Source organism: Ranitomeya imitator, chromosome 3 (genome assembly GCF_032444005.1).
Source record: "Ranitomeya imitator isolate aRanImi1 chromosome 3, aRanImi1.pri, whole genome shotgun sequence".
Taxonomy (NCBI): Eukaryota; Metazoa; Chordata; class Amphibia; order Anura; family Dendrobatidae; genus Ranitomeya; species Ranitomeya imitator.
The window spans coordinates 841,648,432-841,720,520 of NC_091284.1; the positions used below are offsets into that span (position 1 = coordinate 841,648,432).

The 72,089-nt window shown below is 45.2% G+C and overlaps 1 protein-coding gene across 1 annotated transcript; it reads left to right on the forward strand.

Moving 5' to 3' along the window:
• Nucleotides 1-18,894: 18,894 nt before the first annotated feature.
• LOC138671866 (polyunsaturated fatty acid lipoxygenase ALOX15B-like) lies at nt 18,895-46,778 on the forward strand. Its single transcript, XM_069759996.1, has 14 exons — nt 18,895-19,032; nt 24,565-24,769; nt 26,274-26,352; nt 26,465-26,587; nt 27,120-27,376; nt 27,553-27,725; nt 29,150-29,296; nt 32,365-32,568; nt 32,873-32,959; nt 42,140-42,309; nt 42,972-43,093; nt 45,854-45,954; nt 46,319-46,489; nt 46,561-46,778. The coding sequence occupies exons 1-14, from the start codon at nt 18,895-18,897 to the stop codon at nt 46,738-46,740; spliced, it is 2,157 nt and encodes a 718-aa protein (XP_069616097.1). The 3' UTR covers nt 46,741-46,778.
• Nucleotides 46,779-72,089: the final 25,311 nt, after the last annotated feature.

The window sequence follows — 72,089 nt, forward strand, 5'->3', positions numbered from 1 at the left end:
CACAGACATGGCACAAAACTAAAGTCATTTCAAATGGCAACTTTCTGGCTTTAAGAAACACTAAAAGAGACCAAGAACAAAAAATGTGGTAGTCAGTAATGGTTACTTTTTTAACCAAGCATAAGGAAAAAATTATGGAATCACTCAATTCTGAGGAAAAAATTATGGAATCACCCTGTAAATTTTCATACCCAAAAATAACACCTGCATCAAATTAGATCTGATCGTTAGTCTGCATCTAAAAAGGAGTGATCACACCTTGGAGAGCTGCTGCACCAAGTGGACTGACATGAATCATGGCTCCAACACGAGAGATGTCAATTGAAACAAAGGAGAGGATCAAACTCTTAAAAGAGGGTAAATCATCACACAATGTTGCAAAAGATGTTGGTTGTTCACAGTCAGCTGTGTCTAAAATCTGGACCAAATACAAACAACATGGGAAATGAAACAAGGTGACACGGCATGGTGCAAAGTAGAACGAGGCATCAGACAAGGCATCATCCTGTCATCATTTCTCTTCAAGTTGTATGCAGAAGCTATTTTCACGAAGGCTGGACTTGCCGAAAAACAAGAAGTAATCAGAATTGCTGGATGCATCAACAATGATCTTAAATATGCAGACGATACAACATTGATAGGAACAGGCGTTAATGGAATGAAGGACTTACTACAGAGTGTCAAGATGGAAAGCTCGAGCATGGAACTCCTACTCAACACAAGGAAGACAAAGATTGACTACTGCCCGCTAGGCCTGGGACACATTCGAGATGGACGGCAGGAAACTGGGAGTTAAAAAGAACTTCAACCTATTCGGATTGATGATCACTCAAGATGCAGACACCAGAGGTCAATAGGAGACTAGCTATCATCAAATCAACCAAGAAAACACTGGACAAGGTCTACAAATCAAGGAAGATTTCATTGGTGATGAAGTTCGTACATAGTCTAGTCTTTTTCTGTAGTGGGGTTTGTATAATAAAAGGCGGAAAATACCCTTTCAGAAATTGAAGCCACATCCCACTATCACACCCATATGAGGTCATCAAGGTGAGGTATGAGGATGTAACTAATGTGCTGACAAAAAGACAAGCCAAATTATGATCTGTGTTCAATGCCGGAAGACACATCGTCATGTTGGCTTGACCAACGTTGTCGGATGTTTTCACAAGCAGCACCTCCCTCTGTAAATCTGCGCCATTTCCATGACCAGATTTAGTACGTTTCTTTTGTTATCCCTTTTTATTATATGTAATGGCATATGCTCTATTGTTTTGTCTCCTTTGTAAGTAATTTTGTATATTTTTTATAAACACTGCCTATCTTTCAGGATTAAATGTAAAATTTAATTTTTCTGTTCCTTTTGTTCTGTAAACCGCACCCCAATGCCATATACTACCTGTCAGGTGTCAAATCGGCCTGTATTAATGATTGGTGGCTGCAGCTAATAATCTTTCTCTGGTTATCGTGGCACTAGCAGTGACCGTAAGGAGGTATATATATATATATATATATATATATTGCATGTGTTAGAATCAGATGTGTATATACCATAAGCTCACAGATTCCCAATAACCGGCCTATTAGTGGAAACAGCCTCAGTTAATCGTCGGTCAATTGTGTAATTGTCCTGACGATAGAGAGCAGCAGAGGGCTAGTCATGACAAAAGGTAATAGGGTGGTTCAGCGTGACCCCTCTGGCTGTGATCTTTGACATGTAGTACCATAAAGATGTGAAACCTGGACCATAAAGAAACAAGACAGAAGAACAATCATCACCTTCGAAATGTGGTGCTGGAGAAGGATGTTATCAATATCATGGATGGCAAGAAGAACAAACAAATAAATCTTGGAACAAGTGAAGCCAGACATGTAACAGTAAGCAAGGATCACCAAGCCAAGGCTTGTGGACACATCATATGAAGAGAACAATCACTAAAGAAGGACATCATGGCTGGAAGAATAGAATTAACAAGGTGAAGAGGAAGACCAGCAACCAGATGGCTTGATACCATTAAGATACTGGTGGAGAAGACCCTGGTGGACCTATCTAGGCTTGTACAAGATCGATCTTCCTACAGAGCGTTCGTTCTTCAAGTCGCCATGGATCAAGATTGATCTGAGGGATGCTAAAAAATAAATAAATAATCCTGATACTTAATCACAAATGTTCACCTCTCACCGTGTGCGGTGCATTGTTTAAATAAATGTTTGAGCCTTTCGTAGCCCCAATAGTCTATTAGGCCACGTGCACACGTAAATCCGCAGGTAATAATAATAATAATTTTATTTGTATAGCGCCAACATATTCCGCAGCGCTTTACATATTATAGAGGGGACTTGTACAGACAAAAGACATTGCAGCATAATAAAAATCAGTTCAAAACAGATACCAGGAGGAGTGAGGGCCCTGCTGCTCGCAAGCTACAAACTATAGGAAAAGGGGAGACACGAGAGGTGGATGGTAACAATTGCTTTAGTTATTCGGACCGGCCATAGTGTAAGGCTCGGGTGTTCATGTAAAGCTGCATGAACCAGTTATCAGCCTAAGTATGTAGCAGTACAGACACAGAGAACATGATACGAGGAACCTGATTATGGTTTAAGGTTTTTTTTTTTTTGCTTTTTTAATAGGCCACACAGGGATAGTTAGGTTAAAGCATTGAGGTGGTAGGCCAGTCTGAACAAATGCGTTTTTAGGGCACGCTTAAAACTGTGGGGATTGGGGATTATTATTATTATAGTGGTGCCAATATTCAAAAAGGGCTCTAAAAGTGAACCTGGAAATTATAGGCCAGTAAGTCTAACCTCTATTGTTGGTAAAATATTTGAAGGGTTTCTGAGGGATGTTATTCTGGATTATCTCAATGAGAATAACTGTGTAACTCCATATCAGCATGGGTTTATGAGAAATCGCTCCTGTCAAACCAATCTAATCAGTTTTTATGAAGAGGTAAGCTATAGGCTGGACCACGGTGAGTCATTGGACGTGGTATATCTCGATTTTTCCAAAGCGTTTGATACCGTGCCGCACAAGAGCTTGGTACACAAAATGAGAATGCTTGGTCTGGGGGAAAATGTGTGTAAATGGTGTAGGGGTTGTACTCGCTCAGATGCATAGGAGGAAACAGGAGGCACATTCTCTTCAGCGTTCATGTAGGTTTATTCACTCCATAAACCATTTAAGTCAGCAGCACAAGGGTAAACAGTCTTACATCAGATGGAAAAGTCCTCAGTGTCCATAGTAGAGCTCCGCTCTCTCTCAGACCTGTAAGCATACAGGCTGTGCCATGTCCAGCACGTAGGCTCTCCAGCCTAAATATGGTCTCTGTGTGTTGTTCAGGACGCCTGTCCCCACGTGGAACCATCCAACACACAGGCCACTCTGCAGTGTCCAGCCAGGACACATGGAAGTGTGTCCACTCTGACAGACTTCCAAAAAACTCTCACCATGTGCTACACACACCCCTTTACATAGGTGTAACCACACCCAGGAACCCATCACATGACTAGACATGTGGTTCTGACATCACCACAGGTCCTGAAACAAACATAGATAGGCACGGTTATGGCCCTTACCCAGGGGTGAGGTATATGGGTAGCCAGACCCTCCCATCTCTCATAGCTACCCGTAACCCGCACGCAAATATACCAAACAATTCCTTATTGCTTTATGTGCATTACAGAAAACACTCCGGGTTACCTCACAGCGACAAGCCTTCTCTGTGATACATACCTCCCGTCGACTATACAACCTTTAGCCATGCTACAATGGGTTAGTAACTGGCTTAGTGATAGAAAGCAGAGGGTGGTTATAAATGGTATAGTCTCTAACTGGGTCGCTGTGACCAGTGGGGTACCGCAGGGGTCAGTATTGGGGCCTGTTCTCTTCAACATATTCATTAATGATCTGGTAGAAGGTTTACACAGTAAAATATCGATATTTGCAGATGATACAAAACTATGTAAAGCAGTTAATACAAGAGAAGATAGTATTCTGCTACAGATGGATCTGGATAAGTTGGAAACTTGGGCTGAAAGGTGGCAGATGAGGTTTAACAATGATAAATGTAAGGTTATACACATGGGAAGAGGGAATCAATATCACCATTACACACTGAACGAGAAACCACTGGGTAAATCTGACAGGGAGAAGGACTTGGGGATCCTAGTTAATGATAAACTTACCTGGAGCAGCCAGTGCCAGGCAGCAGCTGCCAAGGCAAACAGGATCATGGGGTGCATTAAAAGAGGTCTGGATACACATGATGAGAGCATTATACTGCCTCTGTACAAATCCCTAGTTAGACCGCACATGGAGTACTGTGTCCAGTTCTGGGCACCGGTGCTCAGGAAGGATATAATGGAACTAGAGAGAGTACAAAGGAGGGCAACAAAATTAATAAAGGGGATGGGAGAACTACAATACCCAGATAGATTAGCGAAATTAGGATTATTTAGTCTAGAAAAAAGACGACTGAGGGGCGATCTAATAACCATGTATAAGTATATAAGGGGACAATACAAATATCTCGCTGAGGATCTGTTTATACCAAGGAAGGTGACGGGCACAAGGGGGCATTCTTTGCGTCTGGAGGAGAGAAGGTTTTTCCACCAACATAGAAGAGGATTCTTTACTGTTAGGGCAGTGAGAATCTGGAATTGCTTGCCTGAGGAGGTGGTGATGGCGAACTCAGTCGAGGGGTTCAAGAGAGGCCTGGATGTCTTCCTGGAGCAGAACAATATTGTATCATACAATTATTAGGTTCTGTAGAAGGACGTAGATCTGGGGATTTATTATGATGGAATATAGGCTGAACTGGATGGACAAATGTCTTTTTTCGGCCTTACTAACTATGTTACTATGTTACTATGTTACTACTTAACATTATTACTACTACTTAACACTTATTCCATGGCGCTTTACATGTGAATACGGCAAATATAGACAAATACATTAAACATGAGCAAATAACAAGGCACACGGGCACATAAGGAGGGAGGATTCTGCCCACGAGGGCTCACAGTCTGCAGGGGATGGGTGATGAAACACTAGGAGAGGGTAGATTAATCGTATTAACCTGGGTAGTGCATTCCAAAGAATCGGCGCAGCACGTGTAAAGTCTTGGAGACGGGAGTGGGAGGTTCTGATTATTGAGGATGCTAACCTGAGGTCATCAGCGGAGCGGAGGGCACGGGTAGGGTGGTAGGCTGAGACCAGGGAGGAGATGTAGGATGGGGCTGAGCCATGGAGTGCTTTGTGGATGAGGGTAGTAGTTTTGTACTGGATTCTTGAGTGGATGGGTAACCAGTGTAATGACTGGCACAGGGTAGAGGCATCGGTGTAACGGTTGGTGAGGAATATGATCCTGGCAGCAGCATTCAGGACAGATTGGAGCCGGAAGAGTTTGGTAAGAGGGAGGCCGATTAGTAGAGAGTTGCAATAGTCCAGACGGGAATGAATAAGAGAAACAGTAAGAGTTTTTGCAGAGTCAAAAGTAAGAAAACGGCGAATTCTAGAAAATTTTTTGAGATGCAGATAAGAAGAGCAAGCCAGTGATCGGATGTGGGGGGTGAATGAAAGCTCGGAATCAAGTATGACCCCAAGGCAGCGGGCATGTTGCTTGGGAGTAATGGTGGAACCGCACACGGAGATGGCAATGTCAGGCAAAGGTAGGTTAGTAGAGGGAGAGAACACGAGGAGTTCAGTTTTTGACAGGTTTAGTTTCAGATAGAGGGAGGACATGATGTTAGAGACAGCGGTAAGACAATCACTGGTGTTTACTAAGAAGGTCGGCGTGACAACAGGAGAAGAGGTGTATAATTGGGTGTCATCAGCATAGAGATGGTACTGGAAACCAAATCTACTGATTGTTTGTCCATTAGGGGCAGTATACAAAGAGAAGAGAAGGGGGCCTAGGACTGATCCTTGAGGAACCCCAACAGTAAGAGGAAGGTGAGAGGAGGAGGAACCAGCAAAAGTTACAGTGAAGGATCGGTCAGAGAGATAGGAGGAGAACCAGGAGAGAACGGTGTCCTTGAGGCCGATGGAGCGGAGCATAGTGAGGAGGAACTGATGGTCCACAGTGTCGAATGCTGCGGAGAGATCCAAGAGAATTAGCATGGAGTAGTGACCATTAGATTTAGCTGTTAGTAGGTCATTAGAGACTTTAGTGAGGGCAGTTTCAGTGGAGTGTAAAGAGCGGAAACCAGATTGAAGAGGGTCGAGAAGAGAGTTATCTGAGAGATAGCGGGTAAGACGAGAGTGGACCAGGCGCTCGAGGAGTTTAGAGATGAAGGGAAGATTAGAGACAGGTCTATAATTAGCAGCACAGTTTTGATCGAGGGATGGTTTTTTAAGTAATGGATGTTTGATGGCATGCTTAAATGAGGAGGGAAAAATACCGGAAGTGAGAGAGAGGTTGAATATTTTTGTTAGGTGAGAGGTGACAGCCGGGGAAAGGGACTGGAGGAGATGTGACGGAATGGGGTCACTGGTGCAAGTGGTTGGGCGAGAAGATGCAAGGAGCCTGATTACTTCTTCTGTAACTGGTTCAAAGTCAGAGAGTGAACTAGATGCAGTGGGGGAGGGAGGACAGTGCATGGTATGAAGAGATTGGGAGATGATTTCCTGTCGAATGTGGTCAATTTTTTCTTTGAAGTAATTGGCCAGATCGTCAGCGCGGAGATCCGTGGTTGGGGCCTGCACTCTTGGGTTGAGTAGGGACTGGAAAGTGTCAGAGACGTTTAGGGTTATTGGACAGTGAGGTGATGAGGGTGTTGAAATAGCTTTGTTTGGAGAGGTGAAGGGCAGAGTTGTATGTTTTAAGCATGAACTTATAATGGATGAAATCTTCGGGTGGATTAGATTTTCTCCACAGACGTTCGGCAAACCAGGAGCACCGCTGCAGGAAACGTGTTTGCAGCTTGTGCCACGGTTGTCGCCGTCTATGCCGAGTTGTTCAATGTATAGGAGGTGCAGCTTCATCCAGGGCACTTTGCAGGGTTTAATTGTAATGCTTCAGTGCAGAATCAGGACATGAGATGGAGGAGATAGGGGCCAGTGAGGACTGCAAGTTCTTCATAAGTTTCTGGGTATTAATGGCCTGTATGTTTCTATAAATGTGGAAAATGGGGGTGACCTAAGCGAGATGGCAGTTCTTGATAGAGAATGAAAGAAGGCTGTGGTCAGAGAGTGGGAGAGGGAAGTTTGTGAAATCATCCACTGAGCAAAGCAGGGAGAAGACCAAGTCAAGGGAGTTTCCATCTTCATGAGTTGGAGAGTTAGTATGCTGCGAGAGGCCGAAAGAGGAGGTTAGAGATAAAAGGTGAGAAGCAGATGGGGAGAGGGGAGAGGCAATGGGGATGTTGAAATCACCCATGATAAGGGTGGGGGTGTCACAGGAGAGAAAGTGTGGAAGCCAGGTGGCAAAGTGATCCAGGAACTGATGAGAGGGGCCGGGAGGACGATACACCACCGCCACTCGCATGGAGAAGGGGACGTAGAGTCTGACAGCATGGACCTCAAAGTAAGGGAAGACAAGTGAGGGAACTTGGGGATAACTTGGAAGGTACATTTGGGTGATAGGAGCAGACCAACGCCTCCACCTGCTCTATTGTCCAATCTTGATGTATGAGAGAAGTGTTGTCCACCATATGAAAGAGCAGCAGCAGCGGTGGTGTCTGACTGCTGGATCCAGGTTTTAGTAAGAGCCAGGAGGTTAAGAGAATCAGAAAGGAAAACGTCATGGATGAAGGAGAGTTTATTACACAACGAGCGAGAATTCCAAAGGGCACAATTGAAAGATGCAAAAGACAGGCAGGGAATATTAATAAGGTTAGAGGTGTTTCTGATTGTAGCAGTTGGGAGGTTTGACTTACTATAACATGACACAAAAAAATGCTTGCGCAGCTGGAAGTGGAGTCTCCACACCTTGGCTCAAGTCTGATGGTGGAGAATCCTTGGAAATGTGTATTAGGCCGGGATCACACATGCGAGAAATACGTCCGAGTCTCGCATGGTAAGCATTGCCGCTGTCACTCAGAAGTAGAGCGTTGGCTGCATGTATTGCTATGCGGCCGACGCTCCGCTCCTGAGTGACGGCGGGAATGCCAGGTATTACCATGCGAGACTCGGACGTATTTCTCGCATGTGTGATCCCGGCCTTAGGGAGCTGCTACTAACCACATTAACTCTCATACAAGGAATTTTCTAGAAATGGACAACTCCCACTTAAAAATTAGATGAAGCAATTCTGTGAAGGAAGGGCATTAAATGTTCATTGGGGATTGATAACTTTTATAGAAGGCTAGTTCTTAGAATTACCGCAATTTTTTTGCGGATTTTGTGTGGATTCCACCTGCGGTTTTACACCTGTGGATTCCTATTATGGAGCAGGTGTAAACCGCTGCGGAATCCGCACAAAGAATTGACATGCTGCGGAATAAACAATGCAGCGTTTCCGTGCGTTTTTTCCACAGCATGTGCACTGCGGATTTTGTTTTCCATAGGTTTACATGGTGCTGTAAACTCAGGGAAAACTGCTGCGAATCCGCAGCGGCCAATCCGCAAAGTGTGGACATAGCCTTAGACATATGCACATGCCACCTGAGGACAGCGGCCACATTGCTGCAGGGTATTATGGGAACCCATGCCAGATGCCTTCAGCCCACAAACTAATGTATGAAATGACACTGGACTTTTTTTTCCTATCTACGCAAATCAAATTGCAGATTGTTCAAACTCATGTAGAACCGGAAACAACTCAAGTTTGATCTTCCGCAGATCGATCCGCTCATCTCTAGAAGCTTCTGCTGGGAGTATTCAGCCAAAACCACCGGTGAAACCACTTTACTAATATGAGTAAGTGAGTACTTCTTGCAGTATTTTAGGCTGGAAAAATCTGGTGGACATTTTTAATGGAGCGTTTAGGCCGTGTTCCCATGTAGCGTAAAAGATGCTTTTTTTAAGATGCGATTTTTCTAAAATTCTCAACGTCAGTCTGAACTGATTATTTTGTTTTTTTCTCGCACTGTTTGTGAAAATTCTACACAACCTTCTAGTCATAATTATTAATAAAATGAATAAAAATTGAAGAAAGGCCGTACTCCAGCACTTACACGTGCAATTGTGTTATGTAGGTGTTCAATGAGTTAAAACATGTCGGAAAGAATGCCCCTTTTATGCTGTGTGGGAACATGGCCCTAGTGTGCGCATACCTGCCAAATGACAACACGCACCACAAGACCATGTCCTCACGCTGCAGAAAAGCTGCGGGTTCTTGCAGAATTTTTAGTGCAGGAATTTTGCTGCATTTAACAGTTTCAGGAAAGTGGATTTCATGGACCTTCGCCCCACGGTGAGAGCGAAGACGTGACGGAAATGGGAATATTTTGGTGCATTTTTCCCATATAGTTTTCTATGGGAGCCAGAAAAAATGCATGTAAAAAAACACAACGGCATTTTCATGTCCAGAATCCAAGAAATTCAGTGCTAAAAAAAACTAAAAAATTCCAACAAAAAATGGATCAAAAAGTAAAAACACAGAAGAAAACATAATAAATGAAGCAGATTGCTATTGAGGATTGTGGTGCGGATTGTGGTGCCCATTCCTGCAGAAAATCCCAGCTGATTCCCAGGAGGGAAGGTGGCCTACAAGACGAGCGCGTTACCATTAGGGCCCAGTCAGACGGTCGTACAAATCGGGGCAATGTGCACGGACTGGCTGGAGACTCGCCCGACTCAAGCGTCAGCTGTGACATTCGGGCGCGGAGAGTCATCGGCAATGAATTCTCGATTTATATGTCCTTCTGCTGAAAAAAAAAACAACATTTCAATTAAAATTCAGCATTTATTTATTTACAGAGTTTTTTTTTCTGAAAGTTGAAAATTCTGGGCTGAAATAATGTTCTTCATGCTTGGGGGAGTAGATAAGGAGGTATACTTTTATGGGGGAGGGGGTTCTGGCTTTAATTGCTGCAAATTTGTAACTTCCAAATTCAGCAAATCATTGGTCCTGTTTCCGCGTCATTCTGCTGTGGGACAGAATGTTCTGGGGCCATGGTGGTGTGCAAAGCTGGACCTACGCGGTGGCACGTAAGGCTGGAGCTATGCGGTGGCGTGTAAGGCTGGATCTACGCGGTGGCATGTAAGGCTGGAGCTATGCGGTGGCGTGTAAAGCTGGATCTACGCGGTGGCGTGTAAGGCTGGATCTACACGGTGGCATGTAAGGCTGGATCTACGCGGTGGCGTGTAAGGCTGGATCTACGCGGTGGCGTGTAAGGCTGGAGCTATGCGGTGGCGTGTAAGGCTGGATCTATGCGGTGGCGTGTAAGGCTGGATCTACGCGGTGGCGTGTAAGGCTGGAGCTATGCGGTGGCGTGTAAGGCTGGAGCTACGCGGTGGCGTGTAAGGCTGGAGCTATGTGGTGGCGTGTAAGGCTGGAGCTACGCGGTGGCGTGTAAGGCTGGAGCTATGCGGTGGCGTGTAAAGCTGGATCTACGCGGTGGCGTGTAAGGCTGGATCTACACGGTGGCATGTAAGGCTGGAGCTACGCGGTAGCATGTAAGGCTGGAGCTACGCGGTGGCGTGTAAGGCTGGAGCTACGCGGTGGCGTGTAAGGCTGGATCTACGCGGTGGCGTGTAAGGCTGGAGCTATGCGGTGGCATGTAAAGCTGGATCTACGCGGTGGCGTGTAAGGCTGGAGCTACGCGGTAGCGTGTAAGGCTGGAGCTACGCGGTAGCATGTAAGGCTGGAGCTACGCGGTGGCGTGTAAGGCTGGAGCTACGCGGTGGCGTGTAAGGCTGGATCTACGCGGTAGCATGTAAGGCTGGAGCTATGCGGTGGCATGTAAAGCTGGATCTACGCGGTGGCGTGTAAGGCTGGAGCTACGCGGTAGCGTGTAAGGCTGGAGCTACGCGGTAGCATGTAAGGCTGGAGCTACGCGGTGGCGTGTAAGGCTGGAGCTACGCGGTGGCGTGTAAGGCTGGATCTACGCGGTAGCATGTAAGGCTGGAGCTACGAGGTGGCGTGTAAGGCTGGAGCTACGCGGTGGCGTGTAAGGCTGGATCTACGCGGTGGCGTGTAAGGCTGGAGCTACGCGGTGGCATGTAAGGCTGGATCTACGCGGCGGCATGTAAGGCTGGAGCTATGCGGTGGCGTGTAAGGCTGGATCTACGCGGTGGCATGTAAGGCTGGAGCTATGCGGTGGCGTGTAAAGCTGGATCTACGCGGTGGCGTGTAAGGCTGGAGCTACACGGTGGCATGTAAGGCTGGAGCTATGCGGTAGCATGTAAGGCTGGAGCTACGCGGTGGCGTGTAAGGCTGGAGCTACGCGGTGGCGTGTAAGGCTGGATCTACGCGGTGGCGTGTAAGGCTGGAGCTACGCGGTGGCATGTAAGGCTGGATGTACGCGGTGGCATGTAAAGCTGGAGCTATGCGGTGGCGTGTAAAGCTGGATCTACGCGGTGGCGTGTAAGGCTGGAGCTACACGGTGGCATGTAAGGCTGGAGCTACGCGGTAGCATGTAAGGCTGGAGCTACGCGGTGGCGTGTAAGGCTGGATCTACGCGGTGGCGTGTAAGGCTGGACCTACGTGGTGGCGTGTAAGGCTGGAGCTACGCGGTGGCGTGTAAGGCTGGACCTACGTGGTGGCATGTAAGGCTGGAGCTACGCGATGGTGTGTAAGGCTGGATCTACGTGGTGACATGTAAGGCTGGAGCTACACGGTGGCGTGTAAGGCTGGATCTACGTGGTGGCATGTAAGCTTGGGGCTACGCGGTGGCATGTAAGGCTGGAGCTATGCGGTGGCATGTAAGGCTGGATCTACGTGGTGGCATGTAAGCTTGGGGCTACGCGGTGGCATGTAAGGCTGGATCTACATGGTGGCATGTAAGGCTGGAGCTACGCGGTGGCGTGTAAGGCTGGAGCTACGCGGTGGCGTGTAAGGCTGGAGCTACGCGGAGGCATGTAAGGCTGGAGCTACGCGGTGGCGTGTAAGGCTGGAGCTAGGGGCGGTGTATAAGGCTGGAGCTACGTGGTGGCGTTTAAGACTGGAGCTACGCGGTGGCGTGTAAGGCTGGAGCTACGCGGTGGCATGTAAGGCTGGAGCTATGCGGTGGCGTGTAAGGCTGGATCTACATGGTGGCATGTAAGGCTGGAGCTACGCGGTGGCGTGTAAGGCTGGAGCTACGCGGTGGCGTGTAAGGCTGGAGCTACGTGGTGACATGTAAGGCTGGAGCTACGCGGTGGTGTATAAGGCTGGAGCTACGCGGTGGCGTGTAAGGCTGGAGCTAGGGGCGGTGGTGTATGAGGCTGGAGCTATGTGGTGGCGTGTAAGACTGGAGCTATGTGGTGGCGTGTAAGACTCGACCTACACGGTGGAGCTACACAGCGACATGTGTCATGTGACTTGAGAGCGCCATGATGGACAATCCTAGTGGATAGGCGACATAGCGCAGGTACAAGAGGTCGCACGTTGTTTGCACGCTTCCTAATGTGTGTTCTTCTGTCACTGGTCGTAAGTCGCTGCGGACTCCATTACAATAACCGTGACTTGCAGGCTCCTTGTCTGCAGTTCGGCCGCTGTTTCTCAGTGCAGTACCGCAGCTCTCCAGTAGTCACACGAGGGGCGCCATCCACTCATCTGAGAATTGCAGACACAATGTCTTGCGCCCCCTGGTGGCTTTGGCACATTGTTCAGCTGCTCCGACACCAGAAGAAATGTCATCCAGTCAGAAACTGACATAATTTATAATCGATTTGTTTTCAGGTCGAGGAATCGGCTAAAAAACATCAAAAGGCCCAAAAAATGTTCACAATATTTCAAATAGTTCAAAGCCAAAAAGTGTAAAAACAAAAATAAAGCAAATTATGACATTTAGGGCTCATTTCCACTTGCGAGAAAAACGGACGAGTGCAATCCGATAAAAAAATCGGATTGCACTAGGACCAATGTTATTTATTAGGTGTCGTCTCATCTGCGATTTCTTTCTCAGCTGAAATCGGACTGCATGCTGCACATTGCTTCGATTCTCGGACGAGACTCGCCAATGTACGTCAATGGGTGCGAGAAAAAAATCGCACAGCACTCAGACCATGCAAGTGCTGTCTGATTTTTACGCACCGGTGTCCTTTGAAAAGCCGGCAATTCAGCGCGGTGTACAGTAAAATCACACTGACAGGTTACATTAGAGTAGATAAAATAAATGTCTACACATAGAATAGGGGCATCTTCCAGATGTGCCTTTTCTGGGGTGGCTGGGGGCAGGTGTTTTTAGCCAGGGGGGGGGCAATAACCATGGACCCTCTCCAGGCTATTAATATCTGCCCTCAGTCACTGGCTTTACCACTCTGGCGGAGAAAATTGTGCGGGAGCCCACGCCAGTTTTTTCCGCGATTTAACCCTTTATTTTAACATCCAGAGCTCCCAAATTTTGCACATACACACTACTAACATTACTAATGAGGAATATGTAATAAAATAAGGGATATGAAATGGTTTACTGTATGTAACCATGTCTCATATCCTGTTGGGTTTGGTAAGGAGATAGGAAAAGCCGGCAATTGAATTACCAACTATTCTGCTGTATGAAATATATATATATATATATACATATATATATATATATATATATATATGTGTTTTTAAGAATATTTCATTGTAAAACGATGTGTAAATGACAGAGGACTGCTGTATGTAAAAGTTCATGTTAAAATTGCATTGCACACGGATGTCATACGGATGTTGCGATAAAAACTCGCATGACAATCGCATGATTTACCTCTATTTTTTCGGTCCTTAAATTGGACGTTTTTTTTTCTCTAAAGTGGAAATGAGCCCTTGTGGTAATAAAATATTCACCCCACATTTTGCGATTTCAATGTGTGGAAACATCCAACTCTTCCACAAAAAAGTCTCCCATCTGCAGGTGCGAGAACACGAGGAGAGAAAAGGTGGAAACTAAGAGGTTAATATGGGACAATCTACCCCAAATGTGTGTCCCCCTATCTGGAGCCAGCGCTCCCCGCCCTCCATCCACGGCTGGAGGCCAATTTACTCTTCAAGGAGCTGCTGCTCCCTGCTGGAGGCCGGACTGCTGCCCCAGGAAGAGAGGTAAGTGCCCAGTGCAGGGTCCCCACAAAGCAGAGCACCGGGGCTGGTGCAGGTCATTCCCGCAGGGGTCTTCATCCCGGTGTCCGGATGTGGACAAAGATCTAATAATCTTCATCATTTATTGCAGTTTCCAATGTGTCTGATTTCTGGGTGAATAGTGATCTGTTGTTGCTGCCCCTCACGTATGCTGAGGTGTGACACGGCGTCCCTGTCCCCGGCTATATGCCTTCTATATGATGACCTCCAGGACACGGCGTCCCTGTCCCTGGCTATATGCCCCTTATATGACGGCGTCCCTGGCTATATGCCCCGTATATGACGGCGTCCCTGGATCTAGACTTCCACATGTCGCGCTCGACCTCGCTCCCTGTAACCAGACCAGGGTTTCCTGACCTTCTTGCCGATCAGCGACTCCGTTCATCGCTCTTCACGCAGTTATTCTACGGCGTGTGGATTTTTTTTCTTCTGATAACTAATAATGCAGACTAGTCACTACAGATTGATGGATCTCAGGGAGACGCCTCATGGACCGAGCACTAAGGGCCTGTGCACACACCGCAGATTTGATGTGTTTTCTGCCATGACAGTTTGCTGGTAGAACCTGACTCAGTCCTGATGCCAACAAGGTGAATGAGAAGCCTGAAGACTCGTGCACTCAGCATGTTTTTGACTTGTAGATTTGGTGCAGAAAACAATCTGCTGCATTTTTTTTTTTTTTACCATAGACCTCACTTAACCCCTTCATGACCCAGCCTATTTTGACCTTAATGACCTTGCCGTTTTTTGCAATTCGGACCAGTGTCCCTTTATGAGGTAATAACTCAGGAACGCTTCAACGAATCCTAGTGGTTCTGAGATTGTTTTTTCATGACATATTGGGCTTCATGTTAGTGGTAAATTTAGATCGATAATTTTTGTGTTTATTTGTGAAAAAAAATGGAAATTTTGGCAAAAATTTTGAAAATTTCGCAATTTTCAAATTTTGAATTTTTATTCTGTTTAAACCAGAGAGTTATGTGACACAAAATAGTTAATAAATAACATTTCCCACATGTCTACTTTACATCAGCACAGTTTTGGAAACAAATTTTTTTTTTTTTGCTAGGAAGTTATAAGGGTTAAAAGTTTCTCATTTTTACAGCAACATTTACAAAACCATTTTTTTCAGGGACCACCTCACATTTGAAGTCAGTTTGAGGGGTCTATATGGCTGAAAATACCCAAAAGTGACACCATTCTAAAAACTGCACCCCTCAAGGTACTCAAAACCACATTCAAGAAGTTTATTAACCCTTCAGGTGCTTCACAGCAGCAGAAGCAACATGGAAGGAAAAAATGAACATTTAACTTTTTAGTCACAAAAATGATCTTTTAGCAACAATTTTTTTATTATCCCAAGGGTAAAAAGAGAAACTGGACACAAAAAGTTATTGTACAATTTGTCCTGAGGACGCCGATACCCCATATGTGGGGGGGAACTACTGTTTGGGCGCACGACAGGGCTCAGAAGGGAAGGAGCGCCATTTGACTTTTTCAATGAAAAAATTGGCTCCAATCGTTAGCGGACACCATGTCGCGTTTGGAGAGCCCCTGTGTGACTAAACATTGGAGCTCCCCCACAAGTGACCCATTTTGGAAACTAGACCCCCCAAGGAACTTATCTAGATGCATAGTGAGCACTTTGAACCCCCAGGTGCTTCACAAATTGATCTGTAAAAATGAAAAAGTACTTTTTTTTTTTTTTTTTTTTTTTCACAAAAAATTTCTTTTAGCCTCAATTTGTTAATTTCCACATGGGCAACAGGACAACATGGATCCTAAAATTTATTGGGCAATTTCTCCCGAGTACACTGATACCTCACATGTGGGGGTAAACCACTGTTTGGGCACACGGAAGGGCTCGGAAGGGAAGGAGCGCCATTTGACTTTTTGAATGAAAAATTAGCTCCAATCGTTAGCGGACACCATGTCGTGTTTGGAGAGCCCCTGTGTGCCTAAACATTGGAGCTCCCCCACATCTGACCCCATTTTGGAAACTAGACCTCCCATGGAACTTATCTAGATGTGCGGTGACCACTTTAATCCCCCAAGTGCTTCACAGAAGTTTATAACGCAGAGCCGTGAAAATAAAAAATAATTTTTCTTTCCTCAAATTATTTTTTAGCCCGCAATTTTTTATTTTCACAAGAGTAACAGGAGAAATTGGACCCCAATAGTTGTTGTCCAGTTTGTCCTGAGTACGCTGATACCCCATATGTGGGGGGGAAACACTGTTTGGGCACACGTCGGGGCTCAGAAGGGAAGTAGTGACGTTTTGGAATGCAGACTTTGATGGAATGGTCTGCGGGCGTCATGTTACGTTTGCAGAGCCCCTGATGTGCCTAAACAGTAGAAACCCCCCCACAAGTGACCCAATTTTGAAAACTAGACCCCCCCAAGGAACTTATCTACATATGTGGTGAGCTCTTTGAACCCCCAAGTGCTTCACAGAAGTTTATAACGCAGAGCCGTGAAAATAAAAAAAATATTTTTCTTTCCTCAAAAATGATGTTTTAGCAAGCAGTTTTTTATTTTCACAAGGGTAGCAGGAGAAATTTGACCCCAATAGTTGTTGCCCAGTTTGTCCTGAGTACGCTGGTACCCCACATGTGGGGGTAAACCACTGTTTTGGCGCATGTCGGGGCTCGGAAGTGAGGGAGCACCATTTGACTTTTTGAACGCAAGATTGGCTGGAATCAATGGTGGCGCCATGTTGCGTTTGTAGACCCCTGATGTGCCTAAACAGTGGAAACCCCTCAATTATAACTCCAACACTAACCCCAACACTCCCCTAACCCTAATCTCAACTCTACCCCTAACCCCAGCACACCCCTAACCCCAGCACACCCGTAACCCTAATCCCAATCCTAACCATAACCCTAACCCTAATCTTAACCCTATTTCCATCCCTAGCTCTAATTCCAACCCTAACCCTAAGGCTATGTGCCCACATTGTGGATTTGTGTGAGATTTTTCCGCACCATTTTTGAAAAATCCGCGGGTAAAAGGCACTGCGTTTTTACCTGCGGATTTCCAGTGTTTTTTGTGCAGATTTCACCTGCGGATTCCTAAGAATTGACATGCTGCGGAAAATACAACACAGCGTTCCCGCGCTGTATTTTCCGCACCATGGGCACAGCGGATTTGGTTTTCCATAGGTTTACATGGAACTTTAAACCTGATGGAAATCTGCTATGAATCCGCAGCGGCCAATCCGCTGTGGATCCGCAGCCAAATCCGCACCGTGTGCACATAGCCTAATTCTAAAGGTATGTGCACACGATGCGGAAAACGCTGCGGATCCGCAGCAGTTTCCCATGAGTTTACAAAAAACGCTGCGCACATGCTGCGGAAAAAAACTGTGCGGAAACGCAGCGGTTTACATTCTGCACATTTCACTTCTTTCTGCGGATTCCGCAGCGGTTTTACAACTGCTCCAATAGAAAACCGCAGTGAAATCCGCGATAAATCCACAGCGGTTTTGCACTGCGGATTTATAAAAACCGCTGTGGAAAAATCTGCAGAGGACCAGAATACGTGTGCACATACCCTAACCGTAGTGGAAAAAAAAAATTTCTTTATTTTATTATTGTTATCACCTATGGGGGTGATAAAGGGGGGGGGTGTTCATTTACTTTTTTTTTTTTTTATTTTGATCACTGTGATAGATTTTATCACAGTGATCAAAATGTACATGGAACGAATCTGCCGGCCGGCAGATTCGTTGGGCGCACTGCGCATGCGCCCGCCATTTTGGAAGATGGCGGCGCCCATGGAGAAGACGGACGGCATAGGAGCACGGGGGGAGCGGACAGGACGGAGGGGAGCGGACCACAGATCGGTGGCTTGGGGGGGCAATCGGTGGGGTGGGGTGGGGGCACATTAGTGTTTCCAGCCATGGCCGATGATATTGCAGCATCGGCCATGGCTGGATTGTAATATTTCACCAGTTTTTTGGTAAAGCCACCTCCCCGGGCTAAAGTACCACTCCCCCCTGTCCCTGCAGATCGGGTGAAATGGGAGTTAACCCTTTCATCCGGCCTGCAGGGACGCGATGTTTCCATGACGCCACATAGGCGTCACGGGTCGGATTGGCACCGACTTTCACGACCGACTTCCCCTCCCCCCTCCCCCCCCCCCCCCTTATGTTGCTGGTATGTACAAAATGAGTTCACAAAGAACCCATCGGTGATCTGTTCTGGATGAGTGTGATCTCTGCTGTGGTCCCCGGACAGGTCAGGGTTGCGAACTGCCTGAATGAGGTCCCTGGGGGTGGTTGCAGCTAACTGCTTCTGAAGACTAAAATGTCTCAGAATAGAGCATCTAAGGCCACGATCACAAGCCGAGACCAGGAGGGTAATAAATGCAGAAGTGGTGACCAGTTTCTATTCTACTTTTTCCTCTGATTGTTCCACTCCTGGTGTAAAATACTGAATGTGGTCTAAAATTTGGTGTAAAAGTTGTAGTGAAACCCAGCTGCTAAAAAAAAAAATTTAAAAATAATTTCCAATTTGGGCTACAACCAATCCCGACGATGTTCGGACCGTTGAGCAGCGCTGACCGTGGTTTGTGACTTGCGATCAAGCAGATGGTCCGCGACTCGGTCTTCTCTCATCCTAGTGACTTGTGATCTCTTCCCCAGGAGGACATGGATTATATATCCAATTTATTAGGGGCTCTCAACCCCTTCGGATCCAGCGACCCAACAGACTCAAATAAGTGTGGCACGTCTCCTAAGGACATGGGGTGCTACAAGGTGACGGTGGCCACAGGCGAGGACCTCTTCTGTGGGACCATTGACTCCATCTCCATCAGTCTTATCGGGAAGAAAGGTGTGAGTGCAAAGATGAAGCTGTCCCACTTGTGGCTGTACGGATCGGTGAGTGGTCTCGTAGTAGACAGCTGTAGTGTGTGACCTTTGGTGGTAAAATCCGTCTTCTCGCAGTTGTGGCTCCCTTCACTAGATACATTACATAATGGTAATTGGTGACCCAGTCACACGTGACCATAGGATTATTATTATTTATACAGGGGATTTTAACAGACAATAGACATTACAGCGTAACAGAAATCACAGTTCAAAATGGATACCAAGAGGAATGAGGACGCTGCTGCTCGCAAGCTACAAACTATGAGGAAAAGGGGAGCTGCTGTTCGGTCAATAATGACCGTTTTTGAACTTTGATATTTTTTAAAAGATTCATTATGCAGTTCTGAAACTTGTGGTTAATTCTTTTTTCCTAATTTGAGGGGTTCTTTGTAAGGGTACTTTTTTTTTGTTTGTTTTTTTGTTTAGTTTTTAACACTAGTACTGTTCCCGGTCAAAAATGACCGAATAGCATTTTATGCTAATTTCAGCCATTTTTTTAGTAAAACAAATGAGTTCTAATTTCTTTTGAGACTACTTATTACATCTACTATTGTTTATGAAGTAAACAGTTGGTTTAGGTGCAGATTTGCACTTGCTTTCAGTGCAAACCATACCCATTGGCTTTCAGTACAGTTCTGTGCAAATAAGAAAAAAAACAAGCCTGAGCTTCCACAAGGTATTCTCGGCAAAAGAGGTGTACATAGTTCCATGTTTTATTTCACTCAAGACACAACAGTGGTTTCTTTTATGTTCCCAAAAAAATAAAGTGATACCCATGAGCACAATGATGATGCAATAAGCTATCGGGAAAATAGAAAGCCGGACATGATGATGAACTACAATGCAACAAAAGGGGCCGTAGATACACTTGACCAACTAATAACTACTTATACTTGCAAACAAAAAGCCAATCGGTGGCCAATGATTATTTTTTATAATATTCTTGATATTTCCACCTACAACGCATTTGTCTTATGGTGTGAAACAGATGTTCAAGAGACATGTGTATTATTGTTGTCCTGAAAGTAAACAATAGAATTATGTGAAGATTTTCAGAAACTTTTTTTAATTTTTACTATTTTTTTTTTTTCAAAATGTTTGCACGCAGTTAAATTTTATACTATAGTTAATTTTAGTTATAGTTATAGTTGTTGTAGTAGTAGTAGTTGTTTTAGTTAGTTAGCTAAGCTCAAATTTGTAATTTCTATGCAGAATTCAATAAGCCCTTGTAACCTTTATAAAAATAAAAAAAATAAAAAATTAGTTTTTTACTTTTTTTTTTTTTTTATAATGACCAACCATGTTCATATACAGTATTATAAAGCCACAGGTACTCCCAAAAAATTTTTCAAGTAGCTAAAACAGCATTTTAATAGGTCCGGTCAAAAATGACTGGAGCAGTACAAGTGTATAGTGGAAACAAACAGAACAGCAGGGTTAAACCTGTGGGGATTAATCGTATTAACCTAGGTAGTGCATTCCAAAGAATCGGCGCAGCACGTGTAAAGTCTTGGAGACGGGAGTGGGAGGTTCTGATTATTGAGGATGCTAACCTGAGGTCATCAGCGGAGCGGAGGGCACGGGTAGGGTGGTAGACTGAGACCAGAGAGGAGATGTAGGGTGGTGCTGAGCCATGGAGAGCTTTGTGGATGAGGGTAGTAGTTTTGTACTGGATTCTGGAGTGGATGGGTAGCCAGTGTAATGACTGGCACAAGGTAGAGGCATCGGTGTAACGGTTGGTGAGGAATATGATCCTGGCAGCAGCATTCAGGACAGATTGGAGTGGGGAGAGTTTGGTAAGAGGGAGGCCGGTTAGTAGAGAGTTACAATAGTCCAGACGAGAATGAATAAGTGAAACCGTAAGAGTTTTTGCAGAGTCGAAAGTAAGAAAAGGGCGAATTCTAGAAATGTTTTTGAGATGCAGGTAAGAGCGATCCAGTGATCGGATGTAGGGGGTGAATGAAAGCTCGGAATCAAGTATGACCCCAAGGCAGCGGGCATGTTGCTTTGGAGTAATGGTGGAACCGCACACGGAGATGGCAATGTCAGGCAAAGGTAGGTTAGTAGAGGGAGAGAACACGAGGAGTTCAGTTTTTGACAGGTTTAGTTTCAGATAGAGGTAGGACATGATGTTAGAGACAGCGGTAAGACAATCACTGGTGTTTTCAAAAATGGTCGGCGTGATATCAGGAGAAGGGTATAATTGGGTGTCATCAGCATAGAGATGGTACTGGAAACCAAATCTACTGATTGTTTGTCCAATAGGGGCAGAATACAAAGAGAAGAGAAGGGGGCCTAGGACTGATCCTTGAGGAACCCCAACAGTAAGGGGAAGGTGAGAGGAGGAGGAACCAGCAAAACATACAGTGAAGGATCGGTCAGAGAGATAGGAGGAGAACCAGGAGAGAACGGTGTCCTTGAGGCCGATGGAGCGGAGCATAGTGAGGAGGAGCTGATGATCCACAGTGTCGAATGCTGCGGAGAGATCCAAGAGAATTAGCATGGAGTAGTGACCATTAGATTTAGCTGTTAGTAGGTCATTAGAGACTTTAGTGAGGGCAGTTTCAGTAGAGTGTAAAGAGCGGAAGCCAGATTGAAGAGGGTCGAGAAGAGAGTTATCTGAGAGATAGCGGGTAAGACGGGAGTGGACCAGGCACTCGAGGAGTTTAGAGATGAAGGGAAGATTAGAGACAGGTCTATAATTAGCGGCACAGTTTTGATCGAGGGATGGTTTTTTAAAGTAATGGATGTATGATGCCATGCTTAAATGAGGATGGAAAATTACCGGAAGTGAGAAAGGTTGAATATTTTTGTTAGGTGAGAGGTGACAGCAGTGGAAAGGGACTGGAGGAGATGTGACGGAATGGGTTACTGGTGCAAGTGGTTGGGCGAGAAGATGCAAGGAGCCTGCTTACTTCTTCTGTAACTGGTTCAAAGTCAGAGAGTGAACTAGATGCAGTGGGGGAGGGAGGACAGTGCATGGTATGAAGAGATTGGGAGATGTTTTCCTGTCTAATGTGGTCAATTTTTTTTCTTTTGAAGTAATTGGCCAGATCGTCAGCGCGGAGATCCATGGTTGGGGCCTGCACTCTTGGGTTGAGAAGGGACTGGAAAGTGTCAGACGTTTAGGGTTATTGGACAGCGAGGTGATGAGGGTGTTGAAGTAGGTTTGTTTGGAGAGGTGAAGAGCAGAGTTGTATGTTTTTAGCATGAACTTATAATGGATGAAATCTTCTGGTAGATTAGATATTCTCCAGACGTTCGGAGCACCACTGCAGGAAACGTGTTTGCAGCGTGTGCCACAGTTGTCGCTGTATGTGCCGAGTTGTTCTATGTCTAGGAGGTGCAGCTTCATCCAGGACACTTTGCAGGGTTTCATTGTAATGCTTCAGAGCAGAATCAGGACATAAGATGGAGGAGATTTGCCCCAATGAGGACTGCAAGTTCTTCAAAAGTTTCTGGGTGTTAATGGCCTGTATGTTTCTATAAGTGTGGAAAGTGGGGGTGACCTGAGCGGGATGGCAGTTCTTGTAGAGAATGAAAGAAGGTTGTGGTCAGAGAGCGGGAGAGGGGAGTTTGTGAAATCATCCACTGAGCAAAGCCGGGAGAAGACCAAGTCGAGGGAGTTTCCATCTTCATGAGTTGGAGAGTTAGTTTCCTGCGAGAGGCCAAAAGAGGAGGTTAGAGATAAAAGGTGAGAAGCAGATGGGGAGAAGCAATGGGGATGTTGAAATCATCCATGATAAGGGTGGGGATGTCACAGTAGAGAAAGTGTGGAAGCCAGGTGGCAAAGTGATCCAGGAACTGATGAGAGGGGCCGGGAGGACGATACACCACCGCCACTCGCATGGAAAAGGGGATGTAGAGTCTGAGAGCATGGACCTCAAAGGAAGGGAAGACAAGTAAGGGTACTTGGGGGATAACTTGGAAGGTACATTTGGGTGAAAGGAGCAGACCAACACCTCCACCTTCCACCTGCTCTGTTGTCCGATCTTGGGGTATGAGAAGTGTTGGCCACCATATGAAAGAGCAGCAGCAGTGGTGGTGTCTGACTGCTGGATCCAGGTTTCAGTAAGAGACAGGAGATTAAGAGCATTAGAAAGGAAGAAGTCATGGATGAAGAAGAGTTTATTACAGAGCGAGAATTCCAAAGGGCACAATTGAAAGACAGAAGGCATGCAGGGAATATTAATAAGGTTAGAGGGGTTTGAGTGTAGCCATTGGGAGGTTTGACTTACTATAACATGGGGGGCCGGTGTTGAGAGAGATGTCTCCTGCGACTAGGAGAAGGAGGATCGAAAGAGTGAGCAGATGGTTAAATGATTTGTGAGAGCATCTCTTGTGTTGGATGGTGGGACTGAATGGATCTGCGCTGTTAAGCAATGTGAACAGAGAATGAGTGCTATACATAGGAGAGGCAAGGACAGAGGGGCCGATATGGATGGAGTGTAAACAGTTTATGCAAGGGCGGTGAATGCGAGAGCGTGCAGTAGCCAGGATATAGATTATACAAATACATATGGTGAGTATTTGTTCTGTTCCAAATGAACAGGGTTTAGATTCTTACCTGTCTCCTGCCCTGTCTAACTGCTGTTATAACTGCCAGTGTTTAGAAAATGAACTTTGAATAATTGTACACGAATAATAGTGCATGAATGCACGAATGCGTCCCCAAACTATGTTTACATTTATAGAAGGTTAGCTTAGAACTCACTTTTTTTTTTCTCCTCAATGTTTAGACTTGTCCCATCCTTCATAAAGCAGTCGTGTAAGAGTCGCTACTTGTGGCTGAGCTCAAGGTGGCACTTGCATCTTGTCGTTTTTAGATATTTGGGCTTCAAGGGAATCTGTCAGCACAGAATGACTCTTCAAACCCAACGCTCGTGCCCCACGGCAGCCAATTGTCCAACTACACATTCTCACCTGCTTGTTTTCAATCTATCACTGCCTTTCTCTGGCTTGATGAAGCCAATCTCAAATATGTGGGCAGGTGTAGATGGGGGGACAACAATGGGGGTAAAGAGTTTAACCATGAAGTCCACCAGCTTCTCTTACAGCCATGAGGGCATCTGACATAAAAAGAAAATGCTTGCGCAGCTGGAAGTGGTCTCCAAACCTTGGCTCAAGTCTGGTGGAGAATCCTAGGAAACGTGTATTAGTGAGCTGCTACTAACCACATTAACTCTCATACAAGGAATTTTCTAGAAATGGACAACTCCCTTAAAAATTAGATGGAATGAAGCAATTCTGTGAAGGAAGGGCATTAGATGTTCATTGGGGATTTATAACTTTGAGGGCAATGGATCACGCTGAGTTATTGGCTGCCATGATGGTATTGAATCAAGAGCAGTCAGGGTTCTCTGCTGCCCTTGTGGTACCATTCTGTGATTTGGGTCCTCAATATCTGTGATAAGGTAATGCTATAAGCTCAAAACGAGTAGACTGCTTTTTATACAGGTGGATCAGTTGTCTACAGCCAGTGGCCTCTGGGGTGTTTATAATGTGGGGTCCGTATTTTTATTTATCTTTTTACCTGTCCAGGTGTGTGACTTTGAGGTCAACATAGAGGAGGATGTTGGTGAGCTGCTGTCCATACGACTCTACAAAGAGACTCATGTGTTTCAAGTTGATGATGCCTGGTATTGTGAATATGTCCATGTCACCTCACCCAATGGGAAGCTCTACCAGTTCCCGGTGTACCACTGGCTCCATGGTCAGACCAGTGTGGCGATCCCTCATGGCATAGGTGAGAAACCCTGGTTGGGTAGGACAAAAGGCCCCATTCGGAGCACACTTCATGGTCCATATTCCAAACTCTTGTCATCTCAAGGTCAACAGCCCAACTCTACCATTGTGGTAACCTACTGCACTTGTGCACTTAGCCAGAAATTATACAATACAGACCAAAAGTTTGGACACACCATATCATTTAAAGATTTTTCTGTATTTTCATGACTATGAAAATTGTGCATTCACACTGAAGGCATCAAAACTATGAATTAACACATGTGGAATTATATACTTAACAAAAAAGTGTGAAACAACTGAAATTATGTCTTATATTCTAGGTTCTTCAAAGTAGCCAGCTTTTGCTTTGATGACTGCTTTGCACACTCTTGGCATTCTCTTGATGAGCTTCAAGAGGTAGGCACCGGGATATGTTTTCACTTCACAGGTGTGCCCTGTCAGGTTTAACAAGTGGGATTTCTTGCCTTATAAATGGGGTTGGGACCATCAGTTGTGTTGAGCAGAAGTCTGGTGGATACACAGCTGATAGTCCTACTGAATAGACTGTTAGAATTTGTATTATGGCAAGAAAAAAGCAGCTAAGTAAAGAAAAACGAGTGGCCATCATTACTTTAAGAAATGAAAGTCAGTCTGAAAAATTAGGAAAACTTTGAAAGTGTCCCCAAGTGCAGTGGCGAAAACATCAAGCGCTACAAAGAAACTGGCTCACATGAGGACCACTTCAGGAAAGGAAGACCAAGAGTCACCTCTGCTTCTGAGGATACGTTTATCCGAGTCAGCAGCCTCAGAAATCGCAGGTTAACAGCAGCTCAGATTAGAGACCAGGTCAATGCCACACAGAGTTCTAGCAGCAGACTGGTCTCTACAACAACTGTTAAGAGGAGACTTTGTGCAGCAGGCCTTCATGGTAAAATAGCTGCTAGGAAACCACTGCTAAGGACAGGCAACAAGCAGAAGAGACTTGTTTGGGCTAAAGAACACAAGGAATGGACATTAGACCAGTGGAAATCTGTGCTTTGGTCTGATGAGTCCAAATTTGAGATCTTTGGTTCCAACCACCGTGTCTTTGGGCGACACAGAAAAGGTGAACGGATGGACTCTACATGCCTGGTTCCCACCGTGAAGCATGGTGGAGGAGGTGTGATTGTGGGGGGGGGGGGGGGGCTTTGCTGGTGACACTGTTGGGGATTTATTCAAAATTGAAATGGCTACTTTGAAGAACGTAGAATATAAGACATAATTTCAGTTGTTTCACACTTTTGTTAAGTATATAATTCCACATGTGTTAATTCATAGATTTCATGCCTTCAGTGTGAATGCACAATTTTCATAGTCATGAAAATACAGAATAATCTTTAAATGAGAAGGTGTGTCCAAACTTTTGTTCTGTACTGTACATCAGGAGCTTTTCTTGACGTTTGCACCTGTTGATCTTGAAGTACAGACTAATTTGTTGACGTATGGCTGGGACTCTCCCATTACAGGGTGACCTGTTCTTTCAGGTAGGATATTATCCTCCAGCTATGTTTGCATAGATGATGATGATACAGAAGAGCTGGAGAAGAACAGAGAAGTTTACAAGTGAGTGACTCCATATACTCCTAACAGCAGGGTAGCCGTATCCAATGGCCAACAGGGGTAAACCAGTGACATGTCCCACCCTAATTGTTTAATTGTGATATTTGATTTACAGGTGGAAGATGTTTGCTCCAGGGGCCCCGTACTGCATTGATGCTAATTCTGTAAGAGATCTGCCCATCAATGAACAATACTCCATACTGAAGGAAAGCAGCTTCCAGATAGCCAAGATCCTGGCGTAGGTTTTCGGTGAACCCCCGACTATACCAGATGAATCACGAATACCGTTAAATTCTCACCTTGTCCAATGTTTTGTATCGTACTGTAAGATGGAGAATTGGTCTGGAAGCCTCATAATTGGTCACATACATGTATAACATGATATGTTTGTAGACCACTTATTCCCCACCAAACTTTATAGGTGAAGGTTCCAGGCTTAAACCTACTGCTGTAGCACATGGTAGTACTGGTAGCTGCTCCTTGTATATGATCCATGGTATGTCTCCACCAAAGCTTGTGAGGATAAAATAAAGGGTTAATGTCCTCACTACTTGGTTTAGTGCTGAGTCTAGTAGAGCCTGGACTCGTGCCCCCGGCCACTGTTCACCAGTGACGAGCTGCTTGTAGTAGTAGATGGCTGCTTCCGAGAACATAATGTGTAGTTTCTCTTATGAAAGATGCCTAATGCTTAGATATTTGTTTTAAGCATTTATCATTCTCTTGGTCCTCCACACCGGAAGCCTCAACTTCTCTATTGTGTCTTCTTATAGAGCTCTTGAAATAAAATTAAAAGGTTTGACGAAATGCACAGATTCCTGGAAAAATCTAGAAGACATGAAAACTGTGTTTTACTTCAACAGAACCAAAATCTCAGGTGCTTTCTTCCCCTCTATCCCTTCTTTGTGGCTGACTCTCATGTTTGTCTTCCCTGGCTTTTTTAAACTCCAGAAATCAGACTTATTACTAATGCTGGTGAATTTTGATCTAATGGCCCTTTCATCAAGAGTGACATGGGAAAATGAGTCAAGTGGGATCGGGGACAGAGTACTGAAAGTGTTTTGGGAGGGGGAGCTATTTGGATTTTGATTGTGTTCTCCCCACTCTCTTCTTTAATCCTTTATACCAAGGTGAGGATCCAGTCCTCCTGCTTCTATCTTTCATGATCCTCTCCCATAAACAAGTTCTCGTCTCTCCATTCTCCAGATGAGGTCTCCAGGATCTGGAATGAAGACTCCTTCTTTGGTTACCAGTATCTGAATGGGATTAACCCAATGCTGATAAAGAAATGCACTAAACTACCGGAGAACTTCCCGGTCACTAGTAGCATGGTGGCCTCATCTCTAGGGTCTGCCCATGACCTTCACAAAGAACTTCAGGTGAGGAACTTATAACAATGTTCAACATGGTGCCATCAAGGCAGACGTTCTTCATGCTGGTCTTGATATTCGGGTGGAGTGCAAGAAGTGGCACACGCCTCGCCACAAATCTTTTTGCAGTCATAAAGTAGTAACGTGTGTGGAGTGTTATGAATTTGAGTGGGGGTTGCAACACACCATCTTCACCCACTTTGTCAGAGCTGGGCAAAATGCCAAGAGATGCACAAGTTGTGCAAAAAATGTACATTTCAAAGCTTTTTATGTCAGAATTGTACAATTAAAGCTCTGATTAATCAAGGCCTGAATGTCCACCAAGCTTCCTCCAGTGCATAATAATCATTTTATTTCTATAACGCCAACTTATTCCGCAGCACTTTACATTTTAGAGGAGACTTGTACATACAATAAAAGACATTACAGAATGCCAATAATCACATAGAACAGATACCAAGAGGAGTGAGGGCCCTGCTGCTCACAAGTTTACAATCTGAGGAAATGGGGGGGGAACACGAGAGGTGGATGGTAACAATTGCTTTCATTGTTCGGACCAGCCATAATGTAAGAATCGGGAGTTCATGTAAAGCTGCATGAACCAGTTATCAGCCAGAATATCTAAGGGTACAGACACAGAGGACTATTAACTGCATGAAGCATGTGAAAACATATGAGGAACCTGGTGAAAATTTTGAATGGGCAACACGGGGATAGTTAAATTAATGTAGTGAGGCTGTAGGCCAGTCTGAAGTAATGTTATTAGGGCATGCTTAAAACACGGGAGTGGGAGGTTCCGATTGAGTATGTCAACCTCATGTCATTAGTAGAACCGAGGGTACGGGTAGGGTGGTAGGCTGAGACCAGGGAGGAGATGTAGGGTGGTGCTGAGCCATGGAGTGCTTTGTGGATGAGGGTAGTAGTTTTGTACTGGATTTTGGAGTGGATGGGTAACCAGTGTAATGACTGGCACAGGGTAGAGGCATCGGTGTAACAGTTGGTGAGGAATATGATCCTGGCTGCAGCATTCAAGACAGATTGGAGAGGGGAGAGTTTGGTAAGAGGGAGACCGATTAGTAGAGTTACAATAGTCCAGACGAGAATGAATAAGAGCAACAGAATTTTTAGAGTCGAAAGTAAGAAAAGGGCGAATTCTAGAAATGGTTTTTGAGGCACAGATAACAAGAGCGAGCCAGTGATCGGATGTGGGGGGTGAATGAAAGCTTGGAATCAAGTATGACCCCCAAGGCAGCGGGCATGTTGCCTTGGAGTAATGGTGGAACCGCACACGGAGATGGCAATGTCAGGCAAAGGTAGGTTAGTAGAGGGAGAAAATACGAGGAGTTCAGTTTTTGACAGGTTCAGTTTCAGATAGAGGGAGGACATGATGTTAGAGTTTATGAACTTTTTCATACTGTCCACTGATCTTACAGAATGGAAATGTTTTCCTGGCCGACTACAAGATTCTCCAGGGAGTTCCTACCAATGATCGTATTAATGGAAAGCCACAATACCTGACTGCCCCCATGTGTCTGCTGTGGAAGGACCCTCAGGACCAGCTGCTTCCCATCGCCATCCAGGTATTGTACATACAGATCTTGTGTTTAATCCTCCTGCTCTTGGCGATACTCCGCATGCTCATGAGCTGGATTCTGTGGTTCTTTAAACGACAAGCCTTAGCCTGGTAAAATGCCAGGTTTCTGTAGTGCTGAAAACTACCAAAAAATCTGTTCAGAACATTCTTATGTTAATTTCGCCCACAATTGCTACAATTCCATTGAAAAACTGAAATGTTTTGGTGTATAAAAAATAAAGTAAAATATGGTTGCATAAATCGATACACTTACACTAATACCTTGTTGCGGCACCTGTGAATTTTGGACATTCTGTTTTTTTAGCGGGGGTTGGAGTCTCAGTGCGGTACATCCAAAATTGTCTCGCTCATTTTTGCAGTAGCTCCAAATCTGTCAGTTTGGGGGGCATCTCGTATGTACATCGCCTTCTTCCGGTCACCAGATTTTCCCTTGGGTTCAGGTCTGTGCTCCAGAACTTCTATTTTCTGGTGAAACTGTTCTTTTGGTGATTTGGGGGTTATTGTCATGCAGAGAGGTAAAAATTCCTCCCTCTTCAGCTTTTTAGCAGAAGCTGGAAAAGGAATGTCCATAATTCACTCCCCCCTTGAATAAAGTCCCAGCTCCTGAAAACCAACTCCAAAGCACAATGCTGCTTCCACCATGCCTCACTGTGGGGATAGTGACTTTTCTGGTGATGTGCAATGCTGGCTTTGCGTCTTTTAGAATAATGTACCAACTTGGTCTTCTGCTCAGACAGAACACGCTTCCCATAGGTTTCTGGCAGGCATGATGGAGGTTTTGGTAAAACCTAGCCAGACTTGGATGTTTTTCTTGGTAGAAAAGGCTTCTGTCTTGCCACTTAATCTCACAGGCAGAATATATGAAAAATACGGAAGATTGCTACATGCGGGACACAACCAGAAATTCCTGTAACTCCTTAATGTTGCTGTTGGCCACGCTGCAGCCTCTCAGACCAATTTTCTTCTTGTCTACAAGTTTTGAGGGACGTCCAGTTTTTAATGTCAATGTTGTATCAAATTTAAAGTGTGTGCATGCCGGAAGCTCATCCCTAACCCTGTCACATGATTGTGGGGCGCTGATGGGTTGGCATGACAACTTGAGGTCTGCAGAAGACCCCTGTGGTGGTCAGTGCACCGCCCTGTGCCTGCCACTCATAGCAGATGATCAATTTGCTACATGGCAGCTGAAGCTCTGAGGTATATAGCACAGACGATTGGTATATCGCAGCTTCAAGTCTCTATTCGAGCAAATAAAAAGGAAAAGTTAAAATCACCCCCCCCCCTTTTTGCCCCATTCTAAATAAAAACCTAAAAAAGTCCATTTAGTTTTGCCACGTTCAGAAACTCCCGATCTTAATGGTTTTTATGCTTTGATAAGATCAGGAAATGGTGTAACGAGAAATCAAAACGCCATAATTTAGGGTTTTTGGCCAACACAACATTGCAATAAGAGGCGATCAAAACATTGTATTAATAAAATTTTGCTCAGGGTGCAAAAAGCCACCAGAAAATGGCTTTTTTAACTTGTAATTGCCTGGAGAATCCTAATGACCGGTTAGTTTACTTATTTACCGTGATGTCGTTGGGGGAGGGGGGATTACAATCTCACAGCACTTAGAATTTTCCAGGCTTACAGCTCACGATGTATGGTAAAACCAATGGAGTTATTCAAAAGTACAACTCATCCCACAAAAAAACAAGCCATTACTGACCTAAAAACAAGAATGTATAACTCTGGGGAGAAAGGGAGCAAAAGAACATATGAACATGGAACATTTGGGTCGTGAAGGGGGTTAAGCCCCTGACTTGCTGTACATATTCAGTGTCCATGGGAGATATAATGTCTGAAATGGTTTTTGTCCCTCTTCCTGACTGACAACTTTCCACACTGAGCTCCTTTGCTGTGTTGTCAGCTGTTTACAGACCAGAAAATGTCAGGAGAATCCTCCACGAGCAGCGACATTTTCTCTGGGGTTAATCGGAATAGCTGTAAATGTCAGCCAACTACTGTGTAACATGGGGGAATGTGACCGGCTGTTCCTGAACACAACCACAGCCCCGACTCTAGGAGGGCGTCCACACTTATGCAACCACATTATTGTAGTTTTGTCTTTATTTTCCCTTCGAAATCTGTTTCTCAATGGATTTGTACAGATTATGGGTGCACTTTTAAAAAGGGAGATGTTCTGAAATGTTAGTTTTTTTTTTTTTTTTCTCTCTCCCCCTTACCAAAACCTTGCCATTATAGCAGAGGTGTGAATTTATATCCACTGTACATCAGACAGAGCATCTCCCACTCGTGGTGGACACTGGAGTTCCTCCATGACAGGGGTCCCCAACTCCAGGCCTCGAGGGCCGCCAACAGTGCAGGTTTTCAGGATTTCTTTAGTATTGCATCGGTGGTAATGTGATCATCTGCACAGGTGATGATTCCAACCCCTGTGCAATACTAAGGAAATCCTGAAAACCTGCACTGTTGGCGGCCCTCGAGGCCTGGAGTTGGGGACCACTGCTCCATGAGATGGGCAGTCGGCAGGCACGGTCATGCTTTGTGTTCTGGGGGGGCACTGGCATCTTCCCCCACTGATTACAAATCATGACTGAGGGTCCATATAATTGGGTTCCGTGATCCCCTGCCATGGTGCACGTCTGCGATGCAGAGATCTGTGGTTAGACTACAGACCCGGTGTAGTCTGCAGTGACAGCCGATTGGCCGGGCATTACAGTTCCTGGAAGTCTAATCAGATGCCACAAAACCTACTCTAAAGCCATATACTGTACGAGATCATTCATGGGTGGTCTCTGCATTCAATGGCTGAACGTTCTGGTTTGTGGCTGTGACTACGCAGAGGCTGGGATGCAATGAGTGCAGCTCTGGAGCACTGTGCAGGCTGTAACGCTACATTGCATAGTTGTACAGGGAGGGTCTCTGCACTTTAGTGTCCATGTTTCCAGCATTGTCAATGATGGGTCATTGACTCATAAGAGCAGACCTAAACTGCTAGTGCTGTAACACTAATTAACGTTTTCTGGATATGGTCTCTCTTCCATTAGTTGGGTCAGACTCCAGGAGAACGGACGCCGATCTTCTTGCCCAGTGACCAAGAATGGGACTGGACCTTGGCCAAGATCTGGGTGCGCAATGCAGAGTTCCAGGTCCATCAGATGGTCTATCATCTGCTCCACACGCATCTCTTTGCAGAAGTATTTAACATAGCCACTCACCGGCAGCTGCCGCGTAACCACCCAGTGTACAAGGTGAGAGGGGCCCATCCATGGTCAGATCTCAACCTGCATTCTGCTACACAAGACCTATAACAAAGTGACTTGTGATCTGATGGATCCATAGACTCCATCTGTGGTTTTTCAGTAAGTACAAATTATCTGGTGGTGGTGATGAGCAGAATCTGCCATTGCCTTTTACTAGTGAACTGCATTGAGTATTGTCTGAAGGTGGGGAAAGTCTGTCACTCGATGGTTTTATCTATTTTGCTACAATCTCTGCTCAACGAAGTGACGTTCTTCCTCGTTCTCCTTTCTTTTTTTCTTTTTTTTTCCCCAGCTTGTTGTTGTTCATCTTCGCTACACTCTGGACATCAACACTATTGCCAGAACTGCCTTCATTTCTCCTGGGGGAATTTTTGATAAAGTAAGTCCTGACCCCCTCTTAGGGGGACATCTGAGGCCATGTTGATGTTTACAGCTATGGGGGTTTAGACAAATGTTAAATAACCTAGCGAGTTTCTACTCTTTAAGGAGCTCGTGTGATTTGTTCTATCCGCAGTCAATGAATGTTCGACTAGTAGGAAAATGAGGTGGTCAAATGTCAACTAACAGGAAGCCCAATGCTCCCAATTTAGGTGAGCAAGTGTCTACAGAAGCCTGGACGGGCTCCACCGATGCTAGTAGTCGGTGTTGAGATGCGCATTGCTCCTGGAAGATTCCTTATTTGGGCTCAGTTGGCCCTTTGACGTGGATTAGGTTATGGGTCCAGACACTTGTTTCTTAATTTAATACTGGGATAAGAATATTCTATAACAAAATGAGGAACCCAATGCGCTTCATTTATAGATGAGCTCAGATGGTCTTGGGCTGGGGCCACTGCAGCTTTAATTTCCCAGTTACATCCCTATTTAAAGGTGTGTGTCTACTTGGAACTTTACGCTTGGAATAAGAATTACAGGTGTCTCGGACCGGTATCACTCTGAAGTGTAATGGATGATTGATATCTGGCAAATCGCTGTCGCTATACTGTAGTATGTAAGACGTGACTCGATCGGTCTTGGCCATTTACGTTGAACATTATTATTATTTATTGTTATAGCGCCATTTATTCCATGGCGCTTTACATGTGAGGAGGGGTATACATAATAAAACAAGTACAATAATCTTAAACAATACAAGTCATAACTGGTACAGGAGGAGTGAGGATCCTGTCCGCGAGGGCTCACAATCTACAAGGAATGGGTGAGAATACAGTAGGTGAGGGTAGAGCTGGCCGTGCAGCGGTTTGGTCAATCAGTGGTTACTGCAGGTTGTAGGCTTGTCGGAAGAGGTGGGTCTTCAGGGTCTTTTTGAAGGTTTCGATGGTAGGCGAGAGTCTGATGTGTTGTGGTAGAGGGTTCCAGAGTAGGGGTGATGTGCGAGAGAAATCTTGTATACGATTGTGGGAAGAGGAGATAAGAGGGGAGTAGAGTAGGAGATCTTGTGAGGATCGGAGGTTGCGTGTAGGTAAGTACCGGGAGACGAGGTCACAGATGTATGGAGGAGACAGGTTGTGGATGGCTTTGTATGTCATGGTTAGGCTTTTGTACTGGAGTCTCTGGGTAATGGGTAGCCAGTGAAGGGATTGACAGAGGGGAGAGGCCGGGGAATAGCGGGGGGACAGGTGGATTAGTCGGGCAGCAGCGTTTATAATAGATTGGAGGGGTGCGAGAGTGTTAGAGGGGAGGCCACAGAGCAGGAGCTTGCAGTGAGATGGGGGAAAGATGATGAATTCTGTTTTGTCCATGTTAAGTTTCAGAAATCTAGTGGAGAAGAAGGATGAAATAGTGGACAGACATTGAGGGATTCTGGTTAGAAGGGAGGTGATATCTGGTCCAGAGATGTAGATCTCTGTGTTGTCAGCATAGAGATGATACTGAAAGCCATGAGATTCTATGAGCTGTCCCAGGCCAAAGGTGTAAATGGAGAAGAGCAGGAGTCCTAGAACTGAACCTTGTGGGACTCCGACAGATAGGGGGCGAGGTGCGGAGGTGGTGTGTGAGTGGGAGACGCTGAATGTCCGGTCTGTTAGGTATGATGAGATCCAGGATAGGGCCAAGTCTGTGATGCCAAGGGATGAGAGGGTCTGTAATAATAGGGAATGGTCCACTGTGTCAAAGGCAGAGGACAGGTCAAGGAGGAGGAGGACAGAGTAGTGTCGCTTGCTCTTGGCGGTTAAGAGGTCATTGGTGACTTTAGTTAGGGCAGTTTCAGTGGAATGGTGTGACCGGAAGCCAGATTGTAGGCAGTCGAAGAGGGAGCAAGAAGATAGATGGGAGGACAGTTCAAGGTAGACGTGTTGTTCCAGTAGTTTGGAGGCATAGGGGAGAAGTGATATAGAGCAATAGCTAGATACAGAGGATGGGTCAAGAGAAGGCTTTTTGAGGATAGGTGTGATGGAGGCATGTTTAAAGCTTGAGGGGAAAACACCAGTTGTTAGTGATAGGTTGAAGAGATGGGTTAGGGTTGGGATGAAGACTGTGGTGAGGTTTGGGATGAGGTGGGATGGGAGCGGGTCAAGTGCACAGGTGGTGAGATGTCATCTTGAGAGTAGAGTGGAGAGTTGATCTTCTGTAATGGTAGAGAAATTGGTTTTGGAGGTGGAGGGCTGGGAAGTCGGGAGGAAGGGCTCTGGGGGTTGTTGACCAAAACTGTCTCTAATGCTATCAATCTTCTGCTTGAAAAATAAGGCAAAGTCTTCAGCGGAGATAAGTGGGGAGGGAGGAGGTGCTGGGGGACGGAGGAGAGAATTGAAGGTGTTGAATAACTGTTTAGGGTTGTGAGACAGAGAGGATATGAGAGATGAGAAGTAGGTTTGTTTAGCTGTGGCGAGTGTGGTCTTGAAAGTAGTGAGGGACTGTTTGAATGCGATGAAGTGCTCGTTAGAGTGGGATCTTTTCCATCTGCGCTTAGCAGCCCTGGAAGCTTGCCTCAGTTCTTTGGTCAGGCTGGTGTGCCAGGGCTGTCTGATTTTGCGAGCTTTGGTATGTGTAAGTGGGGCAGCAGATTCCAAAGCTACAGCTGTTGTGGTGTTATATAGAGCGGCAGCATCATCTGCATTGTGTAGGGAACTTATGTCTGTGAGAGGGAGGAGGGATGGCAGAGAATGAATGTAGGTCAAGATGTTTAATATTTCTGCGAGGGTGTGAAAGTTTGGTGGGGTGGGGATTGTAGACATGGAGTGGAGAGAGATGAGAATGTGAGAAGGTTGTGGTCAGAGAGTGGAAGAGGTGAGTTAGAGAGGTTAGATAGGGAGCAGAGGCGGGTGAAGATGAGGTCCAGTGTGTGACCGTCTTTGTGAGTGGCTGCAGAAGACCATGGAGTGAGGCTGAAGGAGGAAGTGAGAGATAGAAGTTTAGTGGCAGCTGAGAGGGAAGTGTCAATGGGGATGTTGAAGTCGCCCATGATGATAGTGGGGATGTCCGCAGAAAGGAAATGAAGTAGCCAGGTGGTGAAGTGGTCAAAGAAGGTGGTGGCTGGCCCAGGGGGGTGGTAAATGACGGCCAGTTGGAGGTTGAAGGGGGAGTAGATGTGCACAGAGTGCACCTCAAAGGAAGGGAGGGTAACAGAGGTTGGCAGTGGGATTGGGGTGAAGGAGCAGGTATCTGACAGGAGAAAACCAACTCCTCCGCCATGTTTGCTGCTGGGGCGGGGTGTGTGGGAAAGGTGGAAGCCACCGTAAGAGAGTGCAGCAGGGGAGGCTGTGTCAGAAGGGGTGAGCCAGGTTTCGGTGATGGCAAGGAAGGAAAGTTTGGTAGTAACAAAAAGATCATGGATGTAGGAAAGCTTGTTGCAGACAGAGCGAGCGTTCCACAGAGCTCCTGTTAGTGGGACTGGGGAGGCGGGGCTGGGCGAATGGGTATAAGGTTAGAGAGGTTACGGAAGGTTGTGATAGAGTGTGGATGGGAGGTAGAAATGACTGGGAATGTGGTGAGGAGGACCAGGATTTGCAGAGATATCACCAGCAGTGAGAAGGAGCAGAGAAAGTGTTAGCAGGTGGGAGTAGGAGAGGGCATGAGGGGGCTGTCTGCTTGGAGACAGAAGATTGTATGTTAAGGATCAGTTCTGAGGAGGAGGTGAGGTGGATGGGGAGGATTGAAGAGGAGATGAACAGTTCCTTACTTGGTGTAGGGATCAGGGGAGTTAGCAGAAAGTGAAGGATTATAGGGGTGAAAGTGAAAACAAACAAACGTTGTTTACAGTGATTGGCCAGTTCCCTTCAGGTTCAATTCTGGTTTTAATTCTACTATAATCCACACTTTTAAGGACACACTTCTAAGGGATCACACTGCAGACTAAAGTCATTGCAGACTTTTGCTATGCAATATATGGAAAACTAAGTGCGTTCAGGTGTGAAGCAGAGAGGAGTGGTCTCTGCTCATCTTGGTCAGAGAATTAAGAGTGGACCAGATGCATACAAGCAAGCCTGAGTAAAGAAGGTCATAAATATCACAGGGTAAGCTGGGGTTAGCTGAAAAGCATACCATGAGAATGCTAGGAGCAGAGGAAAGTCTGTGTGGAAAGCTGGGTGATGTACTATGTGCACTTCATAGACAGACAAAGCAGGGGAGCAGGCTGGAGAGCTGGGTGGATAAACCTACCTGTTGGAAGAATAGAGATGCTTGTTAGAGTGCGATGGTGACAGGTAGCAGGGCACAGACTGTATACATCCTTCTGGTTTTAAGTCAGTCTAGCTCTTAGAAAGTCCTTGTAATGCCTGAGGCACATGTTTGTGTGTTGGCTGCCTGGAGCTCTTCCTGGGATTTCAGAAGGGAATACTTTCTACAAAGCTTGTCTGATCCTTCTAATTCAGGTTCCTTTAACCCCCTTCATGACCCAGCCTATTTTGACTTAATGACCCAGCCATTTTTTTGCAATTCTGACCAGTGTCCCTTTATGAGGAAATAACTCGGGAACGCTTCAACGGATCCTAGCGGTTCTAAGAATATTTTTTGTAATGACCTATTGGGTTTCATGTTAGGGGTAAATTTAGGTCAATAATTTTTGTGTTTTTTATTTGTGAAAAATGAAATTTGGTGAAATCTTCAAATTTTGAATTTTTATTCTGTTAAACGAGAAAGTTGTGTGACACAAAATAGTTAATAAATAATATTTCCCACATGTCTAATTTACATCCACAAATTTTTTTATTTTTTTTTTGCTAGGACGTTATAAGGGTTAAAATTTGACCAGCGATTTCTCATTTTTACAACGAAATTTACAAAACCATTTTTTTTAGGGACCACCTCACATTTTAAGTCAGTTTACGGGGTCTATATGGCTAAAAATACCCCAAAGTGACATTATTCTAAAAACTGCACCCCTCAAGGTGCTCAAAACCACTTTCAAGAAGTTTATTAACCCTTCAGGTGCTTCACAGCAGCAGAAGCAACATGGAAGGAAAAAATGAACATTTACCTTTTTAGTCACAAAAATGATCTTTTAGCAACAATTTTTTTTATTTTCCCAATGGTAAAAAGAGAAACTGAACCCCAAAAGTTATTGTACAATTTGTCCTGAGTACGCGGATACCTCATATGTGGGGGTGAACCACTGTTTGGGCGCACGGCAGGGCTCGGAAGGGAAGGCGCGCCATTTGACTTTTTCAATGAAAAAATTGGCTCCAATCATTAGCGGACACCATGTTGCATTTGGAGAGCCCCTGTGTGCCTAAACATTGGAGCTCCCCCACAAGTGACCCCATTTTGGAAACTAGACCCCCCATGGAACGAATCTAGATGTGCGGTGACCACTTTAAACCCCCAAGTGCTTCACAGAAGTTTATAACGCTGAGCTGTGAAAATAAAAAAATCATCTTTCCTCAAAAATTTTTAGCCCGCAATTTATTTTCACAAGGGTAACAGAATAAAATGGACCCCAATATTTGTTGCCCAGTTTCTCCTGAGTACGCCGATACCCCATATGTGGGGGTAAACCACTGTTTGGGCACACGTCGGGGCTCGGAAGTGAAGTAGTGACGTTTTGAAATGCAGACTTTGATGGAATGGTCTGCGGGTGTCACGTTGCGTTTGCAGAGCCCCTGATGTGGCTAACCAGTAGAAATCCCCCACAAGTGACCCCATTTTGGAAACTAGACCCCAAAAGGAACTTATCTAGATGTGTGGTGAGCACTTTAAACCCCCCAAGTGCTTCACAGAAGTTTATAACGCAGAGCCGTGAAAATAAAAAAAATTTCATTCCTCAAAAAATTTTTTAGCAAGCAATTTTTTATTTTTGCAAGGGTAACAGGAGAAATTGGACCCCAATAGTTGTTGTACAGTTTGTCCTGAGTATGCTGGTACCCCATATGTGGGGGTAAACCACTGTTTGGGCACACGTGGGGGCTCCGAAGGGAGGGAGCACCGTTTGACTTTTTTTGAACGCAAGATTGGCTGAAGTCAATGGTGGCGCCATGTCGCGTTTGGAGACCCCTGATGTGCCGAAACAGTGGAAACCCCTCAATACTAACCCCAACCCCTAATCCCAACCCTAATCCTAGCCCTAATTCCAACCCTAGCCCTATGTGCCCACGTTGCAGATTCGTGTGAGATTTTTCCGCACCATTTTTGAAAAATCCACAGGTAAAAGGCACTGCGTTTTACCTGCGGATTTACCGTGTTTTTTTTTGTGTGCAGATTTCACCTGCGGATTCCTATTGAGGAACCTTTTGTAAAAAAGAAGATGGAGGGCACCACCAAAAGAAAAATAACCTATAAAAGTATGAAGATCCTGAATCCCCCTCAACAAGTAAGCAAACACCATAGAACCAATCAAGAAAAAGACATGTTGTATGGGAGATCAACAGAACTCAATAGTAACTAGATATCAAAAATATTTATTTAATTGAACAGTCTAATTAATAAGCAAAAAACACACAACACAATTAAAAACAATTAAAAGCACAAAACATGCCCATAATGACAAGGAATACAAGACATAGCCCACAGACAGAGAGGTAATTATTAGTATATGGCACCTGAGGGGGCTGAGACAATTATGAGGGTGTACCCCCCCAAAAAAAGGAAATCAAAGTGTTACATCCATTAATCCAAAGAGTATAAATATATAACAGTTGAACAATACTAAATACCTGTCCCAGCTAAAAGATAGACTAGTACCACATACAGAGATATGGGAGACTGCTGACCAATAAGCAGTAAAGGCAAAACTACCAAAATACTATCCCCCAAAAAAATATATAAGGACCACTGCAGATTAGGTAGAGTAGTCAAACCAAAATAAGGATAATCTCATGACAAAAAAAGCATATATATGCATACCCAAAAAAAAGAGAGATATCCAAGGCCCAACAGGACAATGGCAGGGAGGTCATCAGTCCAAGTCACAGCCCCACGGACTGGCTTTGACATTTAGACTGGTATCCTGACTGACAGCACAGACTGGACCTGTGACTTGGACTGATGACCTCCCTGCCATTGTCTGTTGATCTCCCATACAACATGTCTTTTTCTTGATTGGTTCTATTCCTATTGAGGAACAGTGTAAAACGCTGAGGAATCCGCACAAAGAATTGACATGCTGCGGAAAATACAACACAGTGTTCCCGCGTGGTATTTTCCGCACCATGGGCACAGCGAATTTGGTTTTCCATAGGTTTACATGGAACTGTAAACCTGATGGAACACTGCTACGAATCCGCAGCGGCCAATCCGCACCATGTGCACATAGCCTAATTCTAACCCTAGCCCTAACCCTAGTGGAAAAATAAAAGTAAATATATTTTATTTATTTTACTATTGTCACTACCAATGGGGGTGATAAAGGGGGGGGGGGGGGGTTCATTTACTATTTTTGCGATGGGTTTTATCACAGTGATCAAAATGTACCTGGAACGAATCTGCCGGCGGGCAGATTCGGCTTGCGCACTGCGCCCGCCATTTTGGAACATGGCGGCACCCATAGAGAAGACGGACGGACACCAGTAGTCTCAGTAAGTATGAGGGGGTGGGATTGGAGCACGAGGGGGGGGGGGGTGGATTGGAGCACGGGGGTAGCGGACAGGAGGACTGAGGGGAGCGGACCAATGTACGGGACAGAACGGAGGACTGGGGGGGCAGATCAGGGTTTCCAGCCATGGCTGATAATATTGCAGCATCGGCTATGGTTGGTCTGTAATACTTCACCACTTTTCATAGGTAAAATATTACAAATTGCTCTGGCTGTTGAAAGTGAAACAGCCAATCGGAGCAATTGTACCACTCCCCCTGTCCCTGCAGATCGGGTGAAATGGGAGTTAACCCTTTCACCCGATCTGCAGGGACGTGATCCCTCCATGATGCCACATAGGCATCACAGGTCGGATTGGCACCGACTTTCATGACTCCTACGTGGCGTCACAGGTCGAGAATGGGTTAATCTTATTTGCATGTCTGTAGGTACCTTCACACTTAACAACGATATCGATAGCGATCCGTGACGTTGCAGCGTCCTGGATAGCGATATCGTTGTGTTTGACAAGCAGCAGCGATCTGGATCCTGCTGTGACATCGCTGGTCGGAGCAGAAAGTCCAGCACTTTATTTAGTCGCTGGATCACCCGCAGACATCACTGGATCGGCGTGTGTGACGCCGATCCAGCGATGTCTTCACTGGTAACCAGGGTAAATATCGGGTTACTAAGCGCAGGGCCGCGCTTAGTAACCAGATGTTTACCCTGGTTACCAGTGTAAATATAAAAAAACAAACAGTACATACTTACCTTCCGCTGTCTGTCCCCCGGCGTTCTGCTTCCCTGCACTGTGTAAGCGCCGGCTGTAAAGCACAGCGGTGACATCACAGCTGTGCTCTGCTTTACGGCCGGCACTGACAGTCAGTACAGGGAAGCTGACGGCGGGGGACGTGACAGACACCAGAATGTAAGTATGTAGTGTTTTTTTTTTTTTTTTTTCTTCTTCTTCTTCATTTACAATGGTAACCGGGGTAAATATCGGGTTACTAAGCACGGCCCTGCGCTTAGTAACCCAATATTTACCCTGGTTACCAGTGAACACATCGCTGGATCGGTGTCATACACGCTGATCCAGCGATGTCAGCAGGGAGTCAAGCGACCAAAAAAATGGTCCTGATCATTCGCAGCGACCAACGATCTCCCAGCAGGGGCCTGATCGTTGGTCGCTGTCACACATAATGATTTTGTTAACGATATCGTTGCTACGTCACAAAAAGCAACGCTATCATTAAAGAAATCGTTGTGTGACGGTACCTGAACTCTCTGGTTTGTAGTTTGTTTTGGGAATGCTCCCCATAATGTAGAGAAGACAATGCACATTTACAGTACATGTCGTCCATCTGGAATCCAGTGAAGGAAGAAGTAGTGATGGCTCTTTTTTTTTTTTTTTTTTCCCCCTTTTGGGGTCTTCCTTTTCACATGTAGAGGTTTTTTTTCTAAAGTTCCTGAAAACAAATTAAACATGGGTGTAGTCATCCAGAGCTTAGAAACGACTTCAAACATATGGGCTCTTGTTCTGTTAACCCATGGCCACGTGTAGACTTGGGATGGGACATGTTCTGACGCTGCCCTTACACTCCTCTAATCCTTTTTGTAGAATACAGTTCTTGGTATAAAGGGTATTAATGATTTACTGGAGAAGGCGATGCAGGAGGTGACGTACAGCGGCCTCTGTCTGCCTGAAGATATCAAGGCCCGAGGATTGGAGTCCATTCCCAACTACTACTACCGAGATGATGGGAAGATGATCTGGGAGGCGATGGAGAGGTGACGTATACGTGACCCCAAATTTCCCTTCCAGAGTGGAGATAATTGGTTCTAGAAATTTGAGCTCGTTGGTGGTAAACTAAAGCTGATCTCTTTAGATCTTAAAATAAACTGTGAAAAAACAAATCCGTAGAGCAGGCAGACCGCCCATATGTATGATTAGCCGTGCATAGCTCAGCTACATGGTATCATAGAGTGCCCAGACAAACAAGGAGCGTGGTATGAAAAGTGCAATTACATCCCACACCGCAAACGACTTCAAACCACACAGCGTGACTCTGTCCAGACTTGGTGTCATTCTTGTCCCCTATAGTTGGTGCCGGTCTCTGTCTAGACCAGGGGTCCCCAACTCCAGGCCTCGAGGGCCGCCAACAGTGCAGGTTTTCAGGATTTCTTTAGTATTGCATCGATGGTAATGTGATCATCTGCACAGGCGATGATTCCAACCCCTGTGCAATACTGAGGAAATCCTGAAAACCTGCACTGTTGGCGGCCCTCGAGGCCTGGAGTTGGGGACCACTGGTCTAGACTCTAGACCCGACGGCGCCCATACCGCATTGTGCCAACATAACGATAATCGGCTATGTGCAGATTATCTGAGTAGGGTCGTCCTGATAGTGCCACAGATGTGATCTAACCCTCCATCTCTGCTCTCCTTCCAGCTTTGTATCCGGCATTGTGCACTATTATTATAAGAGTGACGAGTCTGTGCAGACAGACCCAGAACTGCAGGCCTGGGTGGCTGAGATCTACGAGAAGGGCTTCCTGAAACGTGAATCCTCAGGTACGACCATCGTAACGGCACCACCACAAGGCTAACGGGGAGGATGAGTAATGTTGCTTCATTTCTTCCACTGCACTCCTTTTTCTTAGCTTGGATTGTTGTATCTTCAGTTTCCATACTAGTGTAGAGGGCCCAGATGACCGACATGTGCTCCGCAGGATGAACACTTACGGGACGCAGCAGATTTGTGATTGCAGCTGAAAATGTTACGTAAAGGGAATTAGTCACGTTCCCGAATGATATTAACCTGTAAATGGCAATCTAAATCTGTGCGTCTGCCACACTGTGAGCCCGGCTACCAGGAGGAAATGAAGTGTTTCTCCTGGTAGCCTCCTGCTTTCAGTCATTGATCAGTATACAGCGAGTGGCTGTAGCCACATTCGGCATGGGCAGCCACCTCTGTACTGATACACTGGTGAGCTGGCTGTCAGTCAGTTTCGGGTGTGTTTACAGCCGCTCGCTATGAACATGTGACCACAATAACCTGCCAAGAGAGGGCCAAAACTAAGCCTGCACAAGGAGGGCATTAATCAGTGAAGCAGCACAGAGACCAAAGGTAACCCAGAAGGAGCTTCAGAGGTCCCAATAAGACTGGACTATCTGTCCACACAACCACAATAGGCTGCGCAATCCATAGAGATGGTCTTTATGGAAAAGTGGGCAGAAAAAAAGCCTTTACTTCTACACAAATTATAAGGCTTGCTTTCAGTCTGCCAAAAGACATGTGGGAGACTCCCCAAATATAGGGTGGAAGGTTCTGTGGTCAGATGAGACCAAAATTGCAATTTTTCGCCATTAAACTCTCTATCTGGTATCAAACGCAGCTCATCACTCCAAAAACACCAATCCCACAGTGAGACATGGTGGTGGCAGCATCATGTAAAAAAAAACAAAACAAAACACTACATACTCACATTCCGGTGTCTGTCACGTCCCCCGGCGTCAGCTTCCCTGCACTGACTGTCAGCTGCTTTACGGCCGGCGCTCAGTCAGTGCAGGGAAGCTGACGCCGGGGGACGTGACAGACACCGGAATGTGAGTATGTAGTGTTTTTTTTTTTTTAACTTTTACAATGGTAACCAGGGTAAACATCGGGTTACTAAGCGCGGCCCTGCACTTAGTAACCCAATGTTTACCCTGGTTACCCGGGGACTTCAGCATCATTGGTCGCTGGAGAGCTGTCTGTGTGACAGCTCTCCAGCGACCACACAACGACTAAACAGCGACTCTGCAGCGATCGGCATCGTTGTCTATATCGCTGCAGCGTCGCTTAATGTGACGGTACCTTAATAGTGCTCAGGTTGTGTAGAACATGTTGGTCATCTGGACCCTCTATGTAATGGGAACAAAACTGAAAATGAATTACTTGACTTCTTTTTGTCCATCCTATTTCAGGATCTATAGGACTTGTGAGAGGCATCAACCCTCGCTGTTCTTGCTCCAACGCCTCACATCTTTGTCATATTGCTGGGTCTTCCTAATCGGTGGGGATAAAACCCTCAGACCCAGTCTTGAGAGCAGGGTTTTTTAAGAATAATGCTGCTGGGGAACTGCTACTCAATCTCACGTGTGCGAGTGCTAAGTAAATCATGCTGCGGTTCAGAGCATGGTGGCTTGCCTAGATTGTAGGTGCCATCAGACTCTTATCTCTGGATAATGGCATCTATCAGCCCACCATCCCTTGCTCTAGTGGGAAACCCCTATATGAAGCTTTGCACATTGATATACAGTTAAAGGGGTCTTTAGGGCTGAAAAATCGGCAGGCCCCCGTACTGATGAATCGTGAGTGTTCACGATCACGTTTCCCCATGAAGGTATGGAACTCGTGTAAGGGTTCCACAAGTCCACTTGTAGTGCTGCATCTTGGGCACCAGTGACGTGTGTGGATCTTTGAGAATTTGGATGTTCTTCATTCAGGCCGCAGACCCTCCAGAAGAAGGTGACCCTGGGGTATTAAAATCACAAGGAAGAAATCGGCCCATATTATAACAATTGGTGTGTACTGATGACGCTGGGGTAACGTATGTACAAGAGTCAGCAGGCAAAACACTTGTTGCTCACAGCTTCTACTAACTTTTGCAGAGGCATAGACCTTTCGGGTAATTCACTTATAAATGACAATTTGGCAATATGACTTGTCTAACCTGAATACTCCATTCCTTCTGTTCTTTATGGACCACAGCCCTCCACTGATGCCTGGGAAGTCCACTATTCATTGACTCCCAGGTCTGGCCTACACGTTGCCTTCTAGGCCCCGCTTCGCCTGTGCTGATTCTGGATTACCCACTAATAAACAGCACTCTCTCCCTATGGACTCTTGGCCGTATCTATGGCAGCTGAGCTTTTTCTGTCTTTTAATCCAGTGTCAAGGATGCCCCGGTTGTATTAACATGCAATGGATCCTGTGACCTCATATTGCTCTGTTCTGCTTTTCCTGTCTGGCCTGTCCTGTCTCGGTTCTTGTGACCGGCTTCGTTTCACTACTCCCCGCTGACTCCTCTATCCAGGGAGTAACTCTCCTTACTCCAAAAAACAATCGGCAGGGCTGCTGTTTAACTCTTCCTTTCCCAGCTGTAATGGGAGATGTTGCATTAATTCAGCATAACCAGCGCTCTCGCATTGTATAACAAGTCTTCAGAGAGATGTCAGACATCATCTCTCTACGTCAGCATGACATGTACACACTCACTCTAGCAGTCCCTCAGACTGCTCTTCACTATAAAGTCTTAAGCGTTGTCTTCTCCCATCTCTCTCCATCAGGAATCCCATCATCTCTGGAAACTGTGTCTTCTCTGATAAAATATCTGACCATGGTGATGTTCAGATGTTCTGCTCAGCACGCAGCGGTCAATAGTGGTCAGGTGAGTACCAGGAAATGTAGTAAAATTGATGCTGACCTCAAAAGATGTAACGTCTGGGGTCATAAATGGCCTGCCCATTCCTCCAGACTATTGTCTCCTCTCACCAGACTCCTTTTGCTGACTCTCAATCTACGTGCAGACCGTACAGTCCAACTACAACTCTCCATTGATATCTACTCATGCCCTGCACTTATTGGGCATAGTGATGACGTATGGCCCCGACACTGTGGGAATACTCCGGTTCTTGCTAAAGTTGTCACATATAGTGGACAGACTCCAATAGATCATTACACTAAGACCATTAACCTAGAGGGAACATGGCTTGCCCTGAATGATAATGGCCACCAACATGTGTTCTCTGCAGTTTGACTTCTATTCCTGGATGCCTAATGGGTCACCAACTATGAAGAGCCCTCCACCCTCAACCAAAGGGGCCACCACATTACAGACTGTCCTGGATTCCCTGCCTGATGTCAACACCACAGCTACTGGATTGGTTACTGTATGGCAGCTCGGCAACGAGCCCCTGGACCGGGTAGGTATTTACCAGTGTTTGCCACTGCTGCTTGGTACTTGGTTTTTAGTCTCGTCTTCTGTATGTTACAGAGACGTCTTGGAAATTACCGTGAAGCGCACTTCATTGAGGAAACTCCCAAGAAACTCATTCAGGAATTCCAGATGAAACTCAATGAGATATCCAAGATAATTAATGATCGGAATCAGACCAGACGCTTGTCCTACTTGTACCTGGACCCGAAGAAGATTGAGAATGGCGTGTCTATCTGACAACGCTGCTTCACCCATTGTGGCCTTATCGCTCTCGTGTAGATTGCACATTTTCTACAAAGTGTTTTCCATGAACTGTAAAATAAAATGTAACCTTACCTTACACATCGTTCTCTTATGCTTTTTGGTGTAAAAGCCAAACCGTTTCCTTTATGAACCAGTGCCATTAATGTCTCACTTTTATAGAAGTGACGCCCCACCATTCCTCGATTAGTCTCTGATATAACTCTTGTGTTATGAGGGCACGTCAGGGATGTAAACATAATTGGGGAAACTTTTTAGAATAACTTAAATGTCAGTCTCCCTAACCAGAGATGAAATGGTGGTTAGATGCACCACCATAAAACCCGCTGCCCAGCAGTGTCTCGATACCAGGGAATTCCTCAGTTTAAGAAGCAATGGCCTGGAAGATGGGTAAAGGGAAATATGAATATTTTCTTTGGTACTTTTTAATGGCAGCCCAGAAGCCAGAATATAAGGAACCAGCTTTAACACCAAGTACCTTAGGCCTTGCAACGAGCCCACTCTATGGAGATCAGAGGTCTAATGCTAAAAAGGAGAACAAAAACAACGTATCTTACCACATAAGACCAACTTACTCCACATCCAAGCGAATATGCTAAAAAATCTCCTGAAGCTTTGTCCATCTAGCCATCACAAGTACTGATTTGATCTTCCTGTGCCTCATGTAACCACTAAATAGACCTTCATTGCATTCTCCTAGGAGCGAGCAGTGAAAGCACTACCAAAGCTGTAAATGGGCAGCTGCAGACATAATCGTGACTATATTCACAGCTCCTCTATATATGCATAGTATATACAAACCATGTGACTGCAGAAAGTAGCTGATATATGGTAGATACAGAGCATGTGACTATAGAGAGGAGCTGTTAATATATACACCATGTTCCAAATTATTATGCAAATTGGGTTTTTGTCATAAAGATTTAATTGTTGTCTTTCAAATAAACTCGTGGATGGTATTGTGTCTCAGGGCTCAATGGATCACTGAAATCAATCTTAAACACATGTGGTAATTAGTTTTCCAGATGATTCTAATAAAAGGAAAACTACTTAAAAAGATGTTCCACATTATTAAGCAGGCCACAGGTTTCAAGCAATATGGGAAATAAAAAGGATCTCTCTGCTGCTGAAAAGCGTTAAATGGTGCAATGCCTTGGACAAGGTATGAAAACATTAGATATTTCACAGTGAAGATATTTGTGACTGAAACAGAACAGTGTTCATGCAGATAAAGGCATAATGAGGAAGGTTTCTGCCAAATTCATTGGATTAAAGGGACTCTGTCACCTGAATTTGGAGGGAACAATCTTCAGACATAGGGGTGGGGTTTTCGTGTGTTTGATTCACCCTTTCCTTACCCTCTGGCTGCAAAATTGGATTGAAGTTCATTCTGTCCTCCGTAGTACATGCAATCTTGCCTTGCGCAGGCGTGTACTATGGAGGACAGAGAATGAACTTCAATCCAATATTGCAGCCAGCGGATAAGGAAAGGGTGAATCAAACACACGAAAACCCCGCCCCTCTGGCTGAAGATTGTTCCCTCCAAATTCAGGTAACAGAGTCCCTTTAAGAGAGCAGCTGCCAAAATACCATTACAAAGCAGCAAACAGTTATTTGAAGCTGCTGGTGCCTCTGGAGTCCCTCGAACCTCAAGGTGTAGGTTCCTTCAAAGGCTTGCAGTGGTGCATAAACCTACTATTCGGCCGCCCCAAAACAGTGTTCACAAGCAGAAATGGTTGCAGTGGGCAAATTTTCAGGCAGTCTTGTTTACTGATGAGTGTCAAGCAACCCTGGATGGTCCAGCTGGATGGAGTAGTGGATGGTTGGTGGAGGCCACCATGGCCCAACATGGCTGCGACGTCCGCAAGGAGGTGGAGTCATGTTTTGGGCCGGAATCATGGGGAAACAGCTGGTGGGGCCCTTTAAGGTTCACGAAGGTGTGAAAATGACCTTTTCAAAGTATATAGAGTTTCTGACTGACAACTTTCTTCCATGGTATAAAAAGCAGAAACGTGCCTTCAAAATCATCTTCATGATGACAATGCCCCATCTCATGCTGCAAAGAATCCCTCTGAGTCATTGGCTGCTATGGGCATAAAAGCAGATAAACTCATGGCGCGGCCACCATCCTCCCCTGACCTCAACCCTATAGAGAACCTTTGAAGTATCATCAAGCCAAAGATCTATGAGGGTGGGAGGCCGTTCACATCAAAACAGCGGCTCTGGGAGGGAAGAAATACAAGCAGAAACTCTCCAAAAACTCACAAGTTCAATGCTCAAGAATTGTGCAGGTGACAGCAAAGAAGGCTCCTATGTTACATGTAACTTGGCCTGTTAGGAGGTTTTGGAGTTAAATAGCTTTTTTGTTCAGTGAATGTGACCTCCTAGTGCTGCAAATTCCACAAATGAGACTTTTCAGTTCTTTAAGACATATCAATTCTACTGTGTAGTACATACAGTGTGTGCCTACAGGGGAGCTGTGGATATATAGTATATACAGAGCGTGAGACTACAGAGAGGAGCTGTGGATATATATTATATAAAGCGCGTGTGACTGCAGAAAGGAGCTCTGGATATATAGGATATACAGTGTGTGACTACACAGGAGCTGTGGATATATAGTATATACACAGCGTGACTACACAGAGGAGCTGTGGATATATAGTATATACGCAGCGTGTGACTACAGAGGAGCTGTGGATATATAGTACTAGATGGTGGCCCAATTCTACTGCATCGGGTATTCTAGAATATGCATGTCCATGCAGCCACGTAGTATATTGCCGGTTAAAAAATAAACATACTCCCCTTCCGATCTGAGGGCCCCTTGTAGAAAAAGAGCGCGATCTGCGCTATTCCATGGATTATCGCTGGCGGCTGCCATCTCCCGGAGGTCGCGCGTGTGCAGATGATAGTTCTCGGCTTCCCGGGGCTTCAGGAAAATGGCCGTGGGATGCCGCGCGTGCGCAGATGGAGATGGCGGCGGCCATTTTCCTGAAGCCGAGTTCCATTGCAAGTCCCAGGGCTGGTGTGAGCAGGACCTATGATGACGTCGCGGTCACATGCCCGTGACGTCACGGCAGGTCCTTGCCGCACACCAGCCCTGGGACGGGCCCGGAAGCTGCTGCTTGCAATGGAGCGGTCCCGGGAGCGTGACGAGGAGCGAGAAAGGCGGCGGAGGGGGAGTATAGCAAGTTTTTTGTTTTTTTTTAAATTATTTTTAACATGAATATTTTTACTATTGATGCTGCATAGGCAGCATCAATAGTAAATAGTTGGGGACACACAGGGTTAATAGCAGCGGTAACTGAGTGCGTTACACCGCGGGCCGTTACCGCTGCCATTAACCCTGTGTGAGCGGGATTACGGAGCGGGCGCCGGGCAGTGAGAGTAGGGGAGGGACTAATCGGACTGTGGCCGTCGCTGATTGGTCGCGGCAGCCATGACAGGCAGCTGCCGAGACCAATCAGCGAACAAATAACCGTGACAGAAGGACAGACAGACAGACGGAAGTGACCCTTAGACAATTATGTATATAGATATACAGAGTGTGTGACTACAGAGAGGAGCTGAGGATATAGAGTATATACAGAGAGTGTGCCTACAGAGAGGAGCTGTGGATATATAGTACAGTCATGGCCAAAAGTATTGACACCCCTGCAATTCTGTCAGATAATACTCAGTTTCTTCCTGAAAATGATTGCAAACACAAATACTTTGGTATTATCTTCATTTAACCTGCAGACTGTGAGCCCTCGCGGGCAGGGTCCTCCCTCCTTATGTACTCGTGTGCCTTGTTATCTGCTCATGTTTAATGTATTTGTCTATATTTGCCCCGTATTCACATGTAAAGCACCATGGAATAAATGGCGCTATAAAAATGTATAATAATAATAATAATAATAATAATTTGTCTTAAATAAAAAAAAACACAAAAAGAATTTTCCTAAAGTCAAATTGGATATAATTCCACACCAAACATAAAAAAGGGGGTGGACAAAAGTATTGGCACTGTTGGAAAAATCATGTGATGCTTCTGTAATTAGTGTAATTAACAGCACCTGTAACTTACCTGTGGCACCTAACAGGTGTTGGCAATAACTAAATCACACTTGCAGCCAGTTGACATGGATTAAAGTTGACTCAAACTCTGTCCTGTGTCCTTGTGTGGACCACATTGAGCATGGAGAAAAGAAAGAAGAACAAAGAACTGTCTGAGGACTTGAGAAACCAAATTGTGAGGAAGCATGAGCAATCTCAAGGCTACAAGTCCATCTCCAAAGACCTGAATGTTCCTGTGTCTACCGTGCGCAGTGTCATCAAGAAGTGTAAAGCCCATGGCACTGTGGCTAACCTCCCTAGATGTGGACGGAAAAGAAAAACTGACAAGAGATTTCAACGCAAGATTGTGCGGATGTTGGATAAAGAACCTCGACTAACATCCAAACAAGTTCAAGCTGCCCTGCAGTCCGAGGGCACAACAGTGTCAACCCGTACTGTCCGTCGGCGTCTGAATGAAAAGGGACTGTATGGTAGGAGACCCAGGAAGACCCCACTTCTTACCCTGAGACATAAAAAAGCCAGGCTGGAGTTTGCCAAAACTAACCTGAAAAAGCCTAAAATGTTTTGGAAGAATGTTCTCTCGTCAGATGAGACAAAAGTAGAGCTTTTTGGGCAAAGGCATCAACATAGAGTTTACAGGAGTAAAAAAGAGGCATTCAAAGAAAAGAACACAGTCCCTACTGGTGAAAAACCAGGGATTCAAGCTTGAGGAGGCTAATTTGCATATTCCAGGTGCCTTCTGGGAAAGCGAAGAGTCTCCCTAAGCTAGAAGATCGTTGGGTACAGCCGGGACCAGCTGCTTGGAAAGAATCACCAAACCGCGCACCTTACGGCGCGCGAATTTTTGCCTGTAGGACATTATTGCAAGAGAGCTTGGCTGAGTAGATTACACAAGAAGGAAAACACACAGCAAGTCAGCAGGATCTAGGAGCAACATGGCAGATGTGACAACCTACATGGTGAGCTGCAGCATGTGCTACATGTTCACAGATCGACCAGAAGAAGAATTAAATTTCACCTGTCAGAAGTGTAGACTAGTGGCCCTTTTAGAAGAAAAGGTGCGGGGTCTGGAAGAAAGAATAGCAACCTTGAAACTCATCAAAGAGAATGAAGACTTTCTAGACAGAACAGAAGCATCTCTACTGGTCACAGAAGGTGAAAAAAGTGTCAGAGAACCTCCAAAAGCAGATGAGTGGAAGCATGTGACCAAAAGAAGCAAGAAGACCATGGAGAAATCACCAACCACACAACTGAAGAACCGATATCAAATCTTTGTAGAGGATGAAGATGGCACACCTAAGGATGAAGCAATACCAGCAAGCAAAAAAGAAAAGGGCACACAGCAACAAGTGACAGCAAAAAGTACAGCCAAGAAGCAACGAAGAGTGGTGGTGGTGGGAGACTCACTACTGAGAGGCACAGAAGCAGCCATCTGCAGACCGGACATAACTGCAAGAGAAGTATGCTGCCTTCCAGGTGCGATGATCAAGGATGTGACCGATAGGATACCAAAGCTCTTCAGCTCCAAGGACGTCCACCCATTTCTTCTGATACATGTTGGCACCAATGACACGGCAAGGAAAGACCTACCGACAATCTGCAAAGACTTTGAAGAGTTGGGGAAGAAAGTAAAGGAACTGGATGCACAGGTAGTTTTTTCTTCTATCCTTCCAGTAGACGGGCATGGCACCAGGAGATGGAACAGGATCCTTGATGCAAACAACTGGCTAAGACGATGGTGCAGACAACAAGGATTCGGATTCCTGGACCACGGTGTGAATTACTTGTACGATGGACTCCTCGCCAGAGACGGACTACACCTCAACAAACCTGGGAAACACACATTCGCCAGAAGACTCGCTACACTCATCAGGAGGGCGTTAAACTAGAAGAAGAGGGGACGGGAAGAAAAACATTAGACTTGAACAAAGAAGATCCAGGAAAACATACTCAGAAGGGAGGTAAGAACATTTCTAAAACAATCCACAGCGAGGAGATTGGAACAAAACAAAATCCTCTAAACTGCATGCTTGCAAACGCCAGAAGCCTGACAAACAAGATGGAAGAACTAGAAGCAGAAATATCTACAGGTAACTTTGACATAGTGGGAATAACCGAGACATGGTTAGATGAAAGCTATGACTGGGCAGTTAACTTACAGGGTTACAGTCTGTTTAGAAAGGATCGTAAAAATCGGAGAGGAGGAGGGGTTTGTCTCTATGTAAAGTCTTGTCTAAAGTCCACTTTAAGGGAGGATATTAGCGAAGGAAATGAGGATGTCGAGTCCATATGGGTCGAAATTCATGGAGGGAAAAATGGTAACAAAATTCTCATTGGGGTCTGTTACAAACCCCCAAATATAACAGAAAGCATGGAAAGTCTACTTCTAAAGCAGATAGATGAAGCTGCAACCCATAATGAGGTCCTGGTTATGGGGGACTTTAACTACCCGGATATTAACTGGGAAACAGAAACCTGTGAAACCCATAAAGGCAACAGGTTTCTGCTAATAACCAAGAAAAATTATCTTTCACAATTGGTGCAGAATCCAACCAGAGGAGCAGCACTTTTAGACCTAATACTATCTAATAGACCTGACAGAATAACACATCTGCAGGTGGTCGGGCATCTAGGAAATAGCGACCACAATATTGTACAGTTTCACCTGTCTTTCACTAGGGGGACTTGTCAGGGAGTCACAAAAACACTGAACTTTAGGAAGGCAAAGTTTGACCAGCTTAGAGATGCCCTTAATCTGGTAGACTGGGACAATATCCTCAGAACTAATAATACAGATAATAAATGGGAAATGTTTAAGAACATCCTAAATAGGCAGTGTAAGCGGTTTATACCTTGTGGGAATAAAAGGACTAGAAATAGGAAAAACCCAATGTGGCTAAACAAAGAAGTAAGACAGGCAATTAACAGTAAAAAGAAAGCATTTGCACTACTAAAGCAGGATGGCACCATTGAAGCTCTAAAAAACTATAGGGAGAAAAATACTTTATCTAAAAAACTAATTAAAGCTGCCAAAAAGGAAACAGAGAAGCACATTGCTAAGGAGAGTAAAACTAATCCCAAACTGTTCTTCAACTATATCAATAGTAAAAGAATAAAAACTGAAAATGTAGGCCCCTTAAAAAATAGTGAGGAAAGAATGGTTGTAGATGACGAGGAAAAAGCTAACATATTAAACACCTTCTTCTCCACGGTATTCACGGTGGAAAATGAAATGCTAGGTGAAATCCCAAGAAACACTGAAAACCCTATATTAAGGGTCACCAATCTAACCCAAGAAGAGGTGCGAAACCGGCTAAATAAGATTAAAATAGATAAATCTCCGGGTCCGGATGGCATACACCCACGAGTACTAAGAGAACTAAGTAATGTAATAGATAAACCATTATTTCTTATTTTTAGGGACTCTATAGCGACAGGGTCTGTTCCGCAGGACTGGCGCATAGCAAGTGTGGTGCCAATATTCAAAAAGGGCTCTAAAAGTGAACCTGGAAATTATAGGCCAGTAAGTCTAACCTCTATTGTTGGTAAAATATTTGAAGGGATTCTGAGGGATGTTATTCTGGATTATCTCAATGAGAATAACTGTTTAACTCCATATCAGCATGGGTTTATGAGAAATCGCTCCTGTCAAACCAATCTAATCAGTTTTTATGAAGAGGTAAGCTATAGACTGGACCACGGTGAGTCATTGGACGTGGTATATCTCGATTTTTCCAAAGCGTTTGATACCGTGCCGCACAAGAGGTTGGTACACAAAATGAGAATGCTTGGTCTGGGGGAAAATGTGTGTAAATGGGTTAGTAACTGGCTTAGTGATAGAAAGCAGAGGGTGGTTATAAATGGTATAGTCTCTAACTGGGTCGCTGTGACCAGTGGGGTACCGCAGGGGTCAGTATTGGGACCTGTTCTCTTCAACATATTCATTAATGATCTGGTAGAAGGTTTACACAGTAAAATATCGATATTTGCAGATGATACAAAACTATGTAAAGCAGTTAATACAAGAGAAGATAGTATTCTGCTACAGATGGATCTGGATAAGTTGGAAACTTGGGCTGAAAGGTGGCAGATGAGGTTTAACAATGATAAATGTAAGGTTATACACATGGGAAGAAGGAATCAATATCACCATTACACACTGAATGGGAAACCACTGGGTAAATCTGACAGGGAGAAGGACTTGGGGATCCTAGTTAATGATAAACTTACCTGGAGCAGCCAGTGCCAGGCAGCAGCTGCCAAGGCAAACAGGATCATGGGGTGCATTAAAAGAGGTCTGGATACACATGATGAGAGCATTATACTGCCTCTGTACAAATCCCTAGTTAGACCGCACATGGAGTACTGTGTCCAGTTTTGGGCACCGGTGCTCAGGAAGGATATAATGGAACTAGAGAGAGTACAAAGGAGGGCAACAAAATTAATAAAGGGGATGGGAGAACTACAATACCCAGATAGATTAGCGAAATTAGGATTATTTAGTCTAGAAAAAAGACGACTGAGGGGCGATCTAATAACCATGTATAAGTATATAAGGGGACAATACAAATATCTCGCTGAGGATCTGTTTATACCAAGGAAGGTGACGGGCACAAGGGGGCATTCTTTGCGTCTGGAGGAGAGAAGGTTTTTCCACCAACATAGAAGAGGATTCTTTACTGTTAGGGCAGTGAGAATCTGGAATTGCTTGCCTGAGGAGGTGGTGATGGCGAACTCAGTCGAGGGGTTCAAGAGAGGCCTGGATGTCTTCCTGGAGCAGAACAATATTGTATCATACAATTAGGTTCTGTAGAAGGACGTAGATCTGGGGATTTATTATGATGGAATATAGGCTGAACTGGATGGACAAATGTCTTTTTTCGGCCTTACTAACTATGTTACTATGTTACAGTCAAACATGGCGGAGGTTCCCTGATGTTTTGGGGTTGCTTTGCTGCCTCTGGCACTGGACTGCTTGACCGTGTGCATGGCATTATGAAGTCTGAAGACTACCAACAAATTTTGCAGCATAATGTAGGGCCCAGTGTGAGAAAGCTGGGTCTCCCTCAGAGGTCATGGGTCTTCCAGCAGGACAATGACCCAAAACACACTTCAAAAAGCACTAGAAAATGGTTTGAGAGAAAGCACTGGAGACTTCTAAGGTGGCCAGCAATGAGTCCAGACCTGAATCCCATAGATCACCTGTGGAGAGATCTAAAAATGGCAGCTTGGAGAAGGCACCCTTCAAATATCAGGGACCTGGAGCAGTTTGCCAAAGAAGAATGGTCTAAAATTCCAGCAGAGCATTGTAAGAAACTCATTGATGGTTACCGGAAGCGGTTGGTCGCAGTTATTTTGGCTAAAGGTTGTGCAACCAAGTATTAGGCTGAGGGTGCCAATACTTTTGTCTGGCCCATTTTTGGAGTTTTATGTGAAATGATCAATGTTTTGCTTTTTGCTTCATTCTCTTTTGTGTTTTTTTCATTTAAGACAAATTAAATGAAGATAATAATACTAAAGAATTTGTGATTGCAATCATTTTCAGGAAGAAACTGAGTATTATCTGACAGAATTGCAGGGGTGTCAATACTTTTGGCCATGACTGTATGTACAGAGCGTGTGACTACAGAGAGGATCTGTGGATATATAGTATATACAGAGCGTGTGACTGCAGAAAGGAGCTGTGGATATATTGTACAGTATACACAGTAACTACAGAGGGGAGCTGTGGGATATATAGTATATACAGAACGTGTGACTATAGAGAGGAGTAGTGGATATATTGTATAATTGTATATACAGAGAGGCGCTGTGAATAGTGTATACAGACCGGGTGACTACAGAGGAACACTGGATACATAGTATATACAGAGAGTGTGACTACAGAGAGGAGCTGTGGATATACACTACCATTCAAAAGTTTAGGGTCACCCAGCCAATTGTGTTTTCCATGAAAACTCATACTTTTATTAATCAAATGAATTGAAAATCTAGTTGTAACGGATCCCACCATGCTGCCACCAATTTGTCACGGATCCCACCGAATTTTTCAGGGATCCCACCACTATGTCACGGTTCACGGGGAAGATACCTTTATCTTCCCCACCATTCTCACCAATTTGTCACGAACCGGGGTTGTTTTGGTTGCCCCTGGTTCCTTCTCTCTTTATCCCACTTCCCAGTTCCGGTTTGGAACTTGCAGCTCTCTGGCGCTCCCTTACCGTCAGGTCAGTTAAGGTACTGCACCTAGGGTAATTAGTCGCCAGAAAGGCTGCCTGCTATGTACTGGCTATTGGGCTCACTGCAGCAAGGGCGATATGACTACTACCACTCAGGCGGGAACTATTATTATCAACACCGCCGTCGCTACAAAGCCTCCCAAACGCACAGAACAAAATATTCTACCACCAGTTCCAATTCTCTTAGGATTAACGGGTCCGGAGCCAACTCAAATCAGTAGCGTAATTCACTTCAGAGGACGCGACAGTGCTTGAAGAGACAAGCTAGTAATTGTATATTTTACTCCATAAAAAGGTAGGCAGTGTTTACAAAGCATTAAAGAAGACAGATATACTGTATGTACAATGTAATTACAAATAAACAAGGATTAAAATTGAAAAGAACACTTACATGTCATTATGTCATTTTATCTCATGACTGGCCGTGAGTTGAGGAGGAGAAGGAAAAAAATATATCTAGATGCATGAGGACAGCCTGCCGGGCTGTTGTTAGCTCGTTTCCTGGACCAATCCTAATCCCAACTCAGCAGGGGTAAGATATGTCCTCTCGTTCTGACATCACTGAGTGGGCTGAGTAATGACATGCACTCCTCTTTCTACTATTTATGTTTTTGAGTCACCACACAAACATTCCTGGGAGGAGGGACGGGCAGTGTAGGGAGACTGGTATGTGCAGGTCAAACCATAAACTTCTTCAGTGAGTGGTTTGAATTACACACACACAAGCAGCAGGAGGGGTGAGAAGAGAGGGGTCGGAATGGCCTGCAGCATGTGCCTTGTACAGTTAGGTAGATACTCAAACATAGCATATTCACATTGTTGTGACACCTCCCCTTTTGGACGGCGCTATGGAGGCTGGACCTCTCGGTACTCCTCCATGCGCACCTCAGCAGGTTTGCCCCGGCAGGACAACCCATCTGCATTGCCATGCTCCCTGCTCGTTTTGTTTAGATCTATATCACAGTACACCCACGATTAATCACAGATCCACTATATCACATACCAATATAAAATAAATAATATAAAATAGACTACCAGGGTGTGCTGTGCAAGCCAGTAGTGGAAACCACTACAGAAGAAAGACTAAAACCAAAGCAGTACAACACAAGAACCAAACCCAGAAAAAATATATGAACGTAGGAATATCAAAAATATGCCTTTATTAAAGGACGTGGCAATGATTACATAAATTTTAAATTATGCAAAATTTGCGCAACAACAGGATTATAAAATATATAATTCCCAGCAGAACCCCCACCACAATACCAGGATTTTTTGTTTAAGCTGTACGTGTCAAAATGTGCAAAGCAATAAAAAAGCCATGTATAAAACTAATTATGCGAGTAAAAATATATAAAAAATATACATAAAAAATATTTTTGTGTATAAATATGACAGTATCACAGATAAAGTGACCAAGTGCAATATACCAGATAATATCTGATTTAAGTGTGTAAAAAAAACAAAAAAACAAAACAACAAAACCTAAGGTGCCAAGGTGCAAGAACCTACCACGAGGTTTAAAGTGTGTGTGAATACATGCTAGAAACATATAGATAAATGTGAGACAGTACAGCAAAATACATTTCATATACCTGGGGGGTAAGCTGAATCCCGTGCTTGCGCACACCCGACGCGCATTTCGGAAACAATTATCCTTCGTCAGGGAAAATTGCCACTTCTTTTCATATTTTTGATATTCCTACGTTCATATATTTTTTCTGGGTTTGGTTCTTGTGTTGTATTGCTTTGGTTTTAGTCTGCCCGTTTTGTGTTTGATTGTAAAGTCGCACTGCTGGAGGGCAAGGCTCCAGCGTAGCAACCTTCCGTTGGTTCCACACATGCTTGTAGCCAGCGAAGAGGGTTATGGTCCTTCACCACAGTGAAGGTGCAACCGTACAGGTAGTGCTGCAAATGTTGCAGGGCCCAGACAATGGCCAGGCACTCCTTCTCGATAGTGGAGTAGGCCACTTCCCTCAGCAGAAATTTCCGGATCAGGTACAACACGGGGTGCTCCTGGTTCCCTGAGTCAACTTGGCTGAGCACAGCAGCGAGGCTAAACTCGCTGGTGTCGGTCTGCACCAAGAGCTTTCAATACAGGAGCGTTGCCCAGGGCTGTTTTCAATGCCTGGAAGGCCCCCTTACAGCCGTCGGTCCAGTCGACTATGTGGGGTAGCTTCTTCCTAGTGAGGTCCGTCAAGGGTTTTGCCAGTCTACTATAGTGCTGTATGAAGCGCCTATAGTACTGTGCAGTGCCCAGGAAGGACATCACCTGTTTCTTGGTCATGGGGGTGGGCCAGGAAACAATTGCATCCACTTTCCCAAGCTATAGCTTTATGCAGCCCCTGCCTACCCGGTGCCTCAGGTAGTGGACCTCACTCATGCCCATATGGCACTTTCCAGGCTTGATGGTCAGTCCGGCTCAGTGAATTTGCCTGAGCACCTCCTCAAGATGCTGCAGGTGCTCATCCCAGGAGGAACTGAAGATGGCAATGTCATCCAAGTACGCCACTGCGTACTTCTCCAGTTCCTGGTGATTGACCATCCGCTGGAAAGTGGCAGGGGCATTCTTCATGCTGAAGGGCATGACTGTGGACTCGTACAGTGCAAAAGGGTTATGATAAAGGCGGACTTCTCCTGGGCCTCGGGCTTAGGGGAATCTGCCAGTATCCTCGACTCAGATTCATTATGGTTAGATATTTTGCACCAGCTAACCGCTCAAGCAGCTCCTCGATGCACGGCATTGGGAGCGCGTCAGAGGCTGTGATGGTGTTGAGTCCCCTGTAGTCCACGCAGAACTGGGTGGTCCGATCCTTCTTGGGCACGAGAGCTACAGGTGAGGCCCACGCACTCTTTGTCCTTTGAATCACCCCCAGCTGTAACATCTCATCAATCTCCTGGCTCATATCCTGCTGCACCTCACCGGAGATCCAATAGGGTGTTTGCCGTAGTGGGGCATGATTCCCGGTGTCCACCTTGTGCATTGCTAACTCAGTCCTTCCGAGTCGGTGGGAGAACATGGCCCGGAAGAGTTCCAGCATGGTCTGCAACTGCGACCGCTGGGGTTCGGTTAACAAGGCGCTTCTCTCCACGTCCTCAGTGGACACACCGGCCTTGGCTTGGGCCAGCACATCCAGGAGGGGGTCTTCCTCCCCGTCTTTGGGCAGGCTGCAAACTGGTAGGACGAAAGGTTCACGTTCGTGATGAGCCTTCATCATGTTGACGTGAAAGGCCTTTCGCCTACCCCGAGCGTGGTCAAGCATGACCACGTAGGTAACCGGGTTGAGGTGTTGGTGGATGACGTACGGGACTTCCCAGGCTGCCTGAGGCATGTCCTTTGGTACGGAGACCAGAACCCACACTTTTTGACCCACATGGTTGGTCGGCTCCTGGGCTTTCTGGTCGTACCAGTGCTTCTGATCAGCCTGAGCCTGCGTCATGTCATGCACCAACTGCGTCAAGGTCTGCATTTTGTCACAGAAGCGCATGATATACTCCACTATGGACACTTCAGAAGGTTTCGGCTCTTCCCAGGATTCCATTACCAACCCAAGGGGTCCCCGGACTCTCCTGCCGTACAGGAGCTCGAAGGGGGAGACCCCCTTGGAGGCCTGCGGAACCTCTCGGTAAGAGAGTAGCGGTTGTGGGAGGTACCGCTCCCAGTCGTGTCCTTGGGTCTCAACCAGCGTTCACACAAGCCATTGGTCTGTGGGTGATACGCACTCGATACCAGGTGCTACACCTCAATTTTCTTACAGAGAGCCTCCATTAGGTGAGACATGGATTGGGTCCCTTGATCGGTAAGCATCTCCCTGGGAAATCCTACCCGTGAAAAGATAGCCAACAGTGCATCCACCACCTTATCTGCCCTAGTTGAGGACAGAGCCACTGCTTCTGGGTACCGGGTAGTGTAGTCTACCACAGTGAGGACATATTGCTTCCCAGAGCTGCTGGGGACGGCCAGTGGGCCCACAATGCCCACCGCGATCCTCTGGAAAGGCTCCTCTATCACTGGTAAATGGATCAGGGAAGCCTTAAGAGCAGGCCCCGCCTTCCCCACTCTTTGGCAGGTGATACAGGAGCAGCAGTAGTTTGTCACATCTGTCCCCATCTTGGGCCTATAGAAGTGTTGAGACAGCCAGGCCTTAGTTTTGCTGATCCCCAAGTGTCCAGCGAGCGGGCTCTCAGGGGCAATCCGCAACAACTCACCCCGGAATTGGTGCGGGACGACCAGGTGTCTTTCCCTCAACCACTCCTTTTGCAATTTTCCGGGTAGTGTCTCCCAGTACAACCTCCCTCATTCCCAGAACACCCTCTCCTTATCAGTCACAGAGGTGGGCGTCAGGGTCCCTTCCCCATGGGAACCCTCTGGGTCCATCTCTGGTTCAGTCACACCCGTGACTGAGGAGGGTCCAGAAGGCAGAACGTTATCTGCGTTCCGGGCACTCTGACTGCGGGTGGCAGCATCTACGTAGGCAGTCTCCCCGGGGATTTCCACAGACCCATCAGCCGGCGCTGCTATGGATACTACCTCCCCATCCACCCCCAACATCCCAGTAGCAGTGCTACTTATGGGGCAGTTACCTTCCTCTATGGCACTGGTCAGTTGCACAGCATCACCTTCCTCACAGTTCCCATGCATCTCTCCATTTCCCATAGCACCATCGCTTGCTCCTGTTAGGGGTTCCTCAGCCATCCCACCCCGCGGAGTGACGTGGCTGAGCACTCCTGCACCTGTGAACACATCATCCTTAGGACACAAATGGTTAGCAGGTAACACATGCACATTTTCATCATTAGCATTATCGTATTACCCACGGCATTTTCAGACATATGATTATCAGGTACATCCTTAATCGGTAAAGCATTGTCAGGTAACACATGTAATTTCCCATTGCTATCATCAGCATTCGATCGGGGAGGGGAGTCAGGGACATAGTATGCAACCATCCTCCCTAAATCAGTCCCCAATGAAACATCATTCACCCCGCTCCCGGCACCCCAGTCTACAGGTCCTTCTCAAAAAATTTGCATATAGTGTTAAATTTCATTATTTACCATAATGTAATGATTACAATTAAACTTTCATATATTATAGATTCATTATCCACCAACTGAAATTTGTCAGGTCTTTTATTGTTTTAATACTGATGATTTTGGCATACAACTCCTGATAACCCAAAAAACCTGTCTCAATAAATTAGCATATCAAGAAAAGGTTCTCTAAACGACCTGTTACCCTAATCTTCTGAATCAACTAATTAACTCTAAACACATGCAAAAGATACCTGAGGCTTTTATAAACTCCCTGCCTGGTTCATTACTCAAAACCCCCATCATGGGTAAGACTAGCGACCTGACAGATGTCAAGAAGGCCATCATTGACACCCTCAAGCAAGAGGGTAAGACCCAGAAAGAAATTTCTCAACAAATAGGCTGTTCCCAGAGTGCTGTATCAAGGCACCTCAATGGTAAGTCTGTTGGAAGGAAACAATGTGGCAGAAAACGCTGTACAACGAGAAGAGGAGACCGGACCCTGAGGAAGATTGTGGAGAAGGACCGATTCCAGACCTTGGGGAACCTGAGGAAGCAGTGGACTGAGTCTGGTGTGGAAACATCCAGAGCCACCGCGCACAGGCGTGTGCAGGAAATGGGCTACAGGTGCCGCATTCCCCAGGTAAAGCCACTTTTGAGCTACAGAGAAGCAGCACTGGACTGTTGCTAAGTGGTCCCAAGTACTTTTTTCTGATGAAAGCAAATTTTGCATGTCATTCGGAAATCAAGGTGCCAGAGTCTGGAGGAAGACTGGGGAGAAGGAAATGCCAAAATGCCTGAAGTCCAGTGTCAAGTACCCACAGTCAGTGATGGTGTGGGGTGCCATGTCAGCTGCTGGTGTTGGTCCACTGTGTTTCATCAAGGGCAGGGTCAATGCAGCTAGCTATCAGGAGATTTTGGAGCACTTCATGCTTCCATCGGCTGAAATGCTTTATGGAGATGAAGATTTCATTTTTCAGCACGACCTGGCACCTGCTCACAGTGCCAAAACCACTGGTAAATGGTTTACTGACCATGGTATTACTGTGCTCAATTGGCCTGCCAACTCTCCTGACCTGAACCCCATAGAGAATCTGTGGGATATTGTGAAGAGAAAGTTGAGAGACGCAAGACCCAACACTCTGGATGAGCTTAAGGCCGCTATTGAAGCATCCTGGGCCTCCATAACATCTCAGCAGTGTCACAGGCTGATTGCCTCCATGCCACGCCGCATTGAAGCAGTCATTTCTGCCAAAGGATTCCCGACCAAGTATTGAGTGCATAACTGAACATTATTATTTGTTGGTTTTTTTGTTTGTTATTAAAAAACACTTTTATTTGATTGGATGGGTGAAATATGCTAATTTATTGAGACAGGTTTTTTGGGTTATCAGGAGTTGTATGCCAAAATCATCAGTATTAAAACAATAAAAGACCTGACAAATTTCAGTTGGTGGATAATGAATCTATAATATATGAAAGTTTAATTGTAATCATTACATTATGGTAAATAATGAAATTTAACACTATATGCTAATTTTTTGAGAAGGACCTGTATATACACCCGGGCCCTTGGCAGGGGACAGCAGAAGCCCCCAATCCCGGTGACAGTCAGGGTTTTGCCCGGAATGATTTCTTCAGGGGCCACCAGTTCAGGTCGGATGAGGGTTCGTTCAGCCCCGGTGTCCTTGAGGTCTGTAGCGACATGGCCCACTTGGGTGACGAGTTGCACGTTGTCACACTCTCCCAACCGCCCCACCCACCAAAAGAACTGCTGCATTAGGCCCTGGGGCCTTGGCTGGGGGATTCTTCTGATTCTCTGGACAGTGGGCACTGATATGACCTGTCCGCTTGCAAAAAAAACACTGGCAAGGGTCGGTGGTAGGTCTGATGCTGTTGGCAATGGGGACATGGCTTCTGGTGTGTTGGCTGGCAGGGGCACTGATGTTGGTTGCAGGCATACCCCCTCTTCAGCTGGTGGTGACTGGCTTTTGCCCTTCCGATCTATGGTTGGCCTCATAGGCATGGGTAATCTGCGCTGCTTTAGCTACGTCCTTGGGCTCACTGTCCATCACGAACTGTCGCACTTCAGCTGGGCAAATATGTAAGAACTGGTCTTTGATCATCAGGTCTCCCAGCTGCTCAAAGGTGGTCACTGACAGTCCTTGGATCCACTGGTTAAAGTGGGTCCTGAGTCCATGCACCACATTGCCATAAGCTGGTACTTTGTTATCAGAGCCTGCTTGACGGCCTCATAGTCACCATCTTGTTCTTGCGGGAGAGCAGCAAACGCCTCCAGAGCTTTGCCTCTTAGCCCTGGAGTCAGGTATCGGGCTCATTCGTTCCCAGGCAGCAGGTACGGTCTGTAGGCTTTCTCAAAGACCCGCAGGAAAGTGTCCAAGTCCCTGTCCTTTTCCATCACAGGAAAGTGCTCTGGCCAGGGTTTAGCGGTCTGAACGTTGCTGGACTCACCGCCCCATGCTGTGGATGGTACTGCCCCAAGTTGGGCCATCTGCAGTTCATGGTGTCCTCCAAGCTTGGGCCTCCCGCTCAGCTCGGTATTGCTGGATCAGCTGCAGACGTCCATCACGGTCGTCAGCGGGGAGTAGTTCCAAGACCGCCAGCAGATTGGGGTCCAAGGAAACACGTTTAAAATTATACAAGAGATGTGTGTGTGAGTGTACCACAGAAGTGATTTAGTGACAAAAGTGCGAGTGCATATAAGTCCAATTTGTATTAATTATTGCACTACCTTTATTGGCTCTAGCTGTAGAGGGAATTTCAGTGTTAACATTCAAGGTGAGATTCACCCAGAACCATCCCGTCATCCCGAGCTATAATGTCACTATCCTATACTGATATAGGACACGTCAATAGATCACTACTATAATAGAGCTTTGGGTCCACCTTTGTGTCCACTGTTTGACTATGTCCTGAAATATAGCAAATTACTATTTTAGCAAACTCGGATCCATATTAAATCGCGTTAAAGCTCACTGGCATTAGTGAAATATAGAGGATTATATCACTAAGGAATCATCTATTCTGCAGTGCGATCTCAGTCAGATCACTGCTGGACGATCCCACATTCAGATCCTCCACTAATGGAAATTGTAGACATATATGATCAAATCTACTCTCATAAGAATCATATGTTCTGATCCATTAGGTCTGATATCACTAACCTACTATATTCCACTTCAAGACTATTGATCGTGTTCTAATTTCACTCATCACACATTGTTATGCTGGTTTTAAATGACGCAGCCATTAGTCTTCCCAACATGTTTCGCCTTACGGCTTGAGGCATCATCAGGGGTTGAGACTTGAATGAGCTGGCCGAGCTACAAAAAAACATTATATAACCTGGGTTATAATTTCATCATCGAGGGTCTGCCAATTGCTAATCTCCTCATATTCAACCAATGACCTCCGTTATTAGGTGTGACCAATTACAATTCCCATTAGTATGGTAATAACCAATCAGGCTCCATTTACTATAGCTTAATGATGGGCAGCCAATAGGAGTTGATGGAGTAATACCCATGTTTCCCCTATTCGTAGATCCAATTAGCTATGCACAGCAATAGACGGTTCCAGGACCTTTTGCAGGCATCACCTGATCAGACCATGCTCTATGGTCCTAGAGACCGACCACTAGAGGTCAAGGGAAAAAGAAAGCCAGCGCACATGCTCATACTGATCTATGCTTCACTGCCATTTTTCATGTGATACAGAACATCGGCACATACACCAACTGCGCAACCAGCGCTGCTTTAGGCTACTTTCACACTAGCGTCGGATTCGGCCCGTCGCAGTGCGTCGGGCCGAGATTCCGACGCTAGCGTTTGTTGCGCCGCACAACGGGTGCAGTGGATGCATTTCTCCAGCGCATCTGCTGCCCCATTGTAAGGTGCGGGAAGGTGGGGGCGGAGTTCCGGCCGCGCATGCACGGTCGGAAAAAGCGGTCCGTTGGCAGAAAAAAACGTTACATTTAACGTTTTTTTGCTCCCGGCGGTCCGCCACAACACGGCGCAACCGTCGCACGACGGTTGCGACGTGTGTCAATACGTCGCAATGCGTCGGTAATGTTACTCTATGGGGCAAAAACGCATCCTGCAAACAACTTTGCAGGATGCGTTTTTTCCCCTAAACGACGCAATAAAACGACCTTAATAAAAGGTTAACTGGCTACACTATATAATGACCCGGACCTGTTATATTTATACTCACTGATAATAAACAAACGCGGCAAGATCAGACACATTTGTGCTAGATATAATTGCATTTTCTCAAATAACAGCATACTATCCTCGCGCTTAATTATTGTTTATTCAATAATTAATCATCCTGGGCAGCACGGTGGCGCAGTGGTTAGCATCGCAGCCTGGGGTCCTGGGTTCTAATCCCACCCAGGTCATCATCTGCAAAGAGTTTGTATGTTCTCTGTGGGTTTCCTCCGGGTTCTCCAGTTTCCTCCCACATTCCAAAGACATACAGATAGGGCTCACAATCTAGAATCCCTATCGGGGACAGTGATGATAATGTGTGTAACCTGTAAAGCGCTGCGGAATATGTTAGTGCTATATAAAAATTATTATATTATCCCATATATTATCAGTATTCCCTAAGACACATAACCCACTCAAAATAAAAGATTATATTTATTAATATTTCTATATTATTCTGTTATTACATTTCCTATTTATTGAGAATTCATTATGTATGGCTAAAGCCAATATTTACAAATATTAAATCTATTATACAGGGTCTCCACATAGGAACTCTCCCCATCAAAGGAACGCTGTGAAGGTAAATCTTTCATTAAGGTCCACTGGGGACCACGTATTTAGGCGGTAGATCCATTTCACCTCTTCTTGTAAGAGGATCCGATCCAGATCCCCTCCGCTGGGACCTAATGTCACTTGCCTTATCCCCCCACACTTTCAAGTCCAGTGGGTCACTAGTACGTAATATTGGGAAAACTGCCAATTAGCTCCACTTCCATCAGTCGGCTTCTAGAATTGGCCAATAACGTTACATGATCTTTACTGTTGGCCTGTTCATCAAAGGTGCCGATAAAGCGGATGACCTTACTTTCCATTTTCCTCTCTGTCTCATTTAGTAGGTCTTCCTGATATGAGTTTTTTGCTCTAGTAAAAGCTTTTCTAAATGCGATTTTAGGGTAACTCCTAGTAGAAAACCTACCAAAGAGATTATTACAGTTTGATCCAAACTTCTGGTCATCCGAGCAGTTCCTCCTTGCTCCCAGGTATTGACCAACTGAAATACCTGCTTTAAGGGCGGGAGGATGCCAACTATTCCAATGTAGTAGGTTACTCGCAGATGTTTTCTTACAGTAAATATCATTGAATACTTCACCGCCTTGTCCAATTGTTATTGTTAAGTCAAGAAAATTAATACTCCTACCACCGACCTCGTGTGTAGAAAACATACCTATCCAGTTACGGTTAAGAATAGAAACAAAGTCCAAAAATAAGGAGGTGCCGCCATCCCACAAAATCAACACATCGTCTAAATAACAACCCCAAGAGCTACAACAGATGGATTATATCAGAGTAACATAGTAACATAGTAACATAGTAACATAGTTAGTAAGGCCGAAAAAAGACATTTGTCCATCCAGTTCAGCCTATATTCCATCATAATAAATACCCAGATCTACGTCCTTCTACAGAACCTAATAATTGTATGATACAATATTGTTCTGCTCCAGGAAGACATCCAGGCCTCTCTTGAACCCCTCGACTGAGTTCGCCATCACCACCTCCTCAGGCAAGCAATTCCAGATTCTCACTGCCCTAACAGTAAAGAATCCTCTTCTATGTTGGTGGAAAAACCTTCTCTCCTCCAGACGCAAAGAATGCCCCCTTGTGCCCGTCACCTTCCTTGGTATAAACAGATCCTCAGCGAGATATTTGTATTGTCCCCTTATATACTTATACATGGTTATTAGATCGCCCCTCATTCGTCTTTTTTCTAGACTAAATAATCCTAATTTCGCTAATCTATCTGGGTATTGTAGTTCTCCCATCCCCTTTATTAATTTTGTTGCCCTCCTTTGTACTCTCTCTAGTTCCATTATATCCTTCCTGAGCACCGGTGCCCAAAACTGGACACAGTACTCCATGTGCGGTCTAACTAGGGATTTGTACAGAGGCAGTATAATGCTCTCATCATGTGTATCCAGACCTCTTTTAATGCACCCCATGATCCTGTTTGCCTTGGCAGCTGCTGCCTGGCACTGGCTGCTCCAGGTAAGTTTATCATTAACTAGGATCCCCAAGTCCTTCTCCCTGTCAGATTTACCCAGTGGTTTCCCGTTCAGTGTGTAATGGTGATATTGATTCCCTCTTCCCATGTGTATAACCTTACATTTATCATTGTTAAACCTCATCTGCCACCTTTCAGCCCAAGTTTCCAACTTATCCAGATCCATCTGTAGCAGAATACTATCTTCTCTTGTATTAACTGCTTTACATAGTTTTGTATCATCTGCAAATATCGATATTTTACTGTGTAAACCTTCTACCAGATCATTAATGAATATGTTGAAGAGAACAGGTCCCAATACTGACCCCTGCGGTACCCCACTGGTCACAGCGACCCAGTTAGAGACTATACCATTTATAACCACCCTCTGCTTTCTATCACTAAGCCAGTTACTAACCCATTTACACACATTTTCCCCCAGACCAAGCATTCTCATTTTGTGTACCAACCTCTTGTGCGGCACGGTATCAAACGCTTTGGAAAAATCGAGATATACCACGTCCAATGACTCACCGTGGTCCAGCCTATAGCTTACCTCTTCATAAAAACTGATTAGATTGGTTTGACAGGAGCGATTTCTCATAAACCCATGCTGATATGGAGTTAAACAGTTATTCTCATTGAGATAATCCAGAATAACATCCCTCAGAAACCCTTCAAATATTTTACCAACAATAGAGGTTAGACTTACTGGCCTATAATTTCCAGGTTCACTTTTAGAGCCCTTTTTGAATATTGGCACCACATTTGCTATGCGCCAATCCTGCGGAACAGACCCTGTCGCTATAGAGTCCCTAAAAATAAGAAATAATGGTTTATCTATTACATTACTTAGTTCTCTTAGTACTCGTGGGTGTATGCCATCCGGACCCGGAGATTTATCTATTTTAATCTTATTTAGCCGGTTTCGCACCTCTTCTTGGGTTAGATTGGTGACCCTTAATATAGGGTTTTCATTGTTTCTTGGGATTTCACCTAGCATTTCATTTTCCACCGTGAATACCGTGGAGAAGAAGGTGTTTAATATGTTAGCTTTTTCCTCGTCATCTACAACCATTCTTTCCTCACTATTTTTTAAGGGGCCTACATTTTCAGTTTTTATTCTTTTACTATTGATATAGTTGAAGAACAGTTTGGGATTAGTTTTACTCTCCTTAGCAATGTGCTTCTCTGTTTCCTTTTTGGCAGCTTTAATTAGTTTTTTAGATAAAGTATTTTTCTCCCTATAGTTTTTTAGAGCTTCAATGGTGCCATCCTGCTTTAGTAGTGCAAATGCTTTCTTTTTACTGTTAATTGCCTGTCTTACTTCTTTGTTTAGCCACATTGGGTTTTTCCTATTTCTAGTCCTTTTATTCCCACAAGGTATAAACCGCTTACACTGCCTATTTAGGATGTTCTTAAACATTTCCCATTTATTATCTGTATTCTTATTTCTGAGGATATTGTCCCAGTCTACCAGATTAAGGGCATCTCTAAGCTGGTCAAACTTTGCCTTCCTAAAGTTCAGTGTTTTTGTGACTCCCTGACAAGTCCCCCTAGTGAAAGACATGTGAAACTGCACAATATTGTGGTCGCTATTTCCTAGATGCCCAACCACCTGCAGATTTGTTATTCTGTCAGGTCTATTAGATAGTATTAGGTCTAAAAGTGCTGCTCCTCTGGTTGGATTCTGCACCAATTGTGAAAGATAATTTTTCTTGGTTATTAGCAGAAACCTGTTGCCTTTATGGGTTTCACAGGTTTCTGTTTCCCAGTTAATATCCGGGTAGTTAAAGTCCCCCATAACCAGGACCTCATTATGGGTTGCAGCTTCATCTATCTGCTTTAGAAGTAGACTTTCCATGCTTTCTGTTATATTTGGGGGTTTGTAACAGACCCCAATGAGAATTTTGTTACCATTTTTCCCTCCATGAATTTCAACCCATATGGACTCGACATCCTCATTCCCTTCGCTAATATCCTCCCTTAAAGTGGACTTTAGACAAGACTTTACATAGAGACAAACCCCTCCTCCTCTCCGATTTTTACGATCCTTTCTAAACAGACTGTAACCCTGTAAGTTAACTGCCCAGTCATAGCTTTCATCTAACCATGTCTCGGTTATTCCCACTATGTCAAAGTTACCTGTAGATATTTCTGCTTCTAGTTCTTCCATCTTGTTTGTCAGGCTTCTGGCGTTTGCGAGCATGCAGTTTAGAGGATTTTGTTTTGTTCCAATCTCCTCACTGTGGATTGTTTTAGAAATGTTCTTACCTCCCTTCAGAGTATGTTTTCCTGGGTCGTCCTTGTTCGAGTCTAATGTCTCATCGTCCAGACCAAAATCCAAGAGAATCTGTGACAAGACGTGAAGATTGCGGTTAACACCACTAGGCCGGCAATCGGAATATTAACGGTGGGCGTACGGCATATACACCTCCGGATTCCAACACATGGAGTATGTCTACACACTCCGGTATAGTCACAGCTACCTCTGATAACCCCAGACTACTCGCCGCCACCACTAATGTCTTTCGGTCGATTAGACACGGTACGGTAGCTTATGGCTCCAAGGCGTGGTTTACAGAACAGAAGGAGCAGAACTGTTACATTTTATATTTAATCCAAAGGGAGGCAGTGTTTATGAAAAAATATACAAAAGATTTGACAAGGGGGACAAAACAATACAGCATAAAGTTACATAAAATAAAAGGGATTAACAGGAGAACGTACAACGATCGCAGAGACGATTCAGTTTAGCAGAAAGAGAGCGCTTTGATTTGGCTGTCGATAAACAGGGTCCCGGCATACACAATGTGTAGCTCCGTGCACGAACGCTGATGATATTTAGGATTGATCTTTCATCAGACCGCACACCCCTCTGTGATGACCTCACAAGGGCCCAGTTGTGGGCTGGTCTCAGCTCTTCCTGATTTTAGAAAATCTCAATTTATGCAATAACTCCTCATAGTGCAATCAGAGAAGATCGAGACTCATGTCATCTTTTGTATCTGGATTTTATCTACTCATAGAGACCAAACATGGCCTAGCTGCTGGTGGTTATATGGCCTGTATGGATTTGGGGCTTTTTGGTGGGGGTTATGATTAGGAGAAAAAATGTGTATTTTTGGCCTAGTTATCCCGAAGCCAACAATGTATGTTTCATTAACACTGGATGTATAGAAAATCCAATATTCCATATTTTCCCCCAGAGACATACTGTCTGCTCTCTCATTGTACTATTGGCTATTTGTAAAGGGTGTCAGATCTTCTTTGATCCACTTAGATCCTAATTACCTTTCCTGTCTCTCTCAGGTGACAATACACATCCTCTGCAGTCACCTGGACATAAAGAGGAATCCTCGCATTTTAATTCATCTACTTCACATCTGTGTCACTGCCATTTTACATAAAGGCACCGACCATTGTCTCCCTAAGACACATGATTTATGAAAGAAAAAAAGGAGGGGGCATACGAGGGAACGTGAGGATTTTTAATATTTTCTATGACAGGGTTCAATATGTCACAGGCCCAAGTAGCATGTACATCTACTTTAAGGATTATTTGCTGTCACCTATCTTCATACCATTGGCCTTATTAAAATAATTGTTAACTGTATATTGTGCGTTTATCCGTCATGAAATGAAATATTTCCAAGTATCCTTGAAAATGTCAAAAACGTGTGTGTTTGCCTCCCTGTCACGAATCACAGGGGGATA

Bases quoted from the DNA above. Each gene is read 5' to 3' on its own strand.
- LOC138671866 (XM_069759996.1), top strand. From the start codon at position 18,895: ATGGGGTGCTACAAGGTGACGGTGGCCACAGGCGAGGACCTCTTCTGT. The intron at 27,377-27,552 runs GTGGGATCGGGG...TCCATTCTCCAG, and splicing joins GACATGGGAAAATGAGTCAA to ATGAGGTCTCCAGGATCTGG. The intron at 29,297-32,364 runs GTATTGTACATA...CTCTTCCATTAG, and splicing joins TGCTTCCCATCGCCATCCAG to TTGGGTCAGACTCCAGGAGA.